The sequence below is a fragment of the Humulus lupulus genome, chromosome 7 (genome assembly GCF_963169125.1).
Source record: "Humulus lupulus chromosome 7, drHumLupu1.1, whole genome shotgun sequence".
NCBI classification, from domain to species: domain Eukaryota; kingdom Viridiplantae; phylum Streptophyta; class Magnoliopsida; order Rosales; family Cannabaceae; genus Humulus; species Humulus lupulus.
The window spans coordinates 202,286,967-202,359,055 of NC_084799.1; the positions used below are offsets into that span (position 1 = coordinate 202,286,967).

At 36.4% G+C, this 72,089-nt stretch overlaps 2 protein-coding genes and 1 long non-coding RNA gene across 3 annotated transcripts; all 3 read left to right on the plus strand.

Moving 5' to 3' along the window:
- Positions 1-33,901: 33,901 nt before the first annotated feature.
- Positions 33,902-35,811, plus strand: LOC133790142 (uncharacterized). Its single transcript, XR_009873929.1, has 2 exons — positions 33,902-35,434; positions 35,559-35,811. It is a non-coding gene; the product is annotated as an uncharacterized LOC133790142 (long non-coding RNA).
- Positions 35,812-37,221: 1,410 nt separating this feature from the next.
- On the plus strand, positions 37,222-40,327 carry LOC133789136 (ribosome-inactivating protein gelonin-like). Its single transcript, XM_062226875.1, has 2 exons — positions 37,222-38,238; positions 39,881-40,327. The coding sequence occupies exon 1, from the start codon at positions 37,422-37,424 to the stop codon at positions 38,211-38,213; it is 792 nt and encodes a 263-aa protein (XP_062082859.1). The 5' UTR covers positions 37,222-37,421; the 3' UTR covers positions 38,214-38,238; positions 39,881-40,327.
- Positions 40,328-53,148: 12,821 nt separating this feature from the next.
- Positions 53,149-55,451, plus strand: LOC133792603 (2-oxoglutarate-dependent dioxygenase 19-like). Its single transcript, XM_062230512.1, has 5 exons — positions 53,149-53,424; positions 53,764-53,928; positions 54,670-54,857; positions 55,161-55,217; positions 55,448-55,451. The coding sequence occupies exons 1-5, from the start codon at positions 53,149-53,151 to the stop codon at positions 55,449-55,451; spliced, it is 690 nt and encodes a 229-aa protein (XP_062086496.1).
- The last annotated feature ends 16,638 nt before the right edge of the window (positions 55,452-72,089 follow it).

The following is a 72,089-nucleotide window of genomic DNA, read 5'->3' on the forward strand; positions in this document are numbered from 1 at the left end:
TCTTCTTTTTGTGGCAGCCGCTGCATATGTTAATTAAACAATACAATTAAATTGAATAAAATAATAACAATTTGTCATTTATTGATAAAAGATAGACTAATTATAGTATATTACCTATCTCACAGGAAATAGGAATTTGCATGGGATATGGAGGAGGATGATCCACTCCATCACTGCCATGAAAATGAGCAACAGTAGCAGACATATCTTTGTAGTTTAAATAATTATTAGCTTAAATTCAGTTGTAGTTGGAGGTTAATTACATAACTTAAATAATTTCGGTAATGCAGTTGAAACTATTGAAAAACAAACATTATTGAGAAAAGTCATATATTGATTGAAAAGTCTTGGAATTAAAACATACAAATATGAATATGCATAATAAAATATTATTCCTCATCAATGTCGATTCCTACATTATCATCTGTACTTTCTAAATCATCTTCACTATTTTCGTTATCATTATCGTCATTGATGAAATCATCATCCACATCTGGAACAGATCGAGACGTTTCCCAAATTATGCTGGTGTGACCAGGTTGATCCAAATGCATAATCTCCAAGTCTCCTAATTCCACAGTGAGTACAAAATTTGATGAAGTGCTATCATGCATGACATCAACCTCATTATCATCATCGATACTTGGATGATCCCAGTTCTTTTGATGATTGACTTCTTCTACTACCTTCCAATTTTTGTTTCTTGAAGGATCTTCCAAGTAGAAAACTTGTTTTGCTTGAGTGGCGAGAATAAACTGATCGTTCTTGTACCATTCAGAATTAATAATGATACTAGTGATGTTATTCTCAGTCACATTTCGACCCTTGCTTGCATCGGTGTTGAACCATTTGCATCAAAACAATACTACCAAGTAACCATGGGAATATCATAAGTCTACAATCTCCTCAAGTTGGCCATAGAAAGTGAAACCATCGGTTCCTGGCATCGAAACTCCACTATTTTGAGTGGTACGTTTTTCATCACGACTATGGACCAAAAACTTCACACTGTTAACAATGCAAGCCGTGTAGGAGTATGCATTCTGATTGGACCCGTTTGCTAAATCAAATAATTCACTAGTACATTCAGTTAACTGTACTTGCTGCAAATGACCCATCTATAGAGTATGACACAAAAAAAGAAAACACAATGAGATGAGTATTAATCGATACGAATTTCATAAGAATTCTACAATTTCGATAATTTACCTTCAATTTAAACCAGATAGGGAAATCTTTTTGAAGATTTATGTTTGAATTTTCTCGAAGGCATTCACTGTATAGCACAATTATGGTAAGATAACATTTTGCCATGAATTAAATTTAATGAATTCGTATATGTGTTGAGCTATTTACTCCATATATGGTTGGATTTTAGGGCAATTGTTGAGTACAAACTACTCCGCTTCTTTCTGATGAAGATAGTCAAGGGATATGATTTTGTTTTTGCTACTTGGACGACATTGTGATTAAAAACTGACAACATTCTTTTAGGAATAACAATATCTGAATTTCTTTCCGGATGATTAAATTTAGTATGTACGCCCTAAAGATATGGCGAACAAAAAGTCAAAGCTTCATCGGCAACATAACCCTCCGCTATAGAACTTTCAAGGCGCACCTAATTCCTGACATAATTTTTCAACTTCTTCATATATCGCTGAAATGGATACATCTACCTCATGTAAACTGGTCCTCCGAGGATAGCTTCTTGCGATAAATGGAGAATTAAATGAATGATTATGTAAAAAAAGATTGGAGGAAAAATTAACTCCAACTTGCACAAAATTTGTATCACTTGATCTTCTGCATTCTCGATGTGCTTAACAACCAATGTACAAGCACAAATTTACTTAAAGAAATTGCAAAGCTCAATGATTGTCTTCGAAATAGACTTATCCAAGTAGCCTCGAACTCCTACCAGCAACAGACGTTGCATAAGAATGTGACAATCATGAGATTTCAACCCAACAATGTTGCCATCATTGTCAGTAACTTTCTTAGAGAAATTTGAACCGAAGCCATCAGGAAGTCTAACTCCTTTTACGAACTGACAAAAAAACTGTCTATCATTTGTTGTGAAAGAATACATAGGATGTGGTTTTATCAACTTCGTACCATCTTCCTTGAGGTGCAGCTCTTCTCGGATACCCCAATTCTTCAAGTCTACTCGTGTGTTGGTGGTGTCTTTAGATTTCTCATTCATAAGAAAAGTACCGAGTAAACTGTCGCAAACATTTTTCTCTACATGCATCACATCTAAATTTTGCTTCAGTTCAAGTTCGAACCAGTAATCAAGTTCAAAGAAAATACTATTTCCACTCCAATTAAGCTCTTTTGGATCTCACTTTCTTTTCACACCCCCGAAACTGACATGTTTACCCGCCAAACGATCTAGAGCATACGCTAATTGTTCGAGTATGTCTTGACTACTGAATTTTCTTGGAGGACGTCCTTTTTCATAATTTCCATCAAACAAACGACTCTTCCTTCACTTATTGGTAGAAGATAGGAATATTGTATGACCAACATAAGCCGTCTTCCCAATTACCCGGCATGAATGAGTGTCTTCATTGCATGATGGACATGGCATATATCATTGGCCACTCTAACCAGAAAAACTACTACGGGCTAGAAAATCATTGATAGTCCATAATAGTGTTGGACGCATTCTGAATACACTGTTCGTTCCAGCGTCTCTGGTTTGAACTCCTTCATCCTACAACTCCTTCAATTCATCTACCACAGGCCTCAAAAAGACATCCATGTCCTTCCCAGGTGATTTCGGACAACTCTGCTTTTGGGAATTCACCTTCCAGAACAAACAACAGTCGTACTTGCAAGCATGAATTGATTGATAACCTAACCCTAACTTCCTCATTTTTTTCTTAGACTCATAGAATGAAGCCGAGGTCTTATTCTCCTCCAGGAATGCAAATTTCATAAACTTCAAAAGTTCATCAAAGAAACTATTTGTCCATTTATTCAAAACCTTCATGTGCATCATCTTCGCCAAGAAGTTCAAGGAAGACAACCATGTACAACCAAGGTATAACTCAGCTTCGACCTCTTGAAACACGTCATCAAATTGATTCTCCGCACTATTGTCACCACCATATGAAATTTCTTCATTTACACCTTCTTCGTTAGTGTCTTGTTCACCAATAACATCATCGATGATGTCAATCATCTCATCAGTCACTAAAGCCCCATTGTCCACTATTGGAGGCATATCAACTTCACCGTGGTAGGTCCACTTCACGTATCGCTGCAGAAACCCATATCTGTGTATGTGAGCCTCCACTACATCCATTTTCTGATTCAGCATAATGACACACTGAACGCATGGGCATCTGACTTCTCCAGTTTCCTGATGAAAGAAATGAAAAAACTCCGTGCCTTCTTGGTTGGGGTTAGACTTGAGGTTAAACAAGTAGTTAACCTCATGAGGAGTTGGCACGGGCCATTTTTTGTGGCTGTAAAGGATATAGAGTGCAGCAAGCAGTCTATACCCATTGGGAGTTATTTAAAAAGGGGCAACTCAGAAATAGTTTGCCACCCCTTGGAAAAATGAATGAAGAGGCAAGGTAGCCCCTATCTCAATGTGGAACCTCGACCAGGCACTGAAGCTGCCTCTGGGCAGGTTCTCCCATTGATCTTGGTTGGGTCGGACTAAGGTCACCCCCGTGAGACCATACTTCCTGATGTAGTTGGCGATCATCTTGATCGTCACTCGGCTCTCAAGTACTAAATACCACTCAACATCTGGTTGAATGGCATGTCGGGGCTGAGCGTGTGTTTGGATGTTGGGGTCAGGAATATTTTCAGCTCGACCACTGGTCGAGGGAATTTCAGCCCGAGGAGCAGGCTGATGTGAAGGATTGGGGGTTTTCTTTTTCTGGGCTTTGGTTTTAGTTCGAGCCATATTTTGAGTAAGGGCAGGTGGAGTGTTTGAAATGACACGAGAAAATGGAATGTCATGTATTAGTGATGATGGTTACTCCTCGTCCTCAAGCAGTTGAGCCAATAAGTCGTCGTCGATAGGTCTTTCTCCTCCCCATAGATCTTGCATGAAAGTTGCGAACAGATAAAGGAGGAGATAAGACGCATATCTTAAAAACTTGTGTTTAAAGTTGGAATAACGTTGCTCGAGTATACGACCAGCAGAATTCTAACAGAAACACTAAGTTCTATGCGAATAGTTTGAAAAACAAATTGAAAAGCGGAAATAAAAAGTTTTTTGGAAAAAGAGCTTTTTCGACTCCGAAGGGGTGGGAAAAACCCAGTTTTTCAACTAGCCTAAAAATCGAATTTTTACTTCGATTTTACGCCCTAAACTTACGATATTGACTATCAATCTGGCTCTTAACTCCTACAGAGCAAAACTACGCTACCCTATCATGCATCAATCGGTATACACACAATCCTCATGCATTTCTACCCAAGAATATGAAAATTTTCAGATCTCAAAACAGGCATGTAACAGTATGCATGGCATGTCAAAGAGCAGGAAAGTTGAAGAAATTTACCTAGATGAAGATTGGAGGTTCTAAAATGAAGCAACTTTGGGCGTGCGAACAGAGGATCTTTAGAACAAGAGACGGATGTTCTTCAAAGTTTATGAGCTCTGGGTTAAGTTCTTGAGGGTTCTTGGCAAGAAAAGGGCAAGTAAAAAGTGAAAAGGTAAATTTGGGGATTATTTATAATGGCTGAAATATGATAAAAAGGGGTAATCATGAGTTACCTTTTTCAAGGTATGGGGGAGTGTAATAGCTGTCAGAAGGGTTACTTGGAAACCGAAAAGGCATGATTGGACGTGATTATGTCACCTTTTTCGAGGAAGCACGAGTGGCTCTGACAGATTTCATGGGGTATACGAAAGGTTAGTTTCCTAAGTTTACTTATTGCTGGTCGCAATAAATAAACTTGGGGGGAAAATGTTTATCCAAAAAACAGCTGTGGATGACGTGGCAAGAATTTTCGACACGTGGCCGACATGTGGCAGAGATGTTGCTCGCTTATCGACCAGAGATACTTCCATATGCGAGGTTCAAGTTTTATATACGACCAGCCTGGTCGTATACTCCATTTATTTATGTATAAATTTGTATAGTTGTAATGATAGCCGAGAATATCTCTTCATTATAACCTGAATATCCGTTTATTGAGGAAAATATGATTAATTGACTCATGTAACCCTCATTGAGCCTATAAATATACAAGAAATAGCTCAAGGGGGGATCTTTTTTTAAATCCTCTTTTCTGATCTGAGAAGAAGAGAATTGTATTGCTATTATCCATCGTCGGTATTGTTTCTCCTTCTAAGGTTTGTGAAACTCAAGAACCCTAGTTCTTTGATCACGCCTTTGAAGCTCAACTTAATAATAATATCAAGTGGACGTAGGTCATTGCCAATCTTTGGGGTCTAACCACTATAATTCTTGGCGTCCTTTACTTTCCATTAGATTGTATTCTCAAGCATCGTACTATTTTCCTGTCGTATATTTGACTCCGTGTCGTTGGCTAATTTGAGGGTCAACAAAAGGCAGGCCCCCTTGTGGAACAACCTCAGAAAGAATGGAGTAAAAAATACTCAGGAATTCCTCGATTGGGCAGATAAATATATAACACTCGAGGAAGCTATTGCTAATGAGGGAAAAGGAAAGGATGTGACAGAAGAAGAAAAAAAGGGAGAGCCTGCAAAAGCTACTAGTCATACGAGTAAACAAAACAACAACGGGAAAAATGGTGGAAAACGAACAAACACCAACTTAACCACTTCAGAAAATAAGAGGCCTAAACCTACAAAGTATGAACTGAGGTTCATGAATTACACTACTTTGGTAAGTAGCCGAGCAGAGGTATATTAGGCCAGTTTTTCTACCTTCCCGTATAAGCGACCATCACCCATACGAAAAGACATATAAACGTGATACCAACAAGTTATGTCGGTTTCACAATGATTACAGTCATGAAACTAATGAGTGTAATCAATTGAAAGATGAAATAGAAATTTTAATACGACAAGGCCACCTAAGACGGTACGTATGAGCAAGAGCTGACCCTAACCAGTGGCAGCTGGAGGCAATGAGCAACCACGGGCACGACAACGATCACTCCCGTTGCAACCTGCCCCAGTCGCGAGTATACTACTCACCATATGTGGGAGACCACACTTGGCAGGAGACAGTGGGAAAGCCAGAGAGAGATATGTAAGAACGTTACGGCATGAGCAGAGTAGTGACATGTTAACAATCGAAGAGTACAACCCTAAAAGAGCACGAACAGAGAACGACATAATTACTTTCTCAAATAGTGACTACCAACTTGTCATGTACCCACATGTCGATCCATTAGTTGTGGATGTTCAAATAGCAAACATGATTGTGAAAAGGGTACTGGTCGACACAGGAAGTTCAGTAAATATCTTGTACAAGTCATCATTGGATAATATGAAGTTGTCAATAAGTGACTTGGAGTCGTGCAGCCAAACTATCTATGGCTTTACGGGGAAAGGACTTGCACTAGTAAGATCCATAAGGTTACCGGTGACGGCGGGTACAGTACCAGCCAATAGAATTTTCTTGGCAACCTTCATAGTGGTCGTTTGTTCTTCGACTTATGATGCAGTCATAGGAAGGCCAATCTTGGTACACTTACGAGCAGTGATATCAACATGGCATAATTAGGTGAATAATTTATATATTACAAGTAGTTAATATATATCTATATATTATGAGTAGTATAATTTGTAACTTATTAACATGAAGTATATAACTTTTTTACAATTCATTTTTATCTTCTCATATATAATCATGTGTGAATAATTTGTATTAATTTTGGGTGTATTATAGGAATGTATAGAATTTCTAGAAAATAGATCAAACTTAGTACAAATTTCATGGGCTATGATGGCATTGATTCATGCTGGACAAGCAGAAAGAGACCCAACACCTCTTCATCAAGCTGCGAAGTTCATTATCAATTCTCAAATGGAAAACGGTGATGATTTTCTAGAACAGGTATTTTTTTTCTTTAGCATTACTTTTAATGCAAAAACTAATATCACAATCGAGTTCTATTGCCATGCAAAGAACAAGTAAGAGATCGAGGCACTTAATTAATAATAATGTATGGTTAAAACTAATAAAAAGAGCTGAGGTAATTAAGCTCTAGCTTGTAGTACTTTTGGTGTGTGGTTATGACTTATGCTTAAGTATAAGACATTATTATGAGAACAAATAGACTTCATAATATCCATTATAAGAAGTCTTTTATTATAATTTAGAATGTCTTTGAAGCTGATGTTCACTTTCTCTATTTGAATAATTTGAGGAAATGTTAATTATGTCTATTAATTATGAAATAAAGATTGCTATTATATGATTGGTACACTTTTATTTGTTGGTAGATATTATTGGTGGGTTAACATTTTGTTAATATTATAATATTTTATATATATTGCTTCTTATCAATAGAATTGGTAGGCATAGAATACTTTTACTTGCACTTATAATTGATAAAGTAAAGTCTCATTTTCTTATAGTGTCATGACAGTTTCTAATAGATAAAAACAAAATGAACTAACCAATCTAGCTAGCAACATTTATCAGATTATTATTACTTAATAGTATCCTCAAACTTAGGAAAACTAAAGATTCAACCATCAGTTTGGAAAGTAGATTATTAATGAAACCTTCTTCTAGAAATGGCTTTGGAATTAGAGCATGACTTTGGTACAATTATTCAAGATAATTTAACTTCAATATCTTTAGTCTTAGAACATCACCTCTGTTAGATTATCAATACACTAGAGTACATTAAAATAATTTATCTTCAATCATTCAAAAAGTGCATGATTGAATCCAAGTAAATATGAAACTCAAGCTAATAGCTAGGTTAGCCAACATTGGAATATTCAACTTCTGTATACAAGATTTGGAATCGATGCATTATTTCTTCATGTGCAAAATAACAAGATTAGTTCCAATATATACACAAAAGGTAGATGTATTAGTTGTCTATATATCATTAAGGTTTGATGCCCAATCAGCATTAAGTTATTATCATATGTATATAATCATTGAAAAATCTATGGCTAAAAGTATTAATAACAAAAATCACAACGATTTTTAGAATCCCCAATCCTCCAAAAACCATCCCAAAACATAGTTTTCACCTGTTTCGACCATATAATAATGGTCCCAACAGCTCAAAAACACAATAAGCAAACTCTAAAACTCAAGATAACATCCAAAATTCAATAAACTTCAAAACTCTAAAACAAAACCAAACCAAAACTCATTGAACTGAATTACCTCCACTAAGAACGTTTTTCCTTGATGATTACTAAGCTCGCAAGCCTCCCAATCCTACTTAGAGCCACTTCAAATCCCTAGTTAGCTTGCTTCCAACCTTTAAGATCAAATTCCCTTCCAAACTTAGAGAGAGAGAGTGTAAACGTGAAAGAGAAAAAGAGACTCTGTTTTTGTGTTTTCCTATGTTTTTCCCCTGCTTCCTGAGGTAATAACCTCAATTACATACTAGACTAAGGGTACAAAAGACCAAAATGGCCCTAAGGCCAAATCTCTCTCTCTCTCTCAAGGCCCACTAAGGGCAAAACCATCATTTTGCACTCCCGTCTCTACTACACTTAAATTTCCAGTTAATTCCGCTATGCCCGGAATATCATTAATTCTCCCAAAATATGACTCATACTCTGGTGAGTCCCAGTAACCCACTGAATTACTGAAATACCCCTTGGTTCACCCCAAGCCGGGTATAAATTATCCGTTGTGACTAAACCGCTATCTTCCTCGAAAAGACCGACTCCTACCGAATAGTTTAAGTATATCCACATAATAATGTGGTCTCAATCACATAATATCATATAATTACAATTAGACCCTCAACGGGTCAAATTTACAAATATGCCCCTTTTAATAAAAGCAGGCATGTTTCGCACATTTAATACACTTAAACATGCATAATCAACTATATAATAATATAACCCATGAAAATCACACAATCACATAAATATCCAATTAATTCACATAATATTCCAATATTTCCCTCCCAGGCCCCTAATTAAGGCACTAAGTTTTATTAGGAATTTTGGGATGTTACAATTAGCATGCAACAAACAATTAAATCATCTTAAATCACATTCACAAGGTCGAAACCTTAATGACACAAGTCATAAAAATAATACCAATAAAATTATTCAAAATCAATGGTTTCAAAAATATCAACAAGGGACAACACCATCCACTTTAAAAAGAATGCCTATGTCTAAAATTACATAGCATATTTCTAATATCCAATTTGCATTCTTCCATTATTAAAACTTTAAGATTTGTTGGAGCAATAATAATTTAAATATTAACCCTTAATCATAAAATAATATCAAAATTCTAAAAAATATTCAAATAAAAAACTCTAACAACCCACATGAACCCTAGCATGTTCCTACTTCCAATAACATGAACAAGTTGATAGAAAACCAATGAAAATTAAAAAAAAAAACCTCACATGTATTGTCTAAGCTTAGAGAAAACACAAAACAATAAACCACTCCTCACATACAAGAACCCTAACAAGTCTAATATAACACTTTACATAGGTGAAACCCCAAGATCAAAATAACACCAATACAGGGTCCTTCCTCACCATGAGTACACTCAATGTCGAAATCTAAGTCCTCCTCTTTTGATTGCTAACCTCCAACACCTTATCATAATCACCAAAATCCATTAGACCAACCGAAACAAAATTCTCATATCAATCAACATAAGAGACTAAAAGAACAATCTTACCCTTGTAGGCCGAAACCTTAGGCCAATACCTCTACTATGCTCTTGTGAAATTCAAACCTAGTATCACCATGAATTTCACTAAACTTAGAACCAAGAAGAAGATGAAAAATGAAACCATAAACCTTAACTGTAACGCCCCAAACTCCAGGGACCGTTACGGTGTGCCTTGTAAATAGTGCTAAACTCGCTAATCGAGTCATTTGGTCAAAATCGTGAACTAAGTATGATTAGCGGTTTAGGGATTAAAAACTTTGGTTAGGATGTAACGTTTCACTAGAACGTTTAATATATACATTGGGATCCCAAAAATATAGTTTCAGAGTTTATTACAGAAAATGTTTACAACAGGCTGTTCTAAGCGGCAAAACAGGGTTCAACCCTAGTTCCACTTTAAACCTCGGCCGTGGCGGACGAGCAGCTGCATATGTACACATCATCACCTAAGCTCTTCAACTCAAGGATGGTCCAGCTTCCTCTTGCCTTTACCTGCGCCACGTAGCACCCGTGAGCCAAAGCCCAGCAAGAAAACACAATAAAGCATGATATAATATCAACAACGATCATAATAACCGTTCAGGACTATCAGTCCAAACAAATAGGTGACAATAGCCAAAAGTCACAACAATGAGCATAGCTCCCTCTAGCCATGTGACGATAAGGTCACCAGTGCTTAGTTGATAAGTGATTCTTTCATAAGTTTGATCAGGACAGGTGCATGGTGAATGGTCACTAACATAACCTTCCTCCCGACTCTAGAGTCGTGCTATGGACAGCGTCCCCTAGCCATGTGACAAACAGTCACCGGGGTCATATACCTTGGCCATAAACATCTGGTCATAGACCAGGCAAGTGCTTATAAGTTCTTCGACCTTAGGGTCGGTCCCGCATTAATGCCATGGAGCTATTCAATGCGTGATCATCGACCTTAGGGTCAGTCTAGCATTAGTGCCATAGAGCCACTCAATGCAAGATTCTCGACTTTAGAGTCGGTCCAGCATTAATGCCATGGGGCCATTCAATGCATGATTCATCGACCTTAGGGTCGGTCTAGCATTAATGCCATAGATCCATTCAATGCGTGATTCTCGACTTTAGAGTCGGTCCCTGACTAGTCAGTGTCATACACAAGTAAGTCATGCCACCAATCATATGTCACATGTTCCATATCCATAAACAAGATATTCAACATGCTTACTAAACAGGTATTAGTACAATTAGGACCATGCATAAACACAGAGGCTCAAGCTCTGAACGATATCATACTCAGTATACAAGCATGTCCTAATCACATGTTTCTCATGCATCATATGCAATATATCCAGCAATCCAACATGCATCAATAACAGCCATGCATGTCACGCTTAATAACCAACCAACATGCATCAAGAATAGCCATGCATGTCATACTCAATAATCAACCAACATGCATCATAATAGCCATGCATGTCATACTCAATAATCAACCAACATGCATCAATAATAGCCATGCATGTCACATATACACAGGGTGCAATTTTCTTACCTCAAAGTCGAGCTAGAACGATTAAAAGAATGACCCTTGAGAACGATCAACTTTTAGTCCTTTAGCGGTCACCTAGCCATAACCAAACATAAGGTATCATCAATAAAAATGGTCAACATAAGTTGCCAAATCAATATCTAGCCTCTGGGACATCAATCCCCACTTAACTGGGTACTAGGTTCAACCCCGAGGCCTATGGCTTGAATCCCCAAGCTAAAAACATGTTTTTGGTCAAAATGGCCTTAAGGGTCGCGGCCCTCCCCTGCTGCGCCATGGCGTGCCCTCCAGACAGACTGGGCTCCCCCCTGTCAGATGCCAAGGGCCGCGGCGCACCACAGCTGCGCTGCGGCGCTCAGCCCAGACCAGGCAAAAACCAGCACGCGATCTCAATTCTTCCCCTGTGTTTTTCCTCTCAAACCAGCCCCTCAAATTAGCCCAAAACCTCTTCCAAACACTCATTCAAACCCCTAGACATCACCCATAACCTCCCCTCATGAAAACCCAATCTAACCATCAATTAAAACCCCTTTAAATCCAAACTTCCAACAAGAAATCAAAACTGAAAAACAAAAGAAGAAAACAGAGTACCACCTGAATTCAATGACTAAACCTCACCTCAAACACGGTTTTGAATCCCCTTTAATGGCTGAAACAAGTTCCATAGCTGCCACCTTTGATTTCCTAGCTAAAAACCTCAAGATGGCCTCAAGAACACCAAATAAGAGATGGTGTACGGGTTGAAGATGAAAACCCCTGTTTTGGCTCTGTTCTTTCTACAGCCCTCCTAAGTCATATATATCCAAACTCCAAATGACCAAATTACCCTTAAGTCACTTAAAACCTCTAAAACCATTTCAAGGGTAGAATTAGAACTTTTCACTTATCCCGTTAATCATAATTAACGCTTCCCAATTCCCGCTATTCTCAATATTCCCAAATGTCAATAAATTATATCTCATTACCCTTTAATTCCCGGTAATGCTCTAATCATTAAATTCACCCCAAGACTCACCCCGAGCCCTGAACTTAAACCCGCTATGACTTGACTGAACACTTACATCTCATGATCGTCTCATGTCGAATAGCTCAAACCAATCCACCTTATAATGTGGCTATATTAATTAATCTCAACCATGCACCCAAAATATACAATTACGCCCATAGTGGCCAAATTACCAAAATGCCCTCACAATAATATATTCTCCCATATGCATGCATTCACCATCATATAATAATATAATTCACGTAAACATGCATATGATCATTAAATACTATAATAAATCAATTATGGCCCTCCCGGCCTCCTAATCAAGATCCTAAACCTTATTAGGAAATTTGGGGCATTACATTAACCCATACCTTAGGAAATTCGAAGTCACCTTCTTTTCCCTTCTTCTCCTTCATTCTCCTCTCCACGAGCTCTCTCTCTCTCTTTCGTGTGCTCTCCTCCCCTTTTTCTCTCTCAATGCACGCCATCCACTAGGAGCTCCTCAAACCCTACATTTTTTTATAAGCCTAATAGTTGAACCCTAAGTGTAGGTAGGAAAATAGAACTTTCCCATATTCTACCTCCCTTGATTTTTTCCTTCAAATCTAATTAATCAAGGATTGATTGTCAACCTAGCTAAATAAGGTAACCACTCATTTCCATTGCTCTTCCTTTCCCACATGCCTACACCATCTCTCTCCTTTTCCTATTTATTTCTCAATTCTCTTATAAACTCTAGCTTTAAACAAATAATTAATTAATAGAAAAATAAATAAATAAATATATAATTAATAGAAAAATACACTATGCATGGAAACCAATGCATGCTCACCATGCATACCATGCACATGCACACACATCAGCGCTAGGGTGCATTTCTACTATCATACAGCTTAAGTGCACACAACCAAATATCAAGAAATCAAAAATTAAAACAATTAACAAATTTTAATTCACATAATTTCTACCAACCAATTCATACAATTAAAAATAAATTCCTAACACTTAACAATTAATAATTAAATAAAGCACACAAATTAAATAAATAAAAAATGGTGCGCTACAGATGGGATGTAGAAATTTGGTGGAATTGTGAAGAACAAAGCTAATTATTTAATTGTTACTGAAGAAAAAAAAAGAAAAAAAAAAGCTAATTATTTATTGCCTTTTCTTTTTGTGTTCTCTGCAGGTGGAGAGGTGATCAAATGGCACATGGGCCAGGCTACGAGGGCTTGTTGGGTTGAGAGAAGCATGGGCCAGGTTATGGGGGCTTGTTAGGCTGAGAGGCACACGGAAATGGGTGGTGCATGTAGGCACTATCGCTACACGGATCACTGTAGCACCGATCTTTGACAGCCTTTTTGGCTTTAAAATTCAACTTTTTCTTTTCTTTCTTCAAAATACCACTTCTTCACAATTTCTTTTAAGTTTTAACTCACTACAAAAAACAAGACCTATACCGAGAACAAATGTCATCGGTATAAGCCTAAATGTTCTCGGTATAGCCTATACCGAGACCATGTCGTCGGCAGAAAGTCCTCGGTACAGCCGCGTCGGTAGAACAAAACTTCTACCGACGACAATAAAGATGTTCTCGGTATAGGTTGTACCGAGGACATTGTCCTCGGTATAGAGTGAAAAATGTCCTCGACACAACCAACCCCAATTTCTCATCTTAATTGTATATACCGAGGACAATGTCCTCGGTATAGACTAAACCAAAAAAAAAAAATTATTTGTAATATTTATTCCCTTATTTATTTATTTTGAATTAAATATAAAAAAATAGAATAAAATTAAAACACTTATATTAAACATATAAATAAAAAAACATAAGAGTATGTTTGCTGAATCAAAATAAAGAGTTGTCTTAAACATTATAATGTAATAGTCCATTGTAATAAAATTCATACATAACTCCTACTGAGTCGGTGCTCCAACATCGGGATCATCGGATGGTGGTGGGGCATATTGAGATCCCGGGGTGATACAATGAGTCCGGACATGCTCCTCTAACTGTCGAAGACGCTCTCTCATCTCAGACATCTCTTCATCTCTAGTTTGTGAAGGACGAAAATCAAATGGAGTTCGGTCCCTTATGTTAAGGATACGTCCATATCCTTTCTGGTGGCCCCGTCGTTTTCCGAAGACAGTTTGTACCAAAGATATGTCTTCATCTTCAGGCGCACTCGAAACTGGTGTGGAACTCTCAGTATCAGTTGTCTGTGTCTGCTGTGTGTCGCGATATGCACGCAATTCCTCCTATGATACAATGTATAATGTAATCATGTTTTGTAAACAAACAATTTAAATTTTGAAAAATGTTTAAAAAAACTTAATGTACCCAAGTATTTTTGGCTGTCTCTGTCACCCACCCTGTGCCTGATTTATGGTTAGTATCCATCCAGCTATCCGAGATGGGCTCAAGTTCCCCAGTCTCTAAATTGCATTGTCACATACATATATTTTTATAAAATTAATTATTAAACGTAAATAAGAAAAACAAACTAAAAAATAATTAATTAACTAACTTTTTTATAGCGCAGGGCTGGGATTGACTGAGAACCTCCATAGCTAAGCTCTTTCAGTTTCTTCCTATTTTCCTTGTTGACCACAGAACGTTTCTGCAAAAAGTTATCATTAGTAATATATTTAATTAAGATAGTTAAGTTTAGCAAGAAATTAATACCGTAATTTCTGGGCGTCGGAAAAATTCAATGGCTTTTTGCCACTGCGTATCCGTGCAACCACCATAACAATTTTGTGGCCCATTAATCGTCAAATGCTCTTTAATGTCGTACTTCCAGTCAGAATACTTTTTAGCACACGAAGTATCAATGCCTCTCAAAATCTCAAGCATATGCCCTGCTCCATATCTAGTACGCCCAATATCAAACAAATCATCCTAATTTACAAACATTTATTAGTAAATATGATATATAACATAAAATGAGAATTAACATAAAAATACATAAACTACTTACTTCCAAATGTGCAAGTATTCTTTCTTTCGAGGCATTTGGTACTTTTGACCATTGAGGACAGTCCGGATCTGTGTACTGTCGAACAAGTAATCCGAGCTCTCTTGAGAAATTTGAGCTGTAATCTCCGATCTCTTTAGATGTTCTCCCCCACACATCCCACTCGAGAGGGAGAGGATGCCCCAACTGTTCCCTTTTTTCCCGCGTGTTCAATCCTTTATGGCGTCGACGTTTGTTTGGAGAGGCTATTGTATGCAAATTCAATATTTTAAAATTAATATGGATTAATTGTTAAAATTTAAGGAGTATATCAATGTGTAAAGTATTACCTCGTTCACAATCAGCTGAGATATCTGACGGTCCACGTGGAGGATCGCATCCTCCACCATCACCCCCGTGAGATCGAGCAATAACATCAGCCATATCTGTCAAATTAATCGATATTGAAATTACATTTATCGGTTAAAAATTACTATATAAAATGATTTATTGTTAAAAATAATTACTTCAACATATTATAAAATTACCACTTAATTATCACTATAATAATCTTCACTATCATCATCGGTTTCTATGTGTTCATCTTCCTCTTCATCATCTTCATATTCAACTTCCTCCTCCTCCTCCTCCTCTTCTTCTTCCATTTCCTCCTCCCTCTCCTGCTCAATTGCAACATTATCTATCTCAACAAATTGTAATGGAGCTCCCGTACGTTCAAAGCTGATTTGTGGCAACGGTCCAAGATCAACGAATAATTGGAAATTAGAGGAACTAGTGTCGTGCATAACATCTACTTCTACATCCTCCGCTTGTTCTTCAACTAGTGGGATGTCCCACACATTTCTGTGATGCACTTCTTGGACGACTCCAGCATTCCATCAAATATTTTGTTGGGAATTTTGCCCAACACTTTGAAATGCATTAACTTCACTAGGAAATTCAATGATGTGTAATTTTGACACCCGGGGAATAATGGAGCCTCGATCTCAGCAAACAAATTGTTATAATGTTGCCCACCCCTGTAGTCTATTGTAGGTATCTCTTGATCGTGCTCATTCTCTTCATATTCGTCATTGTCATTTTGCATAAGATCATTGAGAACATCCATCATTTCATCTTCATCATTTTGATCTATCACTTTCCTCATTGGTATTATTTCATCCTCTCCATGCCAATGCCAATTGGTATATTTCCGTAGAAAACCATTTACAAAGAGATGATTTTCTAATACATCAATCATCTGAAATTCAACATTCCTCCTACACGGACATTTCACCAATCCCCTTGAGTCAATGCACTGCCGAGCTCTCTGGAGAAAATCCATCACACCAGCCTCATACTCATCGGATAATCGATCTATCAAATTAATCCAGCTCTTGTCGATTGACATTGTATGAATGTAGCACTGCACGGAACACTAATCATCAAACTTACAATCAATTTGTGTGTGTGTCCTAATTCAGAGAGAGGCAAATGTAAGAGTCTTCAATGACTCACCCTCTCTGAACGGGTCTAAGGCTTCTTGTGATGAACACTAAAAAAATATAATATTATCACTAGGTGATAATAATACTATCATATCTTTGGTAATAATTTCTTATTACCAAAGAAAAAAGCAAATAAAATTAAATATGTTTTTTTTAATGTCTTGTGCTCTTTGAAGTTAATTATGTTGTTTTATGATATCTAACTATAATATATTTCAATGTAAATATTACTAAAATTATTTAAATTTGACTTATTTTTTTCTAACTTCAAATATTAATTTTAATTTTAATAATGATTAACATTGTGTTTAAAATTGGTTTCCTAATAATATAATTGTTAATTTTATTTTTACATATTAATTCAGTATTTATTAAATAACATATTTTACTTATGTTTTATTGAATAGTTTTATAAATTTACACAAATTTTTTAAGATTTGTTTAAATCTTTAGAATTACTTTAAGATTTATTACTTATTTAAATAAAATTTCAAGATTAATGTTTATTTTTATTAAAATTTGGTTGCATAATGTTATTGTTAATTTTATTTAATCATAATTAAAAATATATTATACAACTTATCAATTCACACTATTTCTTAACACTGATCTCGGTTATCAAACTAACTCGTAACTCCTAAATGGCAAGGAAACATCATCCTATCTAGTATCACCCGATAAATTCACTACTTTCATACATCTCAACCCAGGAACACAGACAACACCAGAACTTAACAGTTAACTCACAGAGGCATGCACGGCAAAAATAAAGAGCAGAAAGGTTCTGAAACTTACCAAAGCAAAGATCGTGGAGGTTTGAAGGAGTTTCAAGCGTACACGAACGGACGGCTGGTTCTTGAAACGCTGAAAGATGGTCTTTAGAGAGGATGAAGATTATGATTTTAGGGTTTCTTGAAGGAGAAATAACTTGCGTAAAAGTGAAAAGAAGACTCTGAGAAGGCTATATATATATTTTGTCTGTGGCATGAAAAAAGAAGTAATCATCAGTTTTCTCTTTTCGAAGCATGGGGAAGGGTGATAACCGTCAATAGGTTGCTTGGGATATAAAGCCTGCCCAAAGGTTCTGGTACTTCCTTAACTTGCCCGACTGGAGAAGAAATTCTATCTCGTTCTTGAGGTGATTGCATTCATTCGTGTCGTGACCATAATCTCCATGGAAACGACAAAACTTATTCATGTCTCTCTTCCTCATCTCTTTCCTGATGGGTGGAGGTTTCTTGTAGGGAACCTCTTCATGACTAGCAAGATATATTTCCGCTCGGCTAGCCGAGAGAGTGGTGTAGTTAGTGAACTGAGGCTCATACTTGGTTGGCTTTTCATTTGAACTCAACTTTACTATCTTTTCCTCATGGTGGTCAGACTCGTTATTTCCACGTTTCTTTCCAACAACCTTAGGAGAGTCAGTTGATCCGCCCGGATTGTTTATGTCATTCTCCTCTTTCTCGATTGCATCATCCAATTTCATATACTTGTCTGCTCGGTCAAGAAATTGTTGAAGTGTTGAAATTGGATTTCTATGTATACTATCCCACAAAGGGCTCCGATAAGTTATCCCAGCGGATACGGCAACCATCTTCCCCTCGTCTCCTACATCAGTTGCTCTATTGGCTTCTCTCATGAATCTCTGCCAAGTGGTTTGCATAAATTGGTGGAGTCCGGGCAGTGTTGAATTGTCTACAAAACTCCTTCCTGAATGCTTCCCAAGAGGTAATGGAGTCCGGCTTAAACTTCCAATACCATTCCTGGGCAGTATCCGATAATGTAGTCGGGAAAACTCTACACCGATAATCCTCACTTACTCCTAGCAATTCCATCTGGTCCTCAAACTTCCCAATATGTCTGATGGGATCTGCCTTTTCTGTATATACTGGCAGAACCGGTGCTTTATATTTTGCCGGTGGCTGGGCTGCTCTAATCCGGGCACAAAATGGGATGCCACTCCGGTGGTCTATCGCATCTATCCTGGAAGGTCGTTTTGACAAACCTTGCACTACAGCTTCCAGTACATCCAGCTGGGCTTGGATGACTGGTGCAACTGATGAAGTTCCAAGATCTTGACCTCCTGGTCGGGCATTACCATCTGGCGCGCTGTCGTCAAGTATTTCTACTTGACTGGCAGGGCGGTCCAGATTTTGCCCTTCAACCGGGACGGTCCTCCTCTTGTTGGTGATAACATCCCTTAGATCCTTCCGGGAAGCATGCTCTCCTGCCCGATCGAACACCATACTCTTCGATTTCCCAGAGGGCTTACTATGTGGGACTTGCTCTCTCCTACTACGCTGTTGGTCGGGGCGCAGTGGAGGCCTTTCGGTATGTCCTGGGCAGTCTTTCCTTCTTTGTTGGTCGTTTCCTTCCTTTTCCTTTGACTGATCGGTGTGATGACTATCAGCCTCATCACGACCATGCCCATCTTTGAATTGTGAAGTCCTCTTATCTCGAGGAGTCCTGGTCTGATCCTGCCTTGGTGGAGTCCTTTTACTGCCCGATCGGTGACTTCCTGACCTCGAAGTTTCTGATCGTTGGCTCCTGGAGGGGGTTCTAGAGTGCTCTCTTTGTGTCGAGGAAGTTCTGGATCGGTCCCCATCATCTTCCTAACCAGGGGGGTTACTCCTACTTCTGTCCGGTCCACGAAAATTGACTCTATCAGTGGTCCTCCGATCAGCATTATTATTTTTTGCTCCCTGGGAGGCTGCTCGTGCTGCAGCTTGAGCATTGGCTTGGGCCAATTGGGTAGCCGCTTCTAGAGCAAGTGCTGCTTCATGATGTCTCCGGTTGACCTCCTTCTGTTGCTATCTGAGCTCTTCGCTTCTGGCCTCCATATCGCGTCTTTGCTGCTCAAACACAGCTTTTTGCCTGGCCATCTCTTCAGCAAAAGACTCCTGCCGAGCATTGAATTTCATCTCTCCTCTTGGAAAGCGCCTATTGCTTCCTGGAGTTGTTCAACTTCTGGAGTGGTCTCCTCGAGAAACACTCTGGGCTCAGTCTCTGGGTTCTGCGGTCCAAGATCTTCTGATCTAGCAGGCTCTCTTGACATGCCTGACTTTTTGGATGCCACATTGGTATTCTTGGGCGCCATTTCGATATGATAGTTGTGTGCTTCTTCTCTTCAGGCTCTCAATGAAAGCACCAAAATGTTGACCGCGTTTTTGGCCAACGACGTGTAGACGTCCAAACGACAAAAACTTCAAGAGAAATAAACGACACAGACGATTTTTATAGTGGTTCAGCCCCAATGTGTTGGTAATATCCTAATCCACTTAGAGTTGTGATTATATATCTACACTCAAGATTAGATGAACCTGAGTCAACTGAGTTTCTTCAGTGCAGATTACAAGAATACAAGAATTCTCTCAAGATACAAATACTCTCTCTCTAGAAAATTAGAATTCGAAAAAGTTCCAAAAGTCCCCTTTATGATGCCATAAGCCTTGTATTTATAAGCTTAGGATCATACAGATGATGTCCCTCATAATCGGGATATTTTGTTATTCTCGTTATATTTAATTTACAATAATATTCAAAATATAGCAATACACTATATTCATGGGATAAACTGAGAGATTCCCGCACAAGGCAAGACCGATTCTTGTTGAAGCCGTTTCTGGGATTTTTCACGTAGCCCTGCTCTGTCTAGTCGATCCATATCACATTCAGGCTGGTCGGCCAAACCTTCACTGGGCAGACATGAACTTGGCTGGGCAGACATGGTCATGACTGGTCGGACATGATCATGACTGGTCGGACAAGGTCATGCCTGGGCAGACAATCATATGACTGGTCAGACAAGGTCTTGCCTGGGTAGACAACCATATGACTGGTCGGACAAGGTCATGCCTGGGCAGACAAACACGTGACTGGTTGGACAAGCACCTGACCGGGTGGACATGACGCTTCTATTGCCACGTCATCATTTTCAAATTTTGGGGATAACAATAATAATTTACTATTGTTAGAGGAGTTTGAATATCATAAATATTCATCCATAGTGAAGTAGGTCATGAGATACATATTATGTGTTGCGGTGAAATGGGAAGGTTATGAACTTGTATGTATTAGTGAAGTAGGTTATGTGAAATTTTTGTGTGCTGTGGAGATATAAGTAAGAAACTTATTGTGTGTTGTTTGAATTGTTTTTTAAGCTGTTTACAGATGGCTAGGTAATTAGTATAAGGGAGATGCTGCCCAATTTTTTTGTAGTGTTAGGAAAATATGTATTTTGCCTCAATGGAAATAATAATAAATTACAACTCTATGCAATATATTACAAATAAATAATGATTGATTAAAAAGAGTTACAACTCTATAACTGAAAATTACAAATAAACAAAGAAAATGAAGAAGAAGAGAATAGTAAAATACAACTCTAAGCAAAAGGTTACAAATAAAGTAAAGTGTTTGAAACAAAAGAAAAGAAAAGATTACAACTCTTGAACAAGAAATACAAGTAAATAGAGAAGAACAATATAAGGATGAAAAGCAATAGAATGAAAGAAAGGAACAAGAAACAAAAGATAAACAACTCTCACCCACACTACCAAAGTGAAGAGTGTTGGGGATCACCAACCTGAACAAGGTTTGAAACCTTTGTCCAAAAGCTTATTTCACTACAACAAAATAGGCATTTAATGGCTATATGGGGGAGACATTGTAGACATTTAATGTCTCCCCCTAGGGGAGACGTTGTTGCAGGAGCCATCTAAAGTGGCCATATGACGTCTCCCATGGGGAGACTTTGTAGACTTCCAACGTCTCCCCCTGGGAGACGTCATTGGTTTTTGTAATTTTTTTTAAAAAATAATTAAATAATTATTTTCAATATATTAATTAATATAATTAAATATATATTTTTTTAAATAGAATTAAATATATTAATTAAACAAATCTAAATTATATGCAAATTTAAATTGTGAATTTTCATTAATAAAACCGAAATGTGTATATAATATGTTTTTGCTAGCTAAATATACAAAATTGTAGTATTTGTTGTTAAACATACAAAATTAACAAATATTACTCTAGCTAGCTAGACATATGGTAAGAAATAAAATGTAAAAAAAAACCTAATATGTGGGACGATGACCTTGAATTATCGGTATCATATGGTTCGCCCAGTGTTGTCGCAGTTCATTAATATGTGCTGGTGTATATGGCGTAGTGTTTAGCTACAAAAAAATACAAAATAAAATATATTATTTAATTATATATACTTTAATAAAAATAAATTGTTAACTATGTCTATGAAAAATTAAACTAAAAAAAAAATACTAAATAAGCATATGAAAAATTGGGCAGCATTTCCCCTATATTAGTAACTTAACCATCTGTCAATCTAATTAAATCCAATCGAATAAGCACAACACAATACAAATATAATAATAGAATAATAAAATATATAATTCTAGACAAAATCGAGCAGCATTTCTCCTATAATAGTGATCTAACCATCTGTGAACAAGTCAAAAAATTCAAATAACACACAATAAGTTTCTTCCTTATAGCTCCGTAGCACACAAACAAATTTTCCAGAACCTACTTCACTAAAACACACAGTTCTCAACCTTCTGTTATCACCGAAACACACAATTTTAATCTCAGAACCTACTTCACTATGGATGAATATTTAAGATATTTAAACCCCTCTGACAAAAGTTTAATAATACTAAAACAAGAAAGAAGATAATGTATGTACGACTTGCAATTAATAGTCCTTGCTAACAAATTTACTTCACTTTGCAAAGAGCGCACTTTGCTATTAAATTCACAACCTACAAAACTAAATTAATTAATAAATAAAATATTAATAAACAAACTTCATTAAATAATTAGATTAATAATAAATTATTATTGAAATTTTAGAAACTTAAAAACCTCAAATGTGTGCTTGAAATCGAAAATTTGAAGCAAAAATCTCAGTTAAAACCACAACTTAAAAATTTTAATTAATTAATTAATTAATAAAAGATTACTAAATCAATAAAATAACATAACTATATATAAATAACCTACTTAAATTTTAATAAAGATTACAAATATATATAATTTTCTAATTAAATAATAATATAAATTTAAAAAATTATAAACATTATAAACTCGAATTACTATTGTTTATGTAAAATTAAAATTAAATTATTTTTCTTATTTTAGACAATTATTAAATACATTTTAGCAAAACATATTTACATATATATACTTAACAAATATTAAAAATTAATTAAAAAATGTATAATTTTTGGATTAAATAGTAATAAAAATGTAAAAATAGTAAATAATGTGATATCATCTTAAAATTAAACAATATAGTATCTCAAATATACATAAAAATTATTTTGCATACTTTAAATTAATATTTCTAATAAAACCCACAAATCATATAAAAAAATTCACAAAAATAATTTTTTCTACCATTCTAACTATAATACATTGTTTAATCTTGAAATCCTACCTCAAATATACTTTAAATCCACTTTGTTGAGCCAAAAATCACCAAAAACCGCAACTCATAAACCCTAAAATCTCATTATCAATTCCTTAATAACTAGAGACAATAAGCATGAAAATTATCCTAAATATTATACAACACTTATAAATAATAAAAACTTACCTTAAATGAGATTTTATAGCCTAAAATCGGCCAAAATCGTCAAAAAATGGCTCTGAAATCGCCCAGAAAATTGCCCTTCTCCGCCTCTGGTTCGTGCGCTCGGGGAAGAAGAAAGAAATGCTGAATATATATATTAGGCCAAACATTTAACGTCTCTCCTGAGAAGACGTGCCAGACATCTAACGTCTCCCCTGGGGAGACGTCCCATGTGGCACGTCTCCCCAGGGGAGACGTTAGATGTCTGGCACGTCTTCCCAAGGGAGACGTCAGATGCTCTTATATGTCTGATATTTTATAAATAAATAATTTTATATTTATATTTTTAAATTAACGTCTCTCACTACTTTTAATGACTTACCTTGGTAGTCATTAACAAGAACTTTTAATGACTTGTTAGACTTTAAATATCCCTGAATACTTTTAATGACTTACACTATTGGTGTAAGTCATTATAGAGAGTCATTAAAAGTGAAAATTGTTGTAGTGTTTCCCCCTATCTCAAGGACTAAGGGTTCTTTCACAGATTATAGGAAATGCTTTCTGGAATTATCAAGCCTCAAGGTGTTTCTAGCCAAGTGCTTTAATAGATAAAAATATTGTGTCTTACAAGTGAGCATTAGGCTCCTATTTATAGAGTTTTGAGACACCCTTTAAATTTCAAATTCCACCAACCCCCATGGCTGTTACCAATGATTAATTGGATGTTTTATGGAATTAAAATAGAGATTTGGGAGTTACTTGGTTGTTGGAAACGTTCAAAATTGGATAAAACCCGAATTTGTATGAAGCTGTCAGCCACTAAGGCCGCGCCGCTTGTTTCAAGCGCCGCGACCCTTGGTCATTTTCAGCAATCAATTTTTTTAGTTTTTTCCAAAATGTTCCAATTTATTCCCACTTGATTTTGCAACTTCCATACACAATATGAGAGTTAAAATCACATCTCTATCAGCCATTTCTCATACGTCTTTAAGAAATTCATCTCAATATTGTGTAACAACAAATCTACACAATAATGGGTGATATTTAGGAGTTACAAATTTGTGATGAATTTGTAACACCAAATATGTTACATGTTTGGATATTTCACATATATTCAAATAATGTAACTCTCTATTATATGTTACAATATGTGACACTCCATGTCACATTTATTTAATCTAAAATATTATATTATAAAATAATATAATATTACATTATATTATAAAATAATATAACAAATTTATAGGGTCAGGAGAGCGGTCGCGGTCGGGATAAGGTCTTTTATATGGTTGGGGGTCAGGATAGAGTTTTTATAGGGTCGAGGGTCGGGATAGAGTCTTTATAGGGTTGGGGTCGAGTTTGGATCGGGATAGGGTCTTTATAGGGTCGGGGGTCGAGATCTGCTCTTTGTAGGGTTAGGGGTCGGGATAAGGTCTTTATAGGGTCGGGATAAGGTCTTTATAGGGTCGAGATAGGGTCTTTATAGGGTCGGGGGTCGAGATAGGGTCTTCATAGGGTCGGGGGTCGGGGGTCGGGATAAGATCTTTATAGGGTTGGGATAGGGTCGGGGGTCGAGAGTTGGGATAAGGTCTTTATAGTGTCGGGATAGGGTTGGGGGTCGGGATAAAGTCTTTATAGGGTCGGGGGTCGGGATAGGGTCTTTATAGGGTCGGGGGTCAGGATAAGGTCAGGGTAGGGATAGGGTCTTTATAGGGTCGGGGGTCGGGATAGGGTCTTTGTCAGGGGTCGGGATAGTGTCTTTATACGGTCGGGATAAGGTCTTAACAGGGTCAGGGGTCGTGATAGTGTCTTTATAGGGTCGGGATAGGTTCGGGAGTTGAGATAGGGTCTTTATAGGGTCGGGGGTCGGAATAAGGTCTTTATAAGGTCGAGGGTCAGGATACGGTCTTTATAGGGTCAGGATAGAGTCTTTATAGCAAAAAAATTGTTATTATTTTTTATAACAAAAAAATTGTCATTATTTCTTACAACAAAAAAATTGTTATTATTTGTAATAACAAAAAAAATTGTTATTATTTCTTATAACAAAAAATTGTTATTATTTCTAATAACAAAAAAAAAAGTTATTATTTCTAATAGAAAAATAAATTGTTATTATTTCTTATAAAAAAATTCTTATTATTTCTAATAACAAAAAATTTGTTATTACTTACCATTGATGGTGATTGATAGGAGTTGGACGAAATTGAGAAATCGTGCATGTATTAGCTGTTTGCTCATCTTCAGTATATATATTCGAGTGAGTCTCACCAGTAGAGGTTGAGCTCTTCATTTACACAATTCATTTATCTGTTTTTGTTCTTCACTTTCTGCCATTGTTTCTTTCTTGTGTTCTAAACTCTTACAAATGTTTGTATACTTTAATCCAAATAATAAAAACATTCTAATAATATTATACCATAGTAATTAAGGAAAGTTAATACCAAATATTTAAAAGGGTAGGAAATCGTTTGGTACTTTGTGTTTTGATTGAGTACGACTTTTGTACCATCTTTTACAAATATTTACCATCGGGTACTCTCTGATTGTAAAATAAATAAAAAATGGTACCTTTTGCTTGACTTTGGACATAAATTTTCTCATAATACCTTAATGACCTCTACTATAAATCCTTAACTAATTAGAATATATAGGGAATATGCGCATTTGGTACCCTATGATTGTTTTTTTTAATCACGTACTATAATGTATTATTAAATTAATGGTTAGAACAATTAAAATAAGTAATTTTTCATTTAAAAAAAAACTAAATAACAAAATAAGAAAAAAAAAATTTATATCATATTTCATTATTACATATATATATTTGAAAAAATAAAATACGACAAAGTAAATAATTAATAAAAAAATAAAAAAATAAATTTAAACACATAAATATTTTTAATACATAGTTTTGCAAACATAATTGACGACTTTTTTAGATCACTTTATTATTATATTAAAGTTTTGTCAATAATGTAAATTTAGACTAATTAAATTTAATCCCTTAAATCGAAAATTTAAAATATTTGTACATGTATATAATGTAGACATACATTTTAATATATAATGCAATAGTAGTTAAACTTTTATATATAATTAAAATAAAAAATAAAAAAATTATTTATAAAACCTTCAATCGAGTGTGTGCATGATAAATTGGAATGTTGGAACATGTATATTAAGGTTTAGCGGTGACATGTGCATTAATTACTTATATACATTTTTTTTAAAGTGAAGTCACATGCCCAACTGCCCACTTTTACCTCATTAATTTCCTTTTAAATCTACCTAGTTTTAATATATTGAAAAAAAAGTCGTCACTGTCTTTAGGGGACAATGGATAATTGATCACTAAAAATAATAATAATTTATTTTAATTTTATATAGAAGAATAATTGAAAAATAAGTTTAATTGCCAAGAATGAACACGCGCGAGTTATAAATGATATAACAGATCGAAGACTAAAGTTTGTTTATCAATTATAATGTAAAGTAAGACTAATTTTGAAAAAAAAAACAAAACTCGATAATTCGAGCATTTTAAGGTTTAAAACTAAATTTGACTAAATTAAATCGTCTCTATCTGTATTCTTGTGGGAACAATAATTAGTAGATAATATCCCTTTTAAATTAAATAATGTTGTGAATATTTTGGTTATAATTAATAGAAAGATGTTTAACTTTAAATACTAAAATATGATCCAATACACACCTACCTAAACAGCTACTAGATTATATATATATATATATAATTCATGTATATGTGTACGTCCACTAGGTTCCAACACAATTATTACTAAATTATTCTAATTCATTACTACTGAATTGGATCCATTCTTATTTTAAAATTGAGTGAGTAGTTGTAAGTACGTAGCTCTATAAATAGACAATCTTATATATATTATAAATGTGAATTTATATGAATAAAACAAAGAAGATAAAAATAAATTAATATATTTTTTAAATAAAATTAAGTAAACGTTAATTGTAAGTTGTTTATATTTAATATTTATATAAATATATATATATTTATATATATATGAGAATTCTAAAATACGGCCATGTCTATTGTCCGTATAGCATAAGTGCTTAAGTAATGTGTACGCATAGTGTAACTACCGTGTGCTATCCTCCATCTAATATAATTATATATTTTTAAAAAAAAAAAAAAGACTTTTAGCCGACATACACTTGGAGACATGACAGGATGAGGTGACAAGCTTTTTCACAGTGAGCTTATGGCGCTTTTTGTGTGAGAGAGAAAAGTGAGTTTGAGTAAATTTGTGGAGATTGCACGGTGTATTTATTGGGTTTATTTTGAGAAAGAGAAAAGAGTGAGTTTGTTTTTAAAAATTGGAAATTTGCATTTTTTTTAGTTCCCTTAAGGCGTTTTAAACATATAAGAAAGTGAGTTTGAGTTATTAATTTTTTGTCATTAATTTTTGGCATGAGTTAAGGGAATGATATCTATTTTCTGGTGGGTTTTTTCTAGATAGTGAAAAGTGGGTTTCATTTATGAAGTTGACGGTGTTCATAGTAGTTTGCCAACCTTTTTTCGGTGGTTGTGGAGGTTGTGTTTTGGTATTTTATCGGTCCTGTTAGGCTGATACTGCAGGGGGTAAGATAATTGTTTTTCTTTTATTTTTTAAGAGCTTGAAAAGTGGGTTTGTGGTAGTGACTTCTCGATATGACAACTACTTTTCGGTGGTTGTAGAGGTTGATGTTTACTCTTTTGGAGTTTCTGTTCAGCGTATAGGTTAGGCAGATTAGATATGTAATGAAATTTTGTTAATAGACGCTATCTATCTTAGTAGAGGAGGAATTCATACAGGCTTGGGACGTGTAGAGATACCTCCTGCAACGATCTGGTTTTGTTGTAAACCGGCAACATCTCAATCTTGTGTATATTTTTAGTTGTTGGTTTTCTAGAGTGGAATCATTAACATGTATTTTTGTGTGAAATATTAATGTAATCTGTATTCCATATTAATTTTGGGTTAGCCGGATACTGGGATATTCCATTGATTGTATATGTTCAAATCGTAAAGGATACAAAATTATCTTTTAACATTATTTAAAGTCAATATGAGCGGGTTGACTTATAGTGTAGCCATTTTAACGTTATATTTTTGGGTTCAAAATATTTCTTCTGAGTATATAAGAGTACCTAAAACGTTTGGAGGCATTTGAAGACATTTTGGGGGCGATGTACGCCCCTTGTTCGCCCCTTGTAAGAATGCATATGGGCAAACAAGTTTCATGTAAAGGTTAAGTCGAGCCAACAAATCTAACCATCTTTGCCTAACTCGAATTGTCCCTTGTGTGTGCGAGCAAGGTTTATGACAACCATGAAATGGTCCTGAGCCTAATCTTCATTTCTTGTTCGTGTAACATGAGCTTTATTGAGCTGGCAGATTCTCGAAACCAAGTCATCTCAATTAGGCATTTATGTCAACTCGAAAACCACAAAATTGCTTGTCTGCTTGTTTTACACAAGTACGATATAGACCATAAATTACTATGTTATTGTTTTAGCTCGGGTGATTACCGTCTAGGAGATGACTTTTGTGCCCAACTCAATTGCAAACTGTAGTTTAGTTCGGAGATGAACTCCCTTTATGGCTCGAACTCGTTCAGAGTAATGACTAGTTGGGGTATGGGTACCAAATACTACTCGGATGATTCGTGTAGAAAGGTGATAAGCTCGAATGAATCATATGGGTTAGCTCGAAGAAGAATTTTGATGGCTCGAATGGCTCCAAATAATCAATTGATCATTGTTTACTTCTTCAACAAGTCGCTGCCATAGGCGAATCTTTTCTTGAACTATCGTGATCCATGTGAAATTATTTGTCACATAGATATGCTATTTGTCTTGGACGGATATGGTGTTTGTTTACAATTTGCAATTGCACCGCAGATGGCCTAGGTTCAAACGAACAAGTGGACTGATCAAGCCCTTGACGATGTTGGGGGTTTGCTAGAAATGATTTCATCAAAGTCTTTATTTGTAGACTTCATCAAGTTAAAATTCTTCCTCTTGAATCTACCATCTTAATGAAAGCACCAAACTGTTGACACTATTTTTCGTCAACTTGAGAATATAAGAGCATGGATTCAAGAATAGGAATGTTATAAATAAATAACACCATATTTTTATAGTGGTTTGACCCCAAAAAAATGACCTACGTCCACTATTAGTCACTTTTATTGATATATAAGATTGAAGAACTATAGTTTCAAGCGAACTTACGTTGCTGGTTGTTCTACAGTCCTCCTTTGTTTTTACATTATATAAGGATTGTTCGTACAAGAACGGAGCCCGAGCCTAAACTATTGGGCATGGCCTATAAAATATACATTACAACATTTTAATAACACAAATATAATTGTATTTTGATAAATGAAGACTCTGTCACCCATCATGTGTGTTGAACGAACATGCATAAAATAGCCAATAGACACGAACACATGTCTCTGTTAGGGAACTACAGTCTTCTTAAACGAATTGGACTTGAAAAGAATATGTCTTAGGCAACCAGACCCCTTCTCTTAGTGATTGATGGTTTGCTTTGTCTTTTGTGAGAACAAGAATGCAATTAGTTCTTTTCATCATCCTTTATAATTTCTATTTTTCAAACATCGTAAATGCAAAAAAAAAAAATAGTATAACAGGTGTATATATATACATGATTTGGTGTAGAAGGGTGTTGTATTTTCACCATTTTTAATGGTTTATTATAACAAGTCGTAATAATAAGGTAATACATTGGTCTTTATTTACAAAATAATAATAATAATAATATAGTCCTCTCTAGCCCTTGTGAACTAATAAAGTCATCATCATCATGTGGGAAGAGAATCTCACCTAAGTCTTCTATAAATAGGACAAGTCAATTATAATGTTTTAAAGATAATTTATAAAATAGTTCAAAATACAAAAAAAAAAAAAAAAATTCATAAATGAATTATTGTCTTATTAAAATTAATATATATAGTTTATTAGTTGAGCAAGTTCTTGGAATAATGCAAAGAGGTGACATTTATTTCACGCACATACATACATTTTTATAGTGATGACTTATGCCAAATGCCTAGTGATGACTTATGGTTAGTTTAATTAAGCCAATATTATTTTGATTAATAAAATGTTTGACTTTAAATATTAATATATGATGAAAACTAACCTTCTTGCTGTAGATTGTACAAATGTGCATTCACGTTTAACCATTTTTTTCTTTAAAAAAAAAAACATTGATTGATCATTTGATCAATATATGTACACGCATGTACAAGCATGTGATCAATATATGCCTTATGGCAAATCAATATATGTTTTAGTCTCCTAACCTATCATTTTCCACACTATGGCTTACACAAAGAGAAGAAGATAAATGGATGTCTATGCTATTTGGTAGGATACAGAAGAACACATTTTTGAATCTCAACACATGAAACTATTTTTCTCACAATTTAGATAAAGTTATCTATTTTTCTCTCTTGGCAAATAATGTGAAAATGCATCTAATATATATTTCTCATTATGTTATATTTTATTAATATAATAATCAAAATAAGACCTAGCCCTAATTACATTGGGCCGATGTGTGGGCCACAATCCATTTGGACAGTGGTTGGCGCCAACTCCAGGGTTGTGGGCCTTGTGGTATTTTATTTCTATAAAATGCTATTTGTTGGGCATTTATTATATTATTTTATGTAGTATACAATCATACCACAAAATTTAATATGATTAAATTAATTTTTTTTTAAAATTCATTTTACAAAATCTTCACCATGACTTGGGTTCATTCTTGACAAGGCCTATTCCCAGACTAGTGAGCCTGCTACCTCTATTAGCATCCTGGGGGATATGGGTAGGTTGGGACTGGGAATATGAGTCAGACTTGCATCTTGGTCCCGGTTCCCTGGTTATGGTCGTGCCCATATCGAACGTTGTTGGGCTCATTGATGATCGGGCTATCACGACATTCTCCTTCCTTGTTCATTGGGCTCAGGATGGACCTCTATCTCTTTGAGGGAGCCCATGGACCCATTATGTCATGCCACGTGTCCCGGGGAAAACAGGAACTGCAATTACTTATCGAATTTTTAATTTAATAGTGAGTTATTGTAATATCCAACATTTTCATAATACATTTATTTATTATAAATCAGAGTTTTAATACATAAAATGTACAAGTTTACAAATTTAAGAAATAGTAATGGAAAAATAGTGTTTAAAATATGATTTTATGTTTTTAATGAGATTAAAGAGAGAGAAACTTGAGTAGTCAAGTATTGGACCCAAATGTCATATAATTTTAATTGGGGATTTTTATAAAATTAAGAAAGTTTTGCTAAAGGGCTTATTTGAAAAGAATTTTAGTATTTTGGGTCCAAATGTAATTTTAAAAATAAAAAATAAAAAAAATAAAAAGAAAAGAAAAGGCTTCAGCCTTTCTTTTTTTACCCGAGACCCTCTCTCTCTCTCCTCAGAAAGTCACTCTCTCTCTCTCTCTCTCTCTCTCTCTCGCGTGCGTCTGCCCGACCACCGAACGTCCACCGGCGATCACCGTTTATAGCCACGCGCTGGACTGTTGGATTCAGAGGCCTCCGAACTATCGACCTACGCGGGAATCTAGAGCTCACTCGCCGATTAAACACCTCAACTGGTCGGTTTAAGTTCGGCCACCCCGCGACTTCAAAGTTGCGATTCGGCCACCTCGGGCATCTGTTTGCCGATCCGTCACCACCATCGTGTTGTGGGCTTCAAAACCCAATAACTTGTTCCTACATCTACCATAGTTGGGTGGTGGGCCCACCACGAGCCACCGCGATCCACCGTAGACCGAAGGCCGAAACTTAGCGTTCGAGGTTTTGAAGTACGTTTTGAGTCTCAGAAAATCATCGTTTGACTTGTTGTGGAACCCGATCACTTTGGTATAATTTCTTTGACCTATATATTGTGATTTAATTGTGATTGATTAGAATAATTGTTATTATGTGTATTTACAGTATATAATTATATATTCTTGATATATGGAATATTTTTCTGTAATTATACTGGCTGTCTGGGATTATATGTATTTTTTATACAGGTTTTGATTTTGGAATTGTCCACTTTATAGCCGTTGTGCTGTCAAATTTTCTAGAAAATATTAAATATTAAATAAATTATAAAAATACATATTTAATTGATTTTCCATTAATATGGAAATTATTATGATTAATTAATTTTAATTATTATTGTTATTGTTTTGTTAAGTAAATCAAGAATACAGATTCATATATATATATATATATATGAAAAGTGTGATTTATAGTAAACCTATTATTTAACCATTATTATTGTATATTAATATTTTTATTAATATTTGAATATTAAAATAATATCAAATATTAGTTTCTTACAGTTATTGATATTTGTAAGACCAGTGAATTTTGGAGAAAGTATATTTATTATATCACTGGAATTGATATTATGACTAATTAATAATAATATAAATATTTATATTTATATTATTATCATTATATTGATTATTACAATTTTATGTTAAAAATATGATTTCTTTTATAAAATGACTATTTGAATATATATACATTCATATATGTATTGTTATTGAGGTATTTTGTTATTATTATTATTATTATCATGAGAGTACATTATTAAATGAGCAATGTTTTTATATGAAGAGTTATTTGTATTACGTTGATAATAATTATTATTATCATTCATATAGTTTATGATATTGTTAATATACACTATCAATAGTGTATATTTACGATTTTGATAGAATTTAATAAATGATGTGCCTTGAATAGGATTTGTATGGATTTGATTGATTGAATCTTGCTGAGCAATTTTAAAATAAGCTAAGGACCTAAGGTAAGTAAATCTCACCTTTTTTGTGCTTAAGTGTAAGATGCATGACTACATTGATTGTGTACATCTGATGAGTTAAGTATGGTATGATGATGATGCATATGATAAGTATGTGAAGAATGGTTATATGAACACCATAAGGGTGTTGTGTGATATGTAATTGATGAGTTCCGTGATATATGAAAGATGTCTTACTTGGTTAAGAATGATATGAATTATGTGCAAGTATGTGTTCTTATGTTGATGGATATGTAGATTACTTTATGTTCATGATTTGTTATATGTTATGATATATGAAGCGTTTATGTTTTTAGGCTGGAAACCTTAGACCTGAGCCATAGCTCTACATTAAGGTATAACAACGCCACCAACCCAAAACTTCATGTATTATGACTAAAGATGTTTTGAGTTATATGAGATGTGATACAATGCCTTGATTGAATACCATCAAACATGAATCATGAACATGAACATTGGCATTTCAGCATCAGCATGTATGCATGGCATGTACAGTTATGTGATACATTATTATGTGATATAAGACCATGCATATAAATATGAGGAAAATTGTGAAATGCCTTTAAATGTCTTATGTGAAGTGAACATTTTAATGACACAAGGCTTAAGCAAAGTGATAATAAGATGTTTAAAAAGGGTGCTACTGTTTTGATGAAGCAATCAAGTAAGTTCAGTAAAGAAGACGGAAGTCTATAAGACTTATAGTGGCTGCCCACTAGTGTGGGCTAGGTCAGAGTTGACCATTCAGATATGTTTGCCATGTTTTCGTCTTTCTCCTCCATATGTGTAATAAGTATGGTAGCTATGGAAACGATGAAATGAGTGTTATGATGAGCCTAGCTGCGATGATGGCTAGCCGGAGGAGAACCCATGAGATTCTATATGATATATGTAACAAGCCCTGCAGGCATTGGCTGAATCAAACAGTGTGCACAAGTGAAATCAGGCCCATAAAAATGTGAAACTAAAAGAAAGAGCATAAAAGTAAAGTTTGAAAGTGCATGAGCAATAAATGAAATGCATAAGTATATAAGTCAGCATATTAGTATATGTGCACTACAAACTCACGACATTCATGTGTATGTGTATGCATGAGATTTGCTTACTGAGCGTTAGCTCATTATGTTATTTTCCAATATTTTTCCAGGTGTGGCTTTAGCTGTTGAGCAACTTGTGGAGCACGGACTCAGTAGCAATGCAATAATGGTTTAGAGTTTTCATATGGCTGCCTTAAATTTAAAGTATTCATACGTGTAATAATTTCTACTAATAAGTTTATATAAAAGGTTTAAATTTTTCTGTATTTCTTCATATCATTTTATTTAATTCTTTTGGTCAAGTGCCTAACATACTCGTAAACTCTAGAATTACGAGTATGTGGTGAACGTACCCTATCTTAGGGACGTTACAGTTATTATTAATTAAATTGATCGATTGTTTAATTTAGTGCTCTAACACCACTAACAGATTCAAGTTCACATATTAAATTGATCTATTGTTTTTGCAAAGTATCATTTTGGTACCATCTGTTTTCAATAATGCTCATATGGTACCCCGTATTTTGAAAACATAGATATTTAGTATCCTAATTGATAAAATTTTGTCAATATGACCAAACTGTCAGTAGTTATATAAAATTTATAGCTCGTATGATTGATAGTATTTTGATTAAATTGATAAAATTTTATTAATTAAATTTGAGTTTAGGGTACCAAATATGTACGTGTAGGTTTTATTACTTTAATGTCCCTACACCAACTCACACAGAACTTAAACACAAACAGGCTATATTTGTAATTTGTTGACACAAATACTTGGACCACATTCATACACGTATCAGTCAAACAGTACCAAAAAAAAAACAGAGTTAGATTTATACATTTGTCTTTCTTGGTTTATCAGAATTTATTCAACATCTCAGTAAACACAAAACACAAAGAGAAAATTAGGGCTTTTGACAGAAAAAAATCAGAGAGAGATAATGGGAGAGAAAACACCAGGTTTATCGAGGTTCACCCCCAAAACAGGCGCTACGTCCTCGTTGAACTCGCCTCAGAGAGAAGCTCTTCCTTGCACTATTTGAAGCAGATTTACAACATCAATGGAGGTTTCCAAGCCACAGAGAATCGACTGGTAAACCTCGAACTCTCACTCTCTATCTTCTGGGTTTTTCTTTCTTTTCCCTTTGATTACATGCACTAACAAAACTCTCTTGTTTTTCTTATTTCTCACATGAACTGAAACCTTGGATCAAAAGAGAGAACTTGACCACCACAGCTTGAAGACTTCTGATTTTCTCTTGGCTATCAAAAAATGTAATTCCTTTTTGGTAAAGCTCTCCTCTTATTTATAAGAGTCGTAATCTGAGTAGTAGTCAAGATTTAGGAAGCTGTTAGAAAGAAGTTGTAACTGTATCTTGTTATTTGTTGCTGAGAGTATAGTCTTGTAACTGATTAAATAATTTTCTTGTAAGCTTATAAGTGTATTCATATAACAGTACGATTTTAAAATACAGGGTATCAAATATGTATGATTTTAGAATGCAGGGTACCAAATATGTACGATTTCAAAATACAGGGTACCAAATGAGCATTATTTGTAAATACAAGGTACCAAGATGATACTTTGCAAAAACACAGGGTACAAAATAGTTACCTACCTATAAATAATAATAAGTTGTTTAACTTTAAAAAATATTAATGATCAATATATACTTATATAAATTTAACTATTTGGTGATTATATATTTGTGGGGATATTATTGTTTTATATATAATGATAAATTATTATACTTTTATCACTAATATTTTTATATATAATTATAGGAATTATTTCATTATTTTAACTTATAATCATAGTACGATTTATTATAAATTAAATTATCATTTATAAAGACTATTTTTCAACAAAGGTCAAAGTTTGACTTTTGACCACTCAAGTTATGGATATTACAAATCTGCCACGGCCTAGGACTTGGGTCGTGACACGTAGTATAAAACTCAACTATACATAGTAGAGTTCGACTAGCATGAGTAAATTTATTGAGGAAATGAGAGTGCTATCGATAAAATTTATTGTAGTATGTTTGCATACATATACTATCTTGTTGATAAGGGTAGGGGAATCTATCTTTATACTAGGAAGAATTAGAGATAGCTTAATTGAATTGATTCCCTTCGCCACTATATATATACCTTTAATATAAAGTAGTAGATTATTCGATTGAGAATTGATGTTACACATTCAAAACAAAAATTACAAATAAAGAGGCATCTCTAGTCACTCATAAAGATTCCCATTATTGATCTGACTTCACTTGCTTTTCCTTATGATCAGTATTCCGAAATGACTAATGGAATTTATTATATGGTAAAAAATCACATATGAAACATATGCCGATTAGCATGCAATATACTCCTTGCTTTTATTAAAGTGGTTTACTTAATCCACTAGGTGACTGATCATTTTTCGATCGCTTCCTAACAAAGCTAATTTCGAATACTAGTTTATATCCATCTTTTGATACCCAATTTCATCCACCTGGTCCCCACCACTCGTGCATGTACTCATCCAAACACATACCTAACTCTTGTTGAATGATACATGATTTTAAAATACAGAGTATCAAATATGTACGATTTTAAAATACAGGGTATCAAATATGTATGATTTTAGAATGCAGAGTACCAAATATGTACGATTTCAAAATACAGAGTACCAAATGAGCATTATTTGTAAATACATAGTACCAAGATAATACTTTGCAAAAACATAGAATATCAAATGATTACCTACCCTATAAATAATAGTAAATTGTTTAACTTTAAACAATATTAATGATCAATACTTATGTACACCTACTACCTACTATGTTCATGGCGTATTCTCTCATATATATGAATTAGTATTATATGCCTAGTACTCAAATTTACATTTGAGAAATATATGGGGGTTGGTTTGCAAAGAATACGAAAATTGAGAGATTTCTTAGCAAATTAATTTATATTAAATAGCAAACGCAGATCCCTAATTCCCTTCACCCCTTCTTTCTTCCCTTTTCTTACTTTCTCTAGATCGATCTCCTGGACCATCTCAGCCATCTCTCACTGTGAGATTGAAAATGGAATCAGTAAGCTACAACACTGTGAGCATGAACACTGAAATAGATCTGACTGTGTCATCATACCAGAGGTTCATCCAAGCTCTACGAACAGAATTGCGTAGTGGAACCGAGAGCCACGACATTCCAGTGTTGCGAACAAAATCCGCTGCGGTCGGAGACAAACAGCTTGTGTATGTGAATCTTCACAATCCAAGTGTCTCCATCACATTTGCAATAGATGCTCTCAACGCATATGTGGTGGCCTATCAAGTAGATGGCTCAGAAAAGCGTTGCTACTTCTTCAAAGAAACTCCTCCCAATTCCAAAGCTTTACTTTTCCCTCAATGTCCTAAGAAAAAAAGGGCTGATGTTGAGCTCTCAACTAATTATAATAGCTTGGGAACGGAACTAAGAGAGAAAACTAACTTGGGATTCAAGCCATTAAACGATTCCCTTGAAAAGTTCAAAAGTTTTGATAGCAACAAGCCTACCGAAGATCTTCGTAGGAGTCTTCTAATTGTTATCCAAATGGTTTCAGAGGCTGCAAGATTCAAATATATTCAGCAGAAACTGGAATTCCATGGCTTTCAATCAGAGTTTCCCCCAAAAGGTGATATTATCAGCTATGAGAAAAATTGGAGCGCACTTTCCATAGCAATCCAGAAATCTAATAAAGATGGAAAATTTCCAGAAACAATTACATTGCAAAATGAAGACTATAGTCAACGCAAGGTGTCCACGGTTGCAGAAGTGAAAGACGACATGAAACTCTTGCTGAATGTAGCCACAGCCACAGCCATGGCCGAATGATAATAAATATCTGTTGATGCCCCCAGTAAGTACGACTGTATGCTATTTTCAATAATTATGTTTCCCTTTTTATCATCTTCCTACTATATCATATTTGTAATAATAATGTTTTAATATGAGGAATAAAAGCATCAATTTGGGCTTCATTAATTAATAACTTAGTTGTCCAATTTCTTGCTTGTCTGTACATACACGTTTTATGTATCATGTTTTAAAGAATTATATTGTTTGTGTATGTGAACAGATAAGGTTGTATCTTAGGCATGCTTTGGACAATATAATTCATTTAAAATAGGAAATTTACTCATTTGGTAACCTATATTTTTGCAAAGTATGATTTTGGTACCCTCTGTTTTCAATAATGTTCATATGGTAACCTACATTTTAAAATTATACATATTTGATACCCTACACTCAGATTTGATAAATAAAATTTTGTCAATATGATCAAACTGTCATCAGTTATATGTAATTGAGTAATTAAATTTAAATTTGGAACTTACATAATTGACAATAGTTTGATTAAATTGGTAAAATTTTATTAATTAAATTTGAGTTTAGAGTATCAAATATGTACGATTTTAAAATACAGGGTACCATATAAGTATTATTGAAAACAGAGGGTATCAAAATAATACTTTGTAAAAATACAGGATACCAAATGGTTACCTACCCTTTAAAATAATGCCAACAGAACAAGCAAAATCAGATTTAGATGAGTATAGAGTAGGGTATAGCTAAAATATTTTGCAACTACTTCCCTTTCACGAAATCTCAATTTCCTTAGGATAATATATATATATATATGTTTCGATTTCATAAACTATTATATATTCATCCTTGGGATAACTTTTTTATTTTGATTCAACAATCATACTCTTGAGCTTTTATTAAATATCCAGTATAACTATTTTAATTTTAATCTGTTGTTTCAGTTTTAATTTTAGTGTTAATACTATAATTATAATCTATTTTAATTTAAATTAATAAATAATGTACTATAAAAAAATTGTACCAATGTTGGTACATGCTACATTGTTCTCGGTATATACCAAAATTTGGTAGATTTCTACCGACAACGTTGTATGTACTGTAAGGTTGATTGTAGCTGATTTTTATTCCATCTTTAAAGTATGCCCACGATCCTTGGTTCAATGTCAGACTCAGAGTTCAGTATTTGTTTTTAAAAGGGTCATAGTTTAGTATTTTTTTTTTTTTGAGAACAGTCAATTTAGTACAAATTTGACCCAATATCATAATAATTGGAAAGTAGACCAAGACGTACAAATTTGACAATTGGAAGAAATGAACGCATCATTTCTTAACATTAACATAATTGGTATGTGAACGTATCATGGATCCATTTAGAAGCCAAATGGATCCCTTTGTCCAAAAACCAAAAACTATAGAGTTAAAATGAACAGAAAAAAATATAATAAACTAAGTTTAAAAAAGACAAAATTAGATTATATAATGTCTAGTGGCTTGTAATTTCACAACTTTTGATAGACCAAGCACATGCCCTAGTATAATGCAGTCTAATATTCTAATAAACAAAGCATAACACATTAAAACATAACAAAATAATATCAAGTGGCATAGATATTAAAACAAAGCATCATCCTCTTCGATCTCTCCTTAGAACTCTCAACTCTCTCGCTCTGTAGATATGGCTGCAACTGCCGTGGAAGCATCGAAATACGCGTCCGCCGTGAAACCGAGCGATGAAGAAGTAGTAGAAGTTGATTCTGACAATTCTGAATATTCAATCCCAACCGTTGATATCTCCCTTCTCACCTCTCCCGATCTTCATCAACGCTCCAAAATGCTCTCTCACCTCCGCAACGTCTGTCAGCACTGGGGTTTCTTCGTGGTAATTATATACTCCTAACAAGTTTTTATTGCTTTCAAAACCTAACAAGTTTGACTCATATATGGTGTGCCGGTGTTAATCATCATATAAATATAAAGTTTGATATGTTATCTAGATAAATGTTCAATTTGATTGAGTTATTTATTTGTAGAAACTTAATTTAAAATAAAATTAAGAACTTCTATTCTACGTTTAGTTGATAAATAAAATATAAAAATCACATATATAATATATTATTAAATTTTTTTTGAAAGGGTAATCTTCTACAATTTTTTGATAAATTTTGAGTAATTTATGATACCAAAAACATAAAAAAAAAATTGTTTTGAAACTTATTTTATATCTCTTTTACACATATCTGGCATATACATGTGACTTGATGCATAATTGTCATCATATATATATATATATATATATATATAGGAGAATTTTATAGTGGTAGCACAACTTTTACCCCTATTAGTAAGGTAAAATGAGTAATTGTATAAGATCTAGTGTGTGTATATATGTATGTATGTATACATGCACATGCAATTAATATTATTATTATCCACTTATATATTCATTGAGTACTGATATGTGCTGAATTTTTTAATTAATGTGAGCTTTTTTTTTAACTAATCACATTAATTAAAAATAGATCTTACTAAGTTGAAAATCATTAACTGCCACATATATGTACGAAATATTTTTGTGTAAAAGGTATCATTACTCTATTTTTCTTCAAGTTATTATTAATATTAGAACTAGTAATGATATGGGCACACATTTACATTGAAAACATTACACACTCATATTTTAAAATGTGATGGTTGGACAAAATTTGCTACATAAATATGTATAATATATTTATATACAAAATGTGTGCCCACATCATTTCTCTTATTACTATTATAATATGTATACATAAATATATTAGTGGACTCTTTATTGATGACTAGGTGATCAAACCATGGTGTTTCGGAAAGTTTGATGAATAAAATGGTCACTACAAAAGTATGGTTTTGCGCCGGTAAAACCCATGATTTTTTGCCGGCGCAACGCAAAGAATCGCGTCGTATCTCCATCGCTAATTTCACTTTTTCCAACGCAAATATAATGCGCCGACAATGGCCTTTTTTGGCAACGAAAAAATACGCCGGTAAAAATATGGATGCGCTGGTAAAAAAATCTGTCACGATATTGTAGAAAACACTTTTAGCGGCGCAATAATGCGCCGACAATAGTTTACTTTTTTAGTGGCGCATTTTTGCGCCGGTAAAGGTGTATATGTGAAGTTAAGATTGAAACTTTTTGCCGACGTAATTTTGCGCTGATAAAAATATTTTTAAAATAATAATTTTGATTAAATTACTAATATTATTTTCAATATATTAATATTAATTAATAATTTTCAATTTTAATATACTAATAATTATTTAATTTTTTAGTAATATTATTTAATTAGAAATAAAATTAAAATTAAAATTTTATAAATAAATAAATAAAAAATTACAACTATTAATATTTATTGTCTCCACCAAACATAAAAATATAAAAGTAATTTAGTAAAATAAATGTCTCATAAATTAAATTTTAAATAAATAGAAAAAAAGTTCTACAAATGAGTACTGCCCGCCTCATCATTCCCGCCCCCGTCAGCATCATCGTCCTCGTCCGAATCCTGGTCTGGTAAGTCAACAGTAAAACCAGGAGCCAATTCACCAACCTGCTTCAACAAAGCACTGAGCAGGAGATCTTGATGCCGTTAACGACTCTCAAGTTTAGTCGTATGCTTCTTTAGGTTATGATTTTCTAGCATAATGTCCTGATTTTGTTGCAAAATGGTGTCCACTTCAGGTGGCAATTGCCCGGACATTTGAGAAGTTGACGAAGATGCTGCCCTCTTTGCGCCAATTGCCTTCAACCTAGGAAACCCCCCAAACCCTTTCTTATAACGCGAGCGGGGTCCAAAGACATCCGTGACAATATCCATATCAGGCGGGAAATGACCGTCGACATTATCGTCGACACAAGAAGCAGCAGATGATGCAGGGGCCGTACTCTGCGATGCTCGACGTTCGGTCATCTCATTCTGCACAATAAAAAACATATATTTCGAATTCCAATATAACATTATTTGAAAACCTAACTTATAAATTTTTAATATAACAACATATAAAATATAACTTTATTATCTATCTGCCAACATCCTATCATTAATGACTGCAGACCAGTGATTGAAAAAGAATGTAATTAATTTTGTTCCCGTATCAGGGAGCAAGTGGGCTAAAGTAAATTTGGTCATGAAAATCCATTTCTGATTGAAAATCATGAAGAGATTATTGATATATACGGTAGGTGCAGTTAATTCCATTAATGGGGAATTTACGTCTCCAAACATATACATCAACTACATTTGCATGTTTTTCAGTTAGAAATGGATTTTCATGACCAAATTTACTTTAGCCCGCAAGCTCCCTGATACGGGGACAACATTAGTTACATTCTTTTTTTATTAGTCCACAATCATTAATCATAAAAATATTGGCACATAGATTATAAAGATTTCATTGTTAAAAATTTAATTAATAATTAATAAATAATTACTAATTGACAACAACCAATTAATAATTAATATTTATTAATTATTTACTAAACTTTTTTAAAGTTAAATGATCATAAATTAGTTAAGGTTATGCAACTTACATGTTTTGTCGCCGCTGCATCACTAATCCACTTATCCTTCTTCTTGTGGAGGTGCTCGAATGTGTCGATCATGCTCGGGAGCTGGCTAGTAGATGGATCCATCTAAAAAAGCAAATTATTTAAACATTGTGACATTTATAATATTTTCGTAAATGTAAGGATATAAGTTATTATAATTTACGTGATCATAAACATGGGCAACGATGGATTTGGAACCGTGTCCTCCTGGTATGGTCATTTTAGCTCGAGCTTCTTTATTTTTCTTCGATATACGCTTCAAAAAGAAAACAGTACTCATTAATCTAAATTGTAATTTTATAATTAAAAATTAATGTAAAATCTACGGCATACCTGGTGAGAATCAGAAGCCCAAAAAGCACACAGAATTGCCCAATCAGAAGAAGTAATCGACACAAAAGGTTTTGACTTCGCTCTCTCATTGTCCACCTCTCCTCCAACATCTACCCAGTGTTTCTTCATCGTGTGGCGCCAATCAGTCAAATGTTTTTGCATTTGTCTTACCATGGCATCGTTGATTACTGGATTGTCTTCTGGATAAATGAATTTTCCTAAAATCACAATTAAAATTGGAATTTGTTAAAATATTATGAAGATAGACAAAATATTTAATAATGAGTTATTAAAGGTTTCAAGAATGCTTACAGATAGTCTCTTTCGAATAACTTCAATATCAGCTGGTTTTACTTGTTCCCAAGCTAGTGTAGTTGGGGGTACGGTGCTACGCAAATAATGAGCCATGGAATTGTTGAACCACTTGCCGTACTTTTGAATAGCTTTTCCAGTTTCTTTATAAAACTCTACTTTCAAATGACTAACTTTTTTTATGGCCAGCTCCTTCTCGATATTGGCACCGTAATAAGCTCCCCTGCCTCTTTTGGAGCCACCACCTGTGTCATTACTTGTTTCGGCCATTCTACATTAAAATATTCATTAATTAACTAATTCAAATTATGTATGTCTGTTGTTTTTTGTTATAAAATTAACATTTATTCATTATGGTATTTCCAAACCTACCCTATTCCGACCTAGTGGATCCCTTGGAGATAGTAAGGAGTCATGTACTTCTCCTCAGTTTTTTAAAATGTTTCTCAAACATTTTAAAAAAATGAGGAGCAGTACATGAATACATTATCTATCCCCAAGGCATCCACTAGGTGCATCACTATTGTTTTTTGTTATTGAATTAACATTTTATTACTTATTGTCTTTCCCAACCTACCCTATTCCGACGTAGTGGATCCCTTGGAGATAGTAAGCAGACATGTGCTAATACTCATTTTTTCAAGATAGTTCATCAAATATCTTGAAAAAATGAGTACCAGGACATGAATACATTGACTATCCCCAAGGCATCCACTAGGTGCATCACTATTGTTTTTTGTTATTGAATTAACATTTTATTACTCATTGTCTTTCCCAACCTACCTTATTCCGACCTAATAGATCCCTTGGAGATAGTAAGCAGACATGTGCGACTACCCATTTTTTCAACATATTTCATCAAATATATTGAAAAAATGAGTACTAGTACATGAATACATTGACTATCCCCAAGGCATCCACTAGGTCCATCACTATTGTTTTTTGTTATTGAATTAACATTTTATTACTCATTGTCTTTCCCAACCTACCCTATTCCGACCTAATAGATCCCTTGGAGATAGTAAGCAGACATGTGTGACTACCCATTTTTTCAACATATTTCATCAAATATATTGAAAAAATGAGTACCAGTACATGAATACATTGACTATCCCCAAAGCATCCAATAGGTGCGTGTGTACCTATATCTGATACTATCATTAATTAATGATAATAAATAAAGTTTTCATTGAATTAAATAAAAAGTTACATACACTTGTTTAAATTACATATCACTGTCCTCATCATCACTAACTACAACATCATTACGAACATCACTATCACTATCACTATCAACTAGAACATTATCGTCATCCTCATCGTCTTCATACTCGGCCAACGTGTCTTCTTCAAATTCAACTTCATCATCGACAACAAATTCATCTGAACCTTCGCCAACCATATCATCAACGCTGTGCACTTCAGTGGCATTGACATCAACCCGATCATACTGAAGATTATCAAAAATTGGAAGTTCTACCCACAACTGAAATGAAGAAGAATTAACTTCTTGCAATATTGGTATATCATTTGTGGTCTCAGTATCATCAACATCGGAATTTGAGAAATCCCATACATTCCTTGGAATGTATTCATTAACGAGCCTCCAATCATCCCCATTTTTCACATCTCGAAGATAATACACCAACTTCACTTGAGATGCGAGAACGAAATGATCATCTTTATAACATTCTTCTTTCACATATACGCTCGTAAAATTGGATTCCACTTTAATTCTACTTGTATTGAACCATCTACACTTGAATAGGACAACACTGTAACCCATCAAGTAGGACAATTCAATTACTTCTTCCAAAACTCCATAGTAGTTCACTCCTTCCTCACTTGGCACCATTACACCGCAATTTTGTGTTTTAAGCTTCATATCACGACCACGAGTCACAAATTTCACACCATTCACTATCATCCCTGGATATGAATACACGGTGCCGCTTGATTTGTTTGTGAGAGCATACAATTAATTATTTACTTCAATAGGTGTTGACTCATGCAAACCTGTAGAGTCCAAGAACTTTACTTAGCTAATTGTTTAGTAGTATTATAGTATGTTTAGTGTTATCATTGTTACTTTGGATTTTTGGTTCAGACCGGGAGTTATTTGGACACTCATAGTAGTACTTATAGATTTTCTAAGTTTAACCTATAGTTTAAGAATATTAAGTATAACCTAAGGTTTGATTAATGTGTCTGATATTAAGGATTATATTATTATATTATAAGGTTTAGACATCAACCAATAGGATTTTAAGCACATGTTTTGAATGGTAATTAAGGATTAAGTATTTTTGAGGATTAAATTAAATAAGGGTAAAAGTTTGAATGTATAGGGTCAGTCAGCAGCTTTGAGCACGTTGAGGGCTTAGTCAAGGCTGTTTACTCCATTCAAACTCAGCTAAAAATGTGTAAATTCGTGTTTAAATATTCAGCGTATGCCGATATATCGCAGCTATAGGGGGCGATATGTCGCAGCACGTAGATACGGAAAACACGAATCGATGCACGGTCGCCTCGGGAACAAAGGTCCAGGCGATATATCGCCTATAGGGGGCGATATATCGCCTCCACCAGCATGAAATCAAATACTTTTGAATTCCTTTCCCTTCAGCCATTCAAACTCCTTCAACAGTCCAGCATCTTCTGAACGAGTCTTCAGCCTCTGCTGAACGATTATTCAAATGATTTTCACCTAAAAAGCCATTATTTTTATTCAAGTAAAATCAAGATATTTTCATTCCCAAACTCTATAAATAGGACCTAGTACCTAGCCATTATTCACCATTTGCTCTAAGTTCAGAGGCTGCTAGTGTTAAGTGAGTGTGAGAGTGTAAACACTTGGTTTGGGGAAAAACTATAAGCTTAAACATCATAAGCTTATCAAACACTTTGGGAAGTGAGTGCTATAGTATTTCGGTGGATGTTAGATTGATCTTGCAAATCTTTGAGGTAAAACCGAAACTCTACTTCATTCATTTCATGTTATTTCCTTTCTCAAAACCTTCTACTCAGTCCCCTAACCTCATTCTTATTTTGGTTAGGGAATCCAAGCTTTTAAGCATATAAGTCGGTAAGTATGTTTTCTATGGTTTAGTCTTTCCATCTCTTTCATTTCATCTCCTTTCTTTAGACTTACTCTTTCTTATGGTTTTAGGAGTGTTCCAACAATCCCAACTCAGTCCATAATCTCGGTAACTTTGGTAAGGAAATAGGCTAGAATCAACATGTTATGTGATTATGTTATCTATATGTTTTATGTTATTAAAAGTGTTATGATATATGTGTATGTTTGTAGGCTTGGGCATATGACCCATATGACTAACAAGACCCCAAATGGGTTATGGGCATATGACCTACTTAGCTAGTAGGACCCCACTAATCCCATGGGCATATGCTTGTTTAGTCTATGGGACCCCAAGTAATAATGGCCATTATAATAAGTGTATGTTATATGTATTATGTTAAGTCTTTATGTTTTCTTATGAAATTATGTATATGACTATGTGTTAGATTTTCCTTGCTGGGCATTAGGCTCACTCCTTTCTGTTTTTGTGCAGAAAAATAAGCTTTAGAGGCGGTAAGATTCGTGACGCTTGGAGGATGTGTATCGATGGTGAATGGAGTCAAGGGGCCGAGCGTTATTCGATTCGAGGATGTAGTTTCGGTTTTATGTCTTTTTACATGTATTTTCCGCACTAATTATGTAATGTCTTATTATTTTGAAATTATGTTTTTGTTTTAAAGACAATGGGATCCCATATCCGTTTTGGTATTTACTTTGTAAGTAACTCTTATTTTTATAAGTTACTTAATAAAATTATGGTATTTTCGCAAATGTAAGTTCTTTTAAGGATTTTATGTATAGTTTCGTTAATGGTCCAAATAGTCTAGAGTAGTGGGTCGTTACAAAACCGTTCACCTATCAACATTAACATTGAAAGTTAGTTTTGGATTGATTAAGTGGGGTTTCAGAAAATAATTGACTAATATACATACTCTTTCTTTGAACCACTGAGGAAAATCAGTTTCTTGTTGAACTTCAAGATTCGAGCCCCCCCGTCTTCTTAATTCATCCATATGCTCACTACAAATGAAAAAAAAAACTATGATTTTGGCATTTACTCGGTATATAAACCAAACATCATTATTGAAAAAATACTAGAAAACACACCTAAGGTACTCCTTAATTTCGGCACAATTGTTCAAGATATACCACTCAGCCTTTTGCTTTAACTGCGGATTGAGGAGCATACTTGATTTCTTACCAAATGGATGACCAACAGCCTTATAAATAGAATATTCTCGATTTGGCTGGGATTCAACGCGATCGTCATTCCTCTCAGGTCGATTGAATCGAGTCTCAACCCCTCGCAGGTACATTGAGCAAAAGGTTAAAGCCTCGTTCACCACGTAAGCTTCTGCGATTGAACCTTCCGGACGTGCACGATTTCTTACATACTGTTTATACACTCCCATCGAACGTTCAATGGGATACATCCACCTAAAGTGCACGGGACCGCCAAGAATTGCCTCTTTCGGAAGATGCAAAACCAAATGCACCATAATGTCGAAAAATGCTGGAGGAAATATCATTTCCAACTTGCATAAAATGGTGATAATGTCTGTCTCTATCTTCTCAAGGTCTTTCACATTCAAAGTCCGTGCACAAAGTTTTTTGAAAAAACCGCACAACTCAATAATTGGCTTCCGAACTTCCAGAACAAAAAATGACCTAATTGCGGCAGGCAACAACTGCTGAAACAACACGTGGCAATCGTGTGATTTCAACCCAGTTATCTTGCCATCATTGACATTGACATTCTTCGAAAGGTTTGCAGCAAAACCGTCCGGGAATTCAACTGACTTCACAAATTCACAGAAAACTCGACGCTCCGGGACACTGAGGGTATAACTGGCGTGCAGTTTCTTCCACTTGTTTCCCTCTTTGTGGAGGTGGAGTTTTTCCCTAATTTTCATGTCTGCTAGATCAAGTCTTGCCTTGTCAGTGTCTTTGGATTTTCCCTCTAAGTTCAACAAAGTTCCCAAGACACTGTCGCAAACATTCTTCTCAATGTGCATTACGTCCAAATTATGCCTCAACAATAACTCCTTCCAATAATCAAGCTCGAAAAATATGCTCTTTTTCGACCAATTAAGTTCAATCGGAGCCCTTTTGCGTTTCACACCACCAAATTCTTTGTGTTTCCCAGGATGTCTAATCAGAAAATTCTCTAATTGCTTCAACACATCATCACCGGAGTAATGTTTCGGTGGTGGCCTGAGTTCCTTGTTTCCGTCGAATAGTGCTCGTTTGCTCCTCCATTCATGATCCATATCAAGAAATCTATTATGGCCAATGTATGCAATTTTACTTCTAATCCCTACAGAGGGAGTTTCTTCATTGAATGTGGGACACGCCTTGTACCCTTTTGTGCTCCACCCAGACATCATAGCATAAGCTGGGTAGTCGTTAATGGTCCACAAGATTGCTGCACGCATATTGAACAAGGTACTATTGTATGCATCTCTTGTCTCGACACCATTCATCCATAACTCCTTCAACTCGTCAACCAAAGGTCTCATATAGACATCGATATCTTTTCCAGGTGAAGAAGGACCTGGAATAAGAATAGACAACATTAATGACTGTGGTTTCATGCACTTCCACGGCAGCAAGTTGTATGGGACAAGTATCACAGGCCACATGTTGTAAGAGTTGCTCATGTTCCCAAAAGGATTGAAACCATCTGTAGCCAACCCAAGCCTAACATTTCGAGGTTCGGCTGCGAAAGATGGGTACAACTCATCAAGGTGCTTCCACGCCTTACTGTCAGCGGGGTGCCTCATCACACCATCTTCCCTTGGCCTTTTAGAATAGTGCCATCTCATATCCTCTGCAGTATATCTGGAACTGTACAGCCTTTTCAATCTCGGCGTCAACGGAAAGTACCGCATGACCTTATGGGCCACTTTCTTCCCGTTCCCACGATTATCTTGCCAGCGACACTCACCACAAACCGGACAGAATTCCAAATTCGCATTCTCCTTCCAAAACAGTGCACAGTCATGCTTGCAAGCATCGATGGACTCATATCCCAATCCAATACTCCGCAACTTTGCCTTCGCCTCATAGTTAGACTTAGGTAAAATTGTTTCGTCAAGCATAGCGTCGACTAACAATTCCAACAAACCATCAAAGTAATGATTGCTGCACTTGTTAATTACTTTGAGATGCATCAGCTTCACCAAGAAGTTCAACGCGGAATACTTTTGGCAACCCGGGTACAGTTCACTTGACATCTCCTTAAATAAATTGTCATACTTGTCGCGATGTTGAGGATCATCTTGGGGAGGATCATTATAGTTTCCAGCGGGAACGTCATCTTCAGCGTAAACATCCTCCAGGATATCCGCTATCTCATCTCTATCATGATCTCGTACCACAGCTGGTGGCGACGGCAGCGCCTTTCCATGGTAATGCCACACTTTGTAGGACTGTACGATGCCATTGTTGAATAAATGCATCGAAATTGCATTTATAGGCTGGAACTTAACATTCCCACATTTCTTGCACGGACAGCGAACCAAACCCCGATCGTTCAACTGATTTTTGGCGATATCGAAGAACTCCTTAACACCATTTCTATACTCCAGAGACCAACGATTCCTCGCACTCATCCAGCTCCTGTCGCTCGCCATCTTTAAGCGAAATAATTAAGAAAATATTAATAATTGTCTTAAAATTAGGGAAATGATAGTCAAAGTATTTCATGACTGTTTGTCTCCCTAATTATCACTAACAGATAATAATATCCTATCTCTGGCAAAAATAATTATTTATAGAGATATTTCCGGCTAAATTACTTAAACTTACAACTTACTAACACTTAAATGACACGTGGCACCACATGATTGGTACACATTATTATTATTATTTTAAATAATTTTTCATAAAAAAAATCATTTTATATTTTTTATGTTTTTAAAAAAATCCAATTTATTGTTTTCTAATTTAAAGGTAACGAAAAATAATTTTTTTTTTCATTTTTTACAAAAAAAAATCAAATTTGCTGCTTTTAATCAATTATTTAGGATTAAGTAAAAAAAATATTTAATCTTAAATTATTGCTTAGATTTTAAACAAAATTACTTAATCTTTAATTGCAAACAAGTAGACAAAATGATAAATAGGAAGATTTTAATAATAATAATAATAATAATAATAATAATAATAAATTAAAAAATTTGAGGATATTAACAATATAAAATTAAATTTAAAAAAAATGTATTTTTCATACTTAATCTTAAGTTGAAAATTTTTTTGAATATTTTTTTAAAAATGTAAATTTTATTTTTTTGTTAAATTGAAAAATATTTTAAGAATAATAACAAATTTTATCAATCATGTACTGCCACGTGTCCGTTGACTAGTCTACTTTAACATTTACTTATTTATTACTTTTAATTTAAAATTAATTTAATTATACATTAATCTCCATTTTGTAATTTTTTATTAAATTCTTCAATTTGTATTGGATTATTTTCTTAATCAATAATAATTTTATTATATTTATATTTTATTAAATCATTTATATTTTTAACTTTTTCAATTACAAAACATCTAATATTAATGTTAAAATTAATTATTAATTATTATGATTGGTAATTTTATTTTATTTAAATTATAGTTAAAAATTATTTTTTTGATGAATTTTTAATCATACTTAAATTTTTATTTAATTAGTTATTAAACTTTTATTAATTTTACTAACTCCAACAAAATTTGGGCAGCATAACGACTATATTTCAAACTATCCCAAAAATTGAAAAACCTACAAATTAAACACATATATAACCAGAATATTCCTAGAGCAATATACATAACATTCTCATAACATGCACAACATAAACCAAGATTAATAACATATATCAAATCTTTTTATATCATTTTATATCAGTAACATCAAAACAATTTATTTAGTAAATATTTATAAACAAATAATATTTAATATAAAAAATATAATATATATATTTTTAATATACATAATCTAATCTATTTTTTAATATACTAAAAAAATATAATTAAATTATACATTCTCAAATCAAATTTTTTTAAAAAAATTTATTTTAAAAAAATATACATTCTCAAATCAAATTTTTTTTAATAAATACTAAAATTATATTTTCTTTTTCATTATTAATATCATTTTTCTAAAACTACACATTTATTTATTTTTTAAACAGAAAAATATAATTATAATAACAAATATCACACACATACATTTATATTAATCAATTTTCTAAAAAAATTTAACATTAAATAAACATATATACACACCCATTTACAGAAATACATAAACATATATCCATATACAAACATATATACAGATATATAAAAAAAAAAGACAAATTTAAGTATATATATATTCGGATATAACTAATATATATAAATATATACATATATATAAACTAATATATATAAATTAATATATATATATATATAAACTGAAATATATATATAAACATATATATATATATATAAACTAACATTTGCACTTGTTTCACCGAGAGAGTTACAACACACCTGTTCATAGGGAGAGAATAACAAAAAAAAAAAATACAATTACAAAACATAATATTGAGAAAAAAATCCAAAAATGTTAAAAAATTTCTCATTTTACTAACCTTGAGAGAAGCTTCACTATATAACTTGAGCCACGGCGTGGGATTATGGGTTACCGGTGGTCGGAGAATATCACAGAGGAGAGAGAGAGCAAAACTTTATCAAACACAGAACTGAAACGGGGAAGAAGGAGGCTGCGACTCTGATATATCGTTACGACTTTTGCTGGCGCGTTTCGTTGCGATGGCAAAAGTGTTCACTAAACCCTACTGCAAAACGACATCGTTTTAGTTATTACGACTTTTGCCAGCACATTTTTTGACTTTTGCCGGCGCAACGAAACTCGCCGGCAAAAGTATACCCACCTACCTTCTTTGAAACGTGTGTAAATTTAAAAAACACGTTGACTTTTTCCGGCGCATTAGGTGAAAGGCGCTGGCAAAAGTTTGTGGGTTTTTTCAAAATCTGATGGTACTTTTGCCGGCGCAATTCGTAGTTGCGCCGACAAAAGTGATGCAATTTTTAAAACCCAATACCTTTGCCGGCGCAACCCCGAATTGTGCCGGCAAAAGTCACCTTTGCCGGCACAAATTTGCGCCGGAAAAGGTGTTCATTTTTGTCGGCTCAATTCACCAATTGCGCCGGTGAAAGTAGTTTTTGCCGGCGCAATTCCGAATTGCGCCGGCAGAGAGCTTATTTCTTGTAGTGGGTGGAATCATTTGAGGATTTTTTCGATATGTCAGAAGAGGATAAGAATGAGTTCCAAGACGCTAGGGATGTGATGCAGCCAATATGTTACGGAACCAATATTAATTGCAATATAGAGGGCAACAAACTCCTCTTTTGGAGGAATTTTCTTAGGTTCATTGCGCACCCTCAATTTCATTCACCTTACAAACCATCTGGATTTAGGTACTATTCACTCGAGAATCGATCTTGTTTATAATCAAAATTGTTTTGCTTTTTTTCTCAAACTGTTCATTATTAATATTCTATCTTAAAACTAATTGGTGATTTTCAAAGAAGTAGCAGAAGAGTATAGCCAAAAAACAAGACAACTAGCAACAGTGATAATGAGAGCAATATCTGAGACATTAGGGTTGGAGCCTAATTGCTTAAAAAAGGCCACCAATTTGGATGAAGGATTTCAATTCTTGACATCAAACCAGTATCCACCTTGTCCAGACCCTGAGAAAGTAATTGAACTCCCACCTCACACAGATCTAGCCCTTATGAATATCCTTATGCAAAACCACGTTGGTGGTCTTCAAATCCTACATAAAGGAAAATGGGTCAATTGGAAAGCCATGCCCAATACCATGATTGTTGGCATTGGTGATCAAATCCAGGTACCTACTTATTACCTACATCCTTATAATTTTGTTTATAATGTCCACATTAGCGATAATTAGTAAAATAGTATTTTTTAAGTTATTTTACACTTCCCCTACTTTTAATAATTATTTGAAAAAATGATCTCTAACTGAATTTCGACTAGTTGTTTGAAATTTAGACCATCTGTCTGAAAGTTGAAGGTCATTCCGCTAAATAATTTCTAAAGTAGGCCAAAGTGTAAATTGACCTATAATTTTAGACTATTTTGTCAAGGGGCTCATTTCATTTTGTATATATATATTATTTAAAAGTATATGTATTTATAATATATATATATGTTGTTGATGTGGCAGATCCTAAGCAATGGGTTGTACAAGAGTGTGAATCATAGAGCAGTGGTGAATAACAAAAGCACTAGAATATCAATAGTGGCTGTGCATGGACCAGGGATGAACACAAAGATTGACCCAATACCAGAGCTCTTAGAAGCACATGGTCAAACCCCTACTTATTCAGGGGTTTCATACAAAGAATACATGCAACTTGCACAACGCTCCCAAGCCCTACTCAAACCTTGTATCGACTTATTAAAAACTAAATAATAATTATAATTAATTTTTTTAAGCTCCATCAGCTCACTTGATAAGTCACTATACTTTCTTTTATTAAAATGGGTTATGTTTTTCTACTTTTGTATTGTTATTATGAAATAAAATATCTTTGTGAAAGTAATCATGTAGTTTTTTCGTATGTAATAATATTTTATTCGATGTAATAAGAGTGGACATGATGATGAGTTGTGTAATCATAACCCAGATATAGTGAGTTGTTTGGTAGTATATAAGCTTGTATAGCTCTTAACAGCAATCATCACTACTACAACAATTTTATTATTTAATTACATTAGATAATAACACGTTTTAAAAAACGATACCAAATTATATTAAAAAAATAAACATTTTATTAGTTATTTAGTGATAAGGTTTGATAATAAAAAAAAAGGCAAAAGATACACAATAGGACTCTTTCACTCTCTCTCTCTCTCTCTCTCTCTCCCATTTCTCATCCCCAATTGTGTCTTCCATTTCTCCAATCACTCTCATGGATTTCTAGCAATCATTTCTCCAATGCAGATAGTCCTACTTTAGTAAGATTCCAATATTATCATTTGTTTATAAATTTTCAAGATAATTAATTACTTCGAAATTTTCATAATATTTCGGTCATTTAGAATTTTTGTGGCTGGAAGGTGATTTTAGAATGGGAGTGTTGGAACTCAAGGCCAAAGATGCAAGCTTTTGGATTGGAATGGTTATGGGAATATTGTTGCTTATGGATATTTCATTTCAAATAATCCAAAATATTTAGTTCTTGATGCCCTTATTAGACCATTTTCTATGAAGGTTGGTGTTGATTTTGCAAGAGAGCCTGATGCATTTCTGTGGAGGTCTACCTTAGGGATAACTTGTATTGAAGAAAGTGTTGAAAGTGTTATGTTTGGCCAGCCGACAAAGTCATAATGAGGTAAAAATTGATCTTACATATTATAATGAGTTGTGTCATTTTTTTTGGAACTGTTATCGAAATATCTGAGATTTAATTGCAGGTTTCAAAATTTAGGATTTATCGAAAAATAGCTTTTACGCTGTAGATTATTATTTTTTAAATAGCAACTTGTTGTTATGCTTATTGGTTAAGAAGATAATATATGAGTTTGGTTTTCTTATTGCATTTTTTTATGGATAACTAGTACCAAAGAAAGTGTTGGAATTGTTATTGCTTGGCTCGCCGACAAAGTTACAATGAGGTAAAGATTGGTCTACCTGTAATAATGAGTTGTATCATATTATTTTTGGAATTGTTCAGTGAACATTTGAGATTTAATTGCAGGTTTCAAAATTTAGGATTTAATGAAAAATAAACGTTATGCTGCTTATTTGTTTTTAGAAAAATAGCAACCAACTGATATGTGTATTGCTTATGATAATAACATGAGTTTTGTTTTCTTATTGCATTTTTTTTCTTTCTTTTATCTAGGTGATGAAGATAGCCACACAAGACTTAGATGCTTGCAATTAATAAAGAGATAGTATTTGACAAATGTTACAATTTGCCTTTTATTAGACTCATTAGACATCTTTCTTAGAAGGAACTTTTATTATGGTATATTTTGCACTTGAAAATTTTCATTTGGGACAAATGTATTGGATATTTTGGTTGATACAAAAAAACACATTGGACTTTATCAAATTCTAATTACATTATTGGGACAAAAAATAGATTACTTTATCAAATAAAATGTAATTGAAGATAATTAGATTACATCATGAAAATGCAATTAAAGATAATAAGATTACATCTTGGAAATGTAATTAAAGATAATTAGATTACATCTTGAAAATGTCATTAAATATAATAAGAATACATCTTGAAAATGTAATAAAAATAGTTAAATTATGTCTTGAAAATGTAATAAAAATAGTTAAATTATGTCTTGAAAATGTAATAAAAATAATTAGATTACATTTTAAAAATGTAATCAAATGAAAAAAAATATATACTCGTATCACACTCTACATACCTCGAAATTGCACAAAATTTTATACATAGAAGCCTAAGATATAGGGCTACAACTTTCGTGCCCATTACCTTGGCAGATTATTTAGTATTCACTTTCAAAATATTGCCCGATTTAAATTATAGAAATCGAATTTTTCTGAAAGGGGTCCCCCTTTGGTAAATTGGAGATTTCACTAATTTCTCCGTAATGTATTAAACTCGTGTTCTACTCATTCGATATTTTCTCCCATGACATCTCATGTTTAAATCCTTCTATTGGAGGTGAAACGGAGCAATAAGTCCACATTTGACAAAATTTCCACTTTTCTATAGCAATTTTCGCAAGTTTTTACCTTATATTTGTACATCTCTCAGTATTTTGCTCGTATCACCCACTACACACCTTGAAATTGCACAAAATTTTATACATAGAAGCCTAAGACATAGGGATACAACTTTTGTGCCCATTACCTTGGCAGATTATTTAGTATTCACTTTCAAAATATTATTATCCGAATTCAAATTATAGAAATCAAATTTTTCTAAAAGGGATACCCCTTTGGTAAATTGGAGATTTCACTAATTTCTCCGTAATGTATTACCTCCGTGTTCTACTCATTCGATATTTTCCCCCATGACATCTCATGGTTAAATGCTTCTATTGGAGGTGAAACGGAGCAATAAGTCCACATTTGACAAAATTTCCACTTTTCGCTGGCAATTTTCGCAAGTTTTTTCCTTATATTTGTACATCTCTCAGTCTTTTGCTCGTATCACTCACTACACACCTCAAAATTGCACAAAATTTTATACATAGAAGCCTATGATATAGGGTTACAACTTTCATGCCCATTACCTTCGTATATTATTTATTTTTCACTTTCAAAATATAGGCCAAATTCAAATTATAGAAATCGACTTTTTCTGAAAGGGGTACCCCTTTGGTAAATTGGAGATTTCACTAATTTCTCTGTAATGTATTACACTCGTGTTCTACTCATTCGATATTTTCCCCCATGACATCTCATGGGTAAATTGAAATATCCAATTTACCAAAGGGGTACCCCTTTTAGAAAAATTCGATTTCTGTAATTTGTAATGTATTACACTCATGTTCTACTCGTTCGATATTTTCCCCCATAACATCTCATGGGTAAATGCTTCTATTGGAGGTGAAACAGAGCAATAAATCCACATTTGACAAAATTTCCACTTTTCGATGGCCATTTTCGCAAGTTTTCAATTATATTTGTACATCTCTTAGTATTTTGCTCGTATCACCCACTACACACCTCAAAATTGAACGAAATTTTATACATAGAAGCCTAAGACATAGGGCTACAATTTTTATGCCCATTACCTTGGCAGATTATTTAGTATTCTCTTTCAAAATATTGGCCAAATTCAAATTATAGAAATCGAATTTTTCTGAAAGGGGTACCCCTTTGGTAAATTGGAGGTGAAACGGAGCAATAAGTCCACATTTGACAAAATTTCCACTTTTCTATGGCCATTTTCAAATTATAGAGATGTACTTATTCGATATTTTCCCCCATGACATCTCATTGTTAAATGCGTCTGTTGGAGGTGAAACGGAGCAATAAGTCCACATTTGACAATATTTCCACTTTTCGATGGCTATTTTCGCAAGTTTTGTCCTTATATTTGTACATCTCTCAGTATTTTGTTCGTATCACCCACTACACACCTCGAAATTGCACGAAATTTTATACAAAGAAGCCTAAGACATAGGTCTAAAACTATTGTGCCCATTAACTTTGCAGATTCTTTAGTATTAACTTTAAAAATATTATCCGAATTCAAACTATAGAAATCGAATTTTTCTGAAAGGGGTACCCCTTTGGTAAATTGGAGATTTCACTAATTTCTCCGTAATGTATTACACTCGTGTTCTACTCATTCTATGTTTTCCCCCATGACATCTCATGTTTAAATGCTTCTATTGGAGGTGAAACGGATGAATAAGTCTACATTTGACAAAATTTCCACTTTTCGATGGCAATTTTCGCAAGTTTTGTGCTTATATTTGTACATCTCTCAGTATTTTGCCCGTATCACCCTCTCTACACACCTTGAAATTGCACGAAATTTTATACATAGAGGACTAAGATATAGGGCTACAACTTTGATGCCCATTACCTTCGCAGATTATTTAGTATTCACTTTCAAAATATTGGCCAAATTCAAATTATAGAAATCGAATTTTGCTAAAAGGGGTACCCCTTTTGTAAATTGGAGATTTCACTAATTTCTCCGTAATGTATTACCCTCGTGTTCTACTCGTTCGATATTTTCCCACATGACATCTCATGGTTAAATGCTTCTATTGGAGGTGAAACGGAGCAATAAGTCCACATTTGTTAAAATTTTCCACTTTCGATGGCCATTTTCGCAAGTTTTTCCTTTATAATTGTACATCTCTCAGTATTTAGCTCGTATCACCCACTACACACCTCAAAATTGCACAAATTTGTATACATAGAAGCCTAAGACATAGGGCTGAAACTTTTGTGCCCATTACCTTTGCATATTCTTTAGTATTCACTTTCAAAATATTGCCCGATTTCAAATTACTGAAATCAAATTTTTTTGAAAGGGGTACCCCTTTGGTAAATTGAAGATTTCACTAATTTCTCTGTAATGTATTACACTCGTGTTCTACTCATTCGATAATTTACCCAATGAAATCTCAAGGTTAAATGCTTCTATTGGAGGTGAAACAAAGCAATAAGTGCACATTTGACAAAATTTCCACTTTTCGATGGCAATTTTCTCAAGTTTTTTCCTTATATTTGTACATCTCTCAGTATTTTGCTTGTATCACCCTCTACACACCTTGAAATTGCACGGAACTTTTTACATAGAAGCCTAAGACATAGGGGTAAAACTTTTGTTCCCATTACCTTGGCAGATTATTTAGTATTCACTTTAAAAACATTGCCCAAATTCAAATTATAGAAATCAAATTTTTTCTGAAAGGGGTACCCCATTGGTAAATTGGAGATTTCACTAATTTCTCCGTAATGTATTAAAATCGTGTTCTACTCGTTTGATATTTTCCACCATGACATCTCATGGGTAAATGCTTCTATTTGAGTTGAAACGGAGCCTTAAGTCCACATTCGAAAAAATTTCCACATTTCGAAGGCAATTTTCGCAAGTTTTTCCCTTATATTTGTACATCTCCCAGTATTTTGGTCGTATCGACCTATACACACCTCCGACTTGCACGAAATTCTATACATAGAAGCCTAAGATATAGGGAAATAACTTTCCTGTTCATTACCTTCGCAGATTTCCTCGTATTAACTTTGAAAATTAAGCCTGAATTCATATTGTAGAAATCGAATTTTTCTGAAAGGGGTACCCCTTTGGTAAATTGGAGATTTCACAAATTTCTCCGTAATGTATTACACTGGTCTTCTACTCGTTCCATATTTTCCACCATGACATCTCATGGGTAAATGCGTCTATTTGAGTTGAAACAGAGGCTTAAGTCCACATTTGAAAAAATTTCCACATTTCGAACGCAATTTTCGCAAGTTTTTCCATTATATTTGTACATCTCCCAGTATTTTGGTCGTATCGACCTCTACACACCTCTAAATTGAACGAAATTTTATACATAAAAGCCTAAGATATAGGGCTACAAGTTTCCTATTCATTACCTTCGAAGATTTCCTCGTATTCACTTTCAAAATAATATCTGAATTCATATTGTAGAAATCGAATTTTTCTTAAAGGGGTACCCCTTTGGTAAATTGGTGATTTCACCAATTTCTTCGTAATGTATTACACTCGTGTTCTACTCATTCGATATTTTCCACCATGATATCTCATGGGTAAATGCTTCTATTTGAGTTGAAAAAGGGCCTTAAGTGCACATTTGAAAAAATTTCCACAATTCGAAGGCAATTTTCGCAAGTTTTTCCCTTATATTTGTACATCTCCCAGTATTTTGGTCGTATCGACCTATACACACCTCTGACTTGCACGAAATTTTAGACATAGAAGACTAAGATATAGGGAAACAACTTTCCTATTCATTACCTTCACAGATTTCCTCGTATTAACTTTGAAAATTATGCCTGAATTCATATTGTAGAAATCGAATTTTTCTGAAAGGGGTACCCCTTTGGTAAATTGGAGATTACACCAATTTCTCCGTAATGTATTACACTTGTGTTCTACTCGTTCCAGATTTTCCACCATGACATCTCATGGGTAAATGCTTCTATTTGAGTTGAAACAGAGGCTTAAGTCCACATTTGAAAAAATTTCCACATTTCGAACGCAATTTTCGCAAGTTTTTCCATTATATTTGTACATCTCCCAGTATTTTGGTCGTATCGACCTCTACACACCTCTAAATTGAATGAAATTTTATACATAAAAGCCTAAGATATAGGGCTACAAGTTTCCTATTCATTACCTCTGCAGATTTCCTCGTATTCACTTTCAAAATAATGCCTGAATTCATATTGTAGAAATTGAATTTTTTTGAAAGGGGTACCCCTTTGGTAAATTGGAGATTTCACTAATTTATTCGTAATGTATTACACTCGTGTTCTACTCATTCGATATTTTCCACCTTGACATCTCATGGGTAAATGCTTCTATTTGAGTTGAAATAGAGACTTAAGTCCACATTTGAAAAAATTTCTTTATCATTTCTTTCCAACAAGTGGTCAAATTTATTAATTAAATAAATCATTTCTTATTCTTATGACTTGATATATTATATAATTAAATGTACAACCAATACATATTATAAGTCATTTTTTGCCACATTCACAATTATACAGAAATTGTACAACTGGTACATAAAATATGTTTAATTTTAGCTAGCAATATATTGTATTAAGGTTTCATCAAGAACATTTTCAAATAATCTTTGTGACTTTATAACACTTTGAAGAATGTAATTATAAGTTACATTTTGATCAATGACAAAGTTTACTATAATACTAATAATTTAGACATTCACTTTTGGGAATGTGTAAAAATAATAATTGACATAAGTACTGACTATATATTTTTCTTTTCACCAATAATTATTTAAGTGTCATTCACTTCAGGGAATAATATTAAAAAGACATTATTTGCTTCTGGCAAGAAAAATTACATATATGATAATATAACTAATATGGAATATTGATACTCTTTAAAATAAAATTTCATTTTCTATCATTCTCTTCAAGGAATGATGTTTAAATATTTTAAATGTACAATGAAATTGAAATACGTGTTAATTTCTTCATTATACAATTCATATATATTCAATTCAATAATCAAAGGTATTTTCACTAAATCAATATGCATTTTCCTTCAATTATATTCTCATTATTTCATAACTTGATGTTTTGATGCAATTTTCTAAAAATACTTTTGGGACTTCAAAAATTAGTTTCCAATTGCATCAATCATAAAATATTTTAAATGTTATTTAATTGTATTCTTGATAAAGATGAAACATTCAGTGAAATCTATTATATGAATGTTCACATATTTAGTGATTATATTTCTTTTTCATAGAATACATGAATATATATATGTACGCCCTGATTTTCCCACGGGCTGATTAGCGAGCTAAGTTGCGGCCTAATCATGGTTATCTCGTGGACATCCCCAGGACCGGGGCTCCTGTCATAAGGTTGTATCTCCTTAGCTCGAGCAAACCCCAAGGGTTCGCCAAGATTGCCCAAGACTTGAGCAAGGGCTCTGAAGGCCGAAGGTCGAGTCAAGTATCCAGCTCGTGGTACGAGCTATGTGTGGGGCTGTGACCCTTTGTAAAGTCAACACACGCAAGATAAACGTGCATATATCAGACATCACGTGTCTGATATGCCCCTGACTTCTCGGACACGCAGTAGGAACGTGCGTATTCAGACACCCACGATTGGGTTGGGCCGTGCGGCCCATTACCTCTGTACCTATCGATTTGACCACACTTATGTGTCAGGTTTAGGAATTAATCATGAATGTCACAGAGTTGATATGATAGGTCGTGACCTTCTTACCAACTCCCAGGCGCCTTCTCCTATAAATATGGAGACCTTGGGAGATAATAAGGGTTGGAATCTCGATTGTAAGAAAGGCCCTGTAATCAAATACCCAGTATAGAGCAATAATACTGACTAGTGGAGTAGAAGGATTTTAACCTTTGAACCACTCAAAAAACATGTTTTGTGTCACCTCTTTCCCTTTCTAAGATCTTATATCTGTTTCGGTTCACATTTAGCACTAATCCCTTTCTCTTCTTCTCGTAATTATCTGTTGGCGAAGAACCGCGTCAACAATTTGGTGCTTTCATTGAGAGCAAGTTCGATTAGTGCTGTTGCAAACATCCAACTATGGTGACAACTCAATCCAGGCACGGTAACGAGACAGACCAACATGATGGGCATGAGGCTCATCATACTGCCATCCCTAGAGAACGAGTTCCTGAAATCCAGCAGCGGCCTGGAAAGCAGCCGGCGGGCCAAGATGATACTGGTAGTTCGGCGCCCCGGCCGCCTAATCCGAACCCATGTTATTATACTGTGGTGGAGATGGAGAACGCTCAGCTGAGGAGTCAGTTAGCAACAGTTAGCCAACAAATCAAGGATATGCTGGACCGCCTACCCCCTCTCACAACTGACGTTAACGTCGGAGAGAGGCAAGGTGAGGCTCCTAAGTCTCGCCGGGGTAACCGGTCCAGGCATAGTCGTTCGGATAGACTGCCAGCAGCCAACTCCACCCCTTCTTCACACCGTCAAGAGGCAAACTTCGAGGAAATGCCTAGGACCAGACAACAGCAATACAGTCGTTCGGTCAGGATGTCGACTCCTAGCTCCCAGCCATCCTCGGGAACGCCCAGGGGAGCTCGAGGAAATTCCCGAAGGAGATCCAGGGAGGGCTCACGACATCAGCCCGTCCCCAACGACCGTCCTGCGCCTCGTCCAGATCGCCAGGCGCGAGACCAGCAGGTTGGCAGGGCCGAAAGGCCCCCACCAAACTTGATCCATCCTGACGGAACTAGGATAGCCTCTCCAGTCAAGCATCCTCCTTCTCCAATCAGATATCTGTCTCCTCCTCGGCCCGTCCGAGACATCCCAGCCTATGGGAGTAGTAGGAGAAACCCGCCATCAGCTGGACCTTCCCGGCGTAGCAGGGCGCCAAAGGAAATATCGGATCCTCACCAACAAAGGCGGACTCCAAGCCTATCCAGCAGGAGCCACTGGACCGGCAGTCGCCGGAGTGATCTCTCTGGGGGAGATCTGCGTCGGCGTTTAAGTTCGGCGCAAAGTCATCAAACCACCCAGGGAAGCGACCTGCGAGATCGCCTCAACTCTCATAGAGGGGACCGAGTAGGAGGAGATGGCCAGGCTCGCTCAGGGGGGGCTCTGTCCGAAGTACGTAACGGAGGGAATGTCCCAAATAACCTATCTCAAGAAAGGAGGGGAAATAACCCACCAAATATGTACGATGGATCTGGAGCTGTTGAACAGCCCCGGAATAACCAAGGACACCAGGACCAAACCCTCGAACGCCTAACTCAGATGAAGGAGCTGATGAGGAAGCTCCTGATGGAGAAAGAAAAAGATGAGTACGATTCAGGGGATGAGATGGAACTCTTCGCCCCCAGTATAGCAGCAACGGCGTACCCATCTGGTTTCCGTATGCCTCACTTGTCAAAATTCAATGGGGACGGAGACCCATCGGACCATCTAGGGATGTTCAACACCCTGATGATGGCCCATAACATTGGCCCCGAGCTGAGATGCTTAATCTTCCCTTCCACACTGACTGGACCTCCCAGGTAGTGGTTCAAGCAGAGTAAAAGACAGTCAATCAGTTCTTGGAAGACCTTCTCAGCCGACTTCAAAAGGGCATTCCGAGCCTCCCAGGCCGCCCGTGTTCAGGCCAACTCCCTGGCTAACGTGAGGCAGCAGCCCGGTGAGACTCTGAAGGCTTACCTGAGCAGATTCGCAAACGTTGCTGCTCGAGCCAGAGACGCGGATGATAGCTCCAAGCTTATGGCCATGAGAACCGAAATCCTCGTTGGAGGAGACCTCTGGAAGGATATACAAAGGAAGGGAGTCAGCTCGGTTAACGAATTCCTTAACAGGGCCCAAGAATGGATAAACTTGGAGGAAGCTGAAGCTTCAGCTGCGGGAACCAGCCAGGTCCCCGAGCAGCCCGCTGGAGTGGGGACGGAGGTTGTGGTTGCGACGCAAAACGTCACACAGAACAACTAGCCTGGTGGAGGAAAAAGAAAGGGAAATGGCGAAAACAGTCAGCACGACCAAAAGAAGAATAAGCCCCTAGACAAGTTTAAGCCCGTCTTCGCAACTTATACCGAGCTCACCCAGTCCAAGGAGAATATCTTCCTGGCCAACTCTACTCGAGTCCCCTGGAAGAGGCCGGAGCCATTGAAGCACCACAAGGGGAAGAGAGACACTTCCAAATTTTTCCGTTTTCATAACGACGTCGGCCACAATACCGACGATTGTAGACATCTAAAAGACGAGATCAAGACTCTCATCCGAGCCGGCCCCTTGGCTCAATATGCACGGAACAGGGTTCCAGCAAGCTGACCTGCTTCGGAAGTCTCCGCCAGTCAGCCCGGGTCTCGGATAGACCAGGATATTCCTCCTCCTGTGGTAGGAGGAGAGATATCCACCATCTCTGGAGGTCCGTACATGGCTGGTACGAGCAGGGGCGCCCAGAAGAGATACGTGAACGAACTAAAGGCTCATAATGGAGTGGAGTTCGTTCCGGAACATCGTCAGTCAAAGGAGCAACGATTGGAGAGGCAACCAATCATTTTTACTGAGGAAGATGTAGGCCATGTCCAGTTTCCTCACAATGATCCTCTAGTCGTAGCAGTCCAGCTCGCCAACCGGAGGGTGAGGAGGGTACTGATAGACAACGGGAGTTCGGTGAACCTCCTATTCCGATCCACCTTAGAGAAGATGGGCTTGACTGTCGCCGAGCTAAAGGCAACCTCCATGATGTTGTATGGTTTTTCGACAGAAGGATCGGCAGCGATAGGGACGATCGAGTTAGTAATCACCCTAGGTGAAGGGTCTCGGACAGTCTCCAAACTCCTCGAGTTCGTGGTCATTGACTGCTCCACTGCCTACAACGCCATTTTGGGCTGACCTACGCTCATAGCCTTCGAGGCCGTCACGTCCATTCGACACCTCGCAATGAAGTTCCCTACTTCAACATGAATCTGCACTATCCAGGGCGATCAGCTCGCTTCCAGGGAATGCTACAGCATTTCCATGAAGGGAAAATCTAAACCCGGACAGTTGGCAATGGCCATTCAAGATGGAGAGGAATCTCAGGAACCCTTAGCTGATCCTGAGATTGAAAAACCTCAAAGCACTGAGGGGGAAAATGTCGTCTTAAGTGAGGACATTGACCCCGGAATAGGCGAGGACAGATTTGAGCTCCAGGCTATTGAGGAGCTCGAGGAGGTGAGCATTGATCCGCAGAATCCATCGCGGATGGTCAAGCTCGGGAAAAACCTCTGTAGCAAGAGGAAGGCGGAGCTGACTATGTTTCTGCAGGATAACTTGGACGTATTCTCATGGTCGCATGAGGACATGGTGGGAATTAGCCCGAGTGTCATCATGCACACACTTCATCTGGATAAAAGCGTTCCTGCCAAGTCCCAGAAGCAAAGGCGTTTAGGAACAACTCGGGCTGAAGCCCTAGAAGAAGAAGTAGCCCGGCTAAAAAAATGTGGCTTTATCCGTGAAGCCAAGTTTCCAATCTGGGTCGCCAACCCAGTGCTGGTCCCGAAGCCTAACGGGAAATGGCGGACCTGCATCGACTTCTCCGACCTGAATAAAGCCTGCCCCAAGGATTGCTTTCCATTGCCCAAGATCGATCAGTTGGTAGATGCCATGGCAGGGCACGAGCTCATGTCCTTTATGGACGCGTACTCGGGCTACAATCAGATCGCGATGAATCCGGCGGACCAGGAACACACCAGCTTCATGACCCCAACTAATGTCTACTGTTACAAGTTCATGCCGTTCGGACTGAAGAACGCCGGAGCTACCTACCAAAGGCTAGTCAATAGAATGTTCGCGGACCAGATCGGGAAGAACATGGAAGTGTACGTTGATGACATGCTAGTCAAGTCGAAGACTGCCGATAACCATGTCTCCGATCTGGAAGAATGTTTTAAGATACTACGGGAATATGGCATGAGGCTCAATCCACAGAAATGCACTTTCGGGGTCGTGTCAGGGAAGTTCTTGGGGTTCATAGTCAATACCCGAGGAATCGAGGCGAACCCCGACAAGATTAGATCATTGCTCGAGCTTCCTTCGCACAGGTCGCGAAAAGATGTCCAAGGCCTGACAGGAAGAGTGGCATCCCTCAACCGATTTATTTCCAAGTCCACCGATAAGTATTTGCCCTTCTACAACCTGCTCCGAGGGAACAAGACATTTGAATGGACAGTAGAATGCGAAAGCGCATTCATCGACCTGAAGGCACATCTGGCCGAGCCGCCCGTGCTATCCAAACCCAAGGTACGAGAGCCTCTTTTTCTCTACCTGGCTGTCACTGAGGACGCAGCTAGTGCCGTACTAGTACGAGAAGAGGACCAGGTTCAGAAACCAGTGTACTACATCTACAAGAGACTTCTCGGGGCTAAATCCTGATACCCACTGATGGAGAAATTGGCGTTCTACCTTATCACGGCCTCGCGAAAGCTCAGACCGTACTTCCAGTCCCACTCGATTCATGTCATGACCGATCATCCTTTAAGGCAGGTTTTGCAAAAACCTGAAGCATCGGGACGTTTGTTAAAGTGGACCGTCGAACTCAGTCAGTTCGAGATTCTGTATACTCCGCGAATTGCTATAAAAAGTCAGGCCCTGATCGATTTCATGGAAGAATGCACGGGATTCCAGGAGGATCCCGCAGAAAACTCACCCCAAATCGGCTCGCCCCTGGCTTCGTGGAGGGTCTTTGTAAACGGTTCATCCAACGAGAATGGCTCCGGAGCTGGAATCATTTTGATATCCCCCGAGGGACATAGATTCCACTCGGCACTGAGATTCGGATGCAAAGCCTCCAACAACGAGGCCAAATACGAAGCTTTGCTGGCAGGACTGAGGATAGCCCAGGAGTTTAAGGCGAGCTCCGTCCAGTGCTTCAGCGACTCCCAGCTCGTGGTAAACCAGGTTCTGGGCGAATATCAAGCACGAGGACCCAAGATGGCTGCCTATCTGGCAAAGGTGAAATCTGAGCTGTCCGCGTTTGAACGAGGCTCGATCGAGCAGATACCTCGGGAGCAGAACGAAAATGCAGATGCTCTTGCCAAGCTAGCCACCTCTGGGGAAACAGAGACATTGGGGCCAGTATCAGTCGAATTCTTGGAGAAACCAAGCATAGAAGATGTCAGGACGGAGGTCGAGATGATCGATGCCAGGCCGACCTGGATGACCCCCATCCTTGAATATCTCGTCGAAGGCAAGCTGCCTGAAGGACGTAACGACGCACGACGAGTCCTGTATCAAGCTCCTAGGTATACGATAGTCGATGGGGCGTTGTACCGATGCGGGCACTCCCTACCTTTCCTCTGGTGTGTTCTTCCAAGTGAAGCAAAGGCCATCCTGCAGGAAGTGCACGAAGGATTTTGCGAAGACCACACTGGGGGGCAGAGCTTGGCCTTAAAAATCCTGAGGCAGGGGTATTACTGGCCAAATCTGTCCAAAGACTCGATCTCATACGTGAAGAAGTGCGACAAGTGCCAGCGATTCGCCGCAGTTGCCCGAGCTCCTCTAGTCGAGCTGAAGATGATCTCGTCCCCATGGCCGTTTTCCGTTTGGGGGATAGACTTGGTTGGCGCCCTCCCCACTGGAAATGGCGGGGTCCGTTACGCCGTGGTAGCCATCAACTACTTTACTAAGTGGGCTGAGGCAGAACCTTTGGCAACGATAACGTCCAAAAAGGTGCTTGACTTCGTGGTTAAAAGCATCATCTGTCGATTCAGCCTGCCCAAGAAGATAGTTTCCAATAACGGCACTCAGTTCGACAACGACCTGTTCACCGAGTTTTGTGAAAGGCATGGAATTGTGAAAAGTTTCTCCTCCGTGGCCTATCCTCAGGCTAATGGCCAGGTCGAAGCTGTCAACAAGACCCTAAAGGCGAGCCTCAAGAAGAGATTAGATGAAGCGAAGGGAGTCTGGCCAGAACAGCTCCCGCAGGTCCTATGGGCGTATCGGACTTCGCATCGGACTCCTACGGGTCATACTCCATTTTCCCTAACCTTTGGGAGTGAGGCAGTCCTCCCCGTGGAAATTAAGGTTCTTTCGCATAGAGTCCAGTCTTACGACCAAGATCGAAACCACGAGCTCCTGTGCAATTCCCTCGATCTAGTTGATGAAAGGCGAGAGGATTCGCAACTCCAGCTCGCCCATTATCAGTAGAAAATCACTCGCTACTTCAACACCAAAGTCAAAAAATGCGCCTTTTGCGTTGGCGACTTGGTCCTAAGGAGAATTTTCCTGGCCGGGAAAGATCCCAAAGATGGAGTTTTGGGACCAAACTGGGAAGGACCATACCAGGTCACCGAAGTAATCAAGGATGGAACCTATAAGTTAGCTCGACTGGACGGAGGTGCGGTCCCGTGGACTTGGAACGCCATCCACTTAAAGAAATATTATCAATGATTCATTTGTAAGGCGTGAAAGGCCATTTTTTATGTATTAAGCAAAGAGAATTAACTTTTTTCTATGTTTGTACATGTTTTCAAGTGTAATCTAAAGTAACCACGAAAGACCCTTTCCCAGTTACTTGGGGGGCATATGGTACCTGGATATAACCAGGTCTCCTTAATGACTTAGAAGTTGATTTAAATTTATTGATCGTTGTTCTTCTTAAAGAGCTCGAGATATGGATAAAAGTTAACGCGAACTAAGTTTTCAAATTAAGTTCATGGTCTTAACCGGGTCATAAAACTTAGAAGTTGATTAAATCTATTGATCGTTGTTCTTCTTAAAGAGCTCGAGATATGGATAAAAGTTAACGCGAACTAAGTTTTCAAATTAAGTTCCTGGTCTTAACCGGGTCATAAAACTTAGAAGTTGATTAAATCTATTGATCGTTGTTCTTCTTAAAGAGCTCGAGATATGGATAAAAGTTAACGCGAACTAAGTTTTCAAATTAAGTTCCTGGTCCTAACCGGGTCATAAAACTTAGAAGTTGATTAAATCTATTGATCGTTGTTCTTCTTAAAGAGCTCGAGATATGGATAAAAGTTAACGCGAACTAAGTTTTCAAATTAAGTTCTTGGTCCTAACTGGGTCATAAAACTTAGAAGTTGATTTAAATCTATTGATCATTGTTCTTCTTAAAGAGGTCGAGATATGGATAAAGATCAGCATAAACTAAGTTTTTCAAAAGATTATAACCGAAATACGTAAAGGCAAAAAAGAGAAGATCAATTAAAAGCGTTAAAGAAAATTGTCTCGAGGTGAAAGCACCTCATGCAAAGGTTACATAAAAAAAATTATTATATTTGGGGGGCACAAGAAAAGAAACGCCCTAAGCTCTGCCAGGTGGTCCCTTGGAGGTCGCTGTCTCGCCTTGCTCGGCGGCACCAGAGCCGTCCCCGGTCTCTGAGGGCGCCTCTTTATCAAGGCGAGCTTGGAACTTCACCAGCAAGCGCGCCCAGAGACTCGCCGACATGAAAGAAAAGTATGCATCTGGATTGTAGACCCAGCAATGGTAGAACAGATCTTCCATGGACTTTTCCGAAGTTGTCCGTTTGGCCTCTAGGGCATCCTGTGCAGCCTGGACCTCAGTCTTCGCAGCGTCTAGGTCCGTCTTCGAGGTGGCAAGAGAGGACTCGAGCTCTTGGATCTTCGAGCGGGATTTCTCCAACTCGACCTAAGAGGCCGACAAGGCATCCTTGGCCGCTTGCAGGGTAGTCTGATGCTCGGTCCTCATGTCCCCGAGCTGAGTTTTGGTCCTGACGATACTCCAATGAAGGGCGACAACGCTCTGCGAAGGCGGAAGGACAATTGCCTTAGAAAAAAGCAAGGCAAAGTAAAAAAAAAAAAAAAACCACAAAAAGTTTAAGGTTAGCTTACCGTCATGGGCATGCCTAGTGAAGACTCCAGCACGCCCACCGGGCTCATTGTCTCGATGGCTCGGAGCTCCTTCTCTGTGAACTTGTATATATGGCTAACGGTGTAGTTCGCCGACTCATACACCGTTCCCCGAAAGGCCTCGGGGATCTTCTCCAGGTCCTGGGGATTGACTGGTATGCGCACATCGGAAGGTACGATGACCGAAGTCCCGACCTCCGTTCCTGCGTCCAGGGCAGCGAGTGGAGCTCGCGGGGCCGGTGGAGGCATGTTACTTCCCCCTGCCGCAGGAAGGACCACTCCTGCGACCTGTGCAGCTGGGGCTTGGCCCTTCTCCTTCGTAGAAGACTTGGTGGGGGTCCCGGCGGCGTTCTTGGACGTCCGGAGCCTCTTCATTCTTGGCCCAACTGAGGGGTTCCCCCCGAAGACCGCACCTCGCAGGCTCTCCTCGGGCTGAGACATCTCGTCTGTCAAAACAAAAGCATGGTTAGTAAGAGTTAGCAACCATACAGATACAAAAACTAAGAGGTAAAAAGTATATGAATACTAGGGGAATCCTACCCTCCGAGTTCGAGGAAGAATCTAAGTCGATTACTTCCCGAGCTGGCGCAAGTTCTGGGTTCGAGTCTGACTCAGGGCTAGATTCGTCTACATACTGCCTAAGCCCCGGAGCTACGTCACGCCTTCGGAGTGATGGCCATGTGCGAAGGTTGGTCCCATACTCCTCAAATAGGATCGACCCAAAGGCTAGGGTGTTATCTACTACTACGATACCCCTAGGTCGGCTATCAACACAAGCCGGTCGACGCAATGGAGCAGGGTCGTGTTCAGGTCCGGATCACGTCGGTGACGATGGACGAGCTGCCTAGGATTGAACCTAGCCAGCCGGGGGTCTGCTGTGGCCCTATCTAGACTCCTAAACATGTAAGGGTTACCTTGGCCAGAAGGACCCACGGCTGCTCCGGATTGGATCCTCTCCTCGCCCGTCCCTGGGACGACCTCCAAGGTCCACTTCCTATTCCTCACGAGGGGAACTTCGTCGCCCTCGTCCTCCTCATCTTCGTCTTCCGCGACCTCCTCCACGATGATGGGTCTGGTGTCGCGGGCTGGGGGAAGCCCCCGGGGCCTCCTGAGGTTCAAAGTCTGATTTGGGAAAATCAGCTTGCAGGCGACCATCGTCTCATCCGTTACGAGCGCGCGGTAATCTTTCTCACTGGGGGGCAAGCCCGCCAGTGTCTCATATTGGGCCCCGAGGGTCACAGATTTCTCTGTCCTCGCGAAGATGGCTGCAGAATTAGTCTAAGTCAGAAAGGGGTACAGGAGAAGCTAAAATGATACTTAATGTACGAGTTAAGGTCGGAGAAAACTTACGGGAACGATTGAAGTAGTGGAGCTCACAGTTTCTGAACCCCGTCGACATGAAGAACTGGTCCTTGAAGTCGTTGGGGTGGCTGGGCAGCTCGATGACCGCAGCCGTATTGGGAAATCAGGTTAGGTAGTAAAACCCGTCGCCTCGCCCCCGCTGATCCGGGCTGGCCTTGAGGCAGAAGAAGTATAAGATGTCCGCAGGAGTGGGGACCTCTCACTCGTGCTTCTAAAACAAGTATTTCAGCCCCGCCAGCAAGCGATAGGAGTTGGGGGGAGTTGAAATGGGGCCAACCCCACGTAATTGAGGAAATCAGCAAAATACTGATCCAGCGGGAGTAAGGCCCCCGCCTTAAAATGTTCGCCGCTCCAGGCCGCGAACGATTCGTCGAGCGGCGCATAGCTCCGCTCGCCCTCTGCGGCAGGTCGGGCCACCACAGATAATTTCCCCAAGGCGATATTGTGGGAGAGAAATATTTTGTTGATCTTCGCCTGGTCGGTGACCTTTGAGAAGATCCTCTCCACCTCAAAGAAGGTGTCGGGGGCGACCTCGACCTCCTTCTCCACTGTCGGCCCAAAGCGGGGGATCGGGGAGTCCGGCATCACCACCTTTCCTTTGTCCTCCTGTGGGG

What these genes read in the sequence shown, in the direction of transcription:
- LOC133789136 (XM_062226875.1), top strand. Translation starts at nt 37,422, where the DNA reads ATGGAATCAGTAAGCTACAACACTGTGAGCATGAACACTGAAATAGAT.
- LOC133792603 (XM_062230512.1), top strand. Translation starts at nt 53,149, where the DNA reads ATGAGAGCAATATCTGAGACATTAGGGTTGGAGCCTAATTGCTTAAAA. An exon ending in GCATTGGTGATCAAATCCAG is followed by an intron (nt 53,425 to 53,763) that starts GTACCTACTTAT and finishes TTGATGTGGCAG; the next exon opens with ATCCTAAGCAATGGGTTGTA. An exon ending in CCTGATGCATTTCTGTGGAG is followed by an intron (nt 54,858 to 55,160) that starts GTCTACCTTAGG and finishes ATGGATAACTAG; the next exon opens with TACCAAAGAAAGTGTTGGAA.